The sequence below is a fragment of the Triturus cristatus genome, chromosome 3_2, assembly GCF_964204655.1.
Source record: "Triturus cristatus chromosome 3_2, aTriCri1.1, whole genome shotgun sequence".
In the NCBI taxonomy this organism is placed as follows: Eukaryota; Metazoa; Chordata; class Amphibia; order Caudata; family Salamandridae; genus Triturus; species Triturus cristatus.
The window spans coordinates 480,243,175-480,315,263 of NC_140584.1; positions in this window are offsets into that span (position 1 = coordinate 480,243,175).

Here is a 72,089-nt window from a genome sequence, read left to right on the forward strand (position 1 = left end):
CACCACTCTCAAAAGCCAGCAAGTATTTTTTTTTTATTTTCCACGGGGATAGAATCATTTCTAATAATCGTCTTTTTTGTTCTGTGAGAAATCGCACATGTTAGAGTCTTTTTTTAGGCATGATCTTGTAAGACTGGCGTTCCAGAGTGGGAGCTATCCATCCTTCTATGAAGAGACTCAGAAATGGGTTTCCAAAACAGTCCCCTTATTAAGATATCATGATATTTATCTGGATTTCAGGTTATCTTTTTCAGCCTTTTATCTCTTCCTTTCCTCTTTTAACTGGAAGAATCTCTCACAGTTCTTGGTTAACATCAGTACTCTTTCAAAATCTGTATTCTACTTACTTCTTGTCACTTAATTGTTTCTTGCATATATTTGATTGACACTCAAGTCCTTCTCATTTTAAATGGCAGAATGTTCTTGCCAGGAGAGTCTGTAAGCATATGGTAACGTATTTACGTATGTCCATCTGTTTGTTTCCAGTTGCCTAAAATGTAACTTATTGTGCTAAGTAATGGCATCACCCTTTATTCATTAGTCAGTTATACTATATGAGCAACAATGTTTCTGTAGGAGCAATTTCAAACATAATTATATTCCATGGTAGAGTCCATTAATGTGGCTCACATAAGAGTGTGGCCTGCCACTTCTTGACATCCTCATAGACTCTGAGGGCTATCTGCTCGGCCATCTTTGGGGCCTTCTTCAATGTATTAAGCACATTTCTTTGCAGAGACTCTGCAGCTCAGCTCCGGGGAGGGTGTCAATGTTGAGCAGATCCTTCTTGATAGTAAATAAAGGAGGTAGGATACTTACATTTCGAAAAAGGAAAAAATAGATAATGGAAAACTAAGAAGAATTTAAAAAGAGTTCAACTCTGCTGTCAAATTGTTTATATGGGATTTTTGCATTGCACAAATCACTGTATGGCACTGCACAAATCCAATGACTGGACTCCACCACTGATCATCAAAGTGAGAAATTGTTTAAGGGCCTGATTACGGGTTTGGTGGGGTGAGATCTGGCCACCATGCCACCGCTCCACTCCCACACTACCAAACCCGACAGCCACCCGCCAGAATATGAGTTAATACTTGATCTGGCGGTCTGGACTGAGCAGTCCATGAAGTGCAGGAACAGGGGCAAATGCACACAGGGGGGCACAACATGTGCCCTTCTGCATGCACCCCCATGCACAGAGGCAAGAGGGGGCCCTGTATGGCCCCCTTTGTCTCCTCACCACCAGCAGTTTCATGTAGAACTGGAGTTATGATTTTTTTACGTTTACAGTGAAATCTTGCCCCCAAAATATCAAAGCACCAACTGTGGACATCCAGTCACACCAGACCGGGTCAAATTTGAGAAATATGGCTGACGTGAGTCAGATATAAAGGGTGGATTGGGCTCTGTTAGCATTTACCTTTGAACTTTGTCTTTCACTATGAAGGAGCTGTGCATGTTTTGGCACTTCTCTCATTGCTTCTTCTTTATGTGGTTATGACACAGGCTAAATGCATAGTACATGACCAAAAACAATTTGGACATAGGCAATCACAGGTTACTTAGAGGTCTTCCTTTGCATTTCATATTCGTATGTTGTCTCATCTTGCTGTGTTTCACAGTCTTTGCATTTAAATTACAGGAGATTAATTTGTGATTCCAGGTACCCTGTAATACATGTTGTGGTTTTCGCAGACTCTCCCAGATAATGCAATTTATCTTTAAATTCTGGTTATCATTTTGTCGAAATATCTGAATTGCCTGGTGGATACTCATTTTGACTTTATCCAATTCCTTTTGAAGGTCTTCCTCCACTCTTTCAATAATTACTTTAAGCATTCCTTCAATAAGGATGAGTCCTCTTTACTGGATGCCATGGGTGCTTGATTGGCTTGAGCCTTTGACAGTAACTCTGTGTTTTCCAGGGGCTAAGTTACCAAGTAGTCCCAGAGGCTTTTGACACCCTTTGGCGTTTTAGTTCGGGGCATTGCCTCGGTTGACAGTGAGTGTTGTAGTAAGTTGAACGCAGATGTGTCCAAAATGATACCTTCATTTTACCCAGATGGTCATAGCCTTGAAATGTCTGCCTGGCACCCTTTCAGCTCTATGTAAGTCCGCTTGTATCTAACTTTCTCAGTTTGTTCGGTAGAAGGTAAAGGAACAATAGTGTTTTGTCCCCCAGCTAGGTAAACATTATCTGAGTAAGAAGTCACTCATATTTCACCACCTTGTGTTTTTTTTCATTTCTCATGTCTGTTAAAGCTGTGTAGGCCTTATAGATCTCCTCCTCCATGTTGCTGTGATATAATTCACTGAAGATCAGAGCCTTTTCCCATAGATCACTGAGGTCTGTTCTAAGCCGCTGTTTACAAGCACTATTTCTCCCAGGACTGTCCCTTTCGTCAATCTCCTCACATCAAAGCTTTTGGCCTCATTTGGCCGCCAGCTCTGACATGCATTATTAGGGGACTGAGACACACTCACCTGCTCTGCCGCTTACCGGTCATGTTTTCAGAGAGGATGACAGTTCCTACCGGGCACCAGGCCTTTGTTTTGATCCAAGAGGACAGCGGTGTCCACCCACTGCTGTATAGGCCTGCCATTCCCCCAGAGCTCACTCTGCATTGTCTTTGCATCCTGGAGTCACTCGCCACCTTATTTCCTGTGGCAGTCGGTTGTACTCATCACTCCGGCTCAGATTGTGGTTCAGCTGCTTTTCCACATTCCTGAAGCCTTTATGAATTCGAACTCAGAGTCGCGCATCTGCCATGGTGAAGCACTAAATCTGCTTCACGAATTACAATTTTTTTAACTGATTTTTTAAAATCGTTTTAATATCTATTATTTTTTAAAACATGTATTAGATGTTATTTTTATTTTAATATTGTTATTGTATACTTTTTTAAATATCTATTATTTGTAAGTATTATTAACTGTTGCAGGGATTCTGTGTTTGCACAGAACTATGCGCAGGAAACCAGGACCTCAGAGAATTGTGGTGTACCAGAAACTCCCCTCAGAACCAAGAACCCCATATCGGACTAGCTTAGTGTCCCATTCGTTAGCCTAGATCTAGCTAGGCGGTCCCAATGTATAGACAAACCAGAACATGCGACTTAGATATTTATCAGGAGTGGTGTGCATCCGAAATACCAGTTTGTTTCTTATTTATCAGGCCACAACAGAATAATACAGACATGGTAAAGTTTAAAGAGTTTATTTTATAAACCTCGCGTCCTAAGATGCAGTACTTTGGCTAACACTAGCAGACAAATGGTTAAGATCAAAACCATCAGCATTGTTACAATACCATACAGAATAAAAGGAGCAATCATAATAATAATGACAGTGGTATGCAGCCACACTCCTTTCTCTAGCAACTAATAAATTATTATTAGACTAATAGAAGGTCTCATAGGCTAACAAGGGGGACCCCATACCGTATAGATCAGCTTAGTAGAATCACATCAAAGGATCAGCTAGCTCTCTCATGCATCAGCTCTTCTGTTCAAATGAATTCTAAAACATTCTGTACTGTAATATTAAAGGCACTTGTCCTTCAGATATTGGCAGCTGCATGTATGATATGTCTAAAAAGTGGTACGATCAATCTGAACACAACACACTGCACCGTCTAGTGTCCTAGCCTTGTTCTTTACATGATGTACAGACGAAGGTCGCAGCACACTGTTAAGAATGTTAAACAATAAACTGTTATCCTGTAAGGCAAAGTAGAGTAAGCATTTCTAAAATGAATAACATATAACAACAGTGTCGCATGCAAAGCAGCAGAAACGGCAAGCTGGCTTTCCAACAGTTGACTCGGTTATGCTAACTTAGTGTTGTAAATAGGGAGTGGCTAACCCATATAACATAACCCCTTGCCTGCTCATGAGGGAACCACTCCGTCATAAGCCACGGGCGCCGTGTGCTCATGACGGAGTGGTTCCGTCATGCTGCGGCCGTTGCAGCCGCTCCGCTCACGCGTCGCTGATTCCCCGCCTGTGAGAGCGAACAATGCAAGTGGGCAGAGTCGTGACGGAACCACTCCGTCATGAGCACAGCGCGCCCGTGGCTCATGACGGAGTGGTTCCGTCACGAGCATGGCGGCGCCGCGCTCACCCCGAACCCCCCAGCACCGCGGCAAAATTTGTGTCGCGGCGAAAGGGTTAATCATTATAAATTTCTTTTTATTATTTATGTTTACATATTTTTTTTGCAACTGTCATGTTTATTATTTTTTGTGTATATAGTGATACAGCAGGGCCTGCAGCGAACCTGGGTCCCGGTAACATATTCACCTGATATGCCATTAAATGGGGTCAAAAAAATATTCTGTACTGTAATTTTAAAGGCACTTGTCCTTCAGATATTGGCAGCTGGATGTATGATATGTCTAAAAAGTGGTACGATCAATCTGAACACAACACACTGCACCGTCTAGTGTCCTAGCCTTGTTCTTTACATGATGTACAGACGAAGGTCGCAGCACACTGTTAAGAATGTTAAACAATAAACTGTTATCCTGTAAGGCAAATTCGAGTAAGCATTTCTAAAATGAATAACATATAACAACAGTGTCGCGTGCAAAGCAGCAGAAACGGCAAGCTGGCTTTCCAACAGTTGACTCGGTTATGCTAACTTAGTGTTGTAAATAGGGAGTGGCTAACCCATATAACACCCCCCCTTGATCGAATCACTAACCACTAGGGGCGAACTTAGCAAGAACGCAGAGTTCAAGTGATATAGAACAGAACCAAGAGCATGAACTATAAGTCCATATAAGGTAAGTGTAAAGTTCGAGAAAAAAAAGAAAAAATCGTGTTAAAAATATAAACGATGTACTATAGAAAAAACCATCAAAATTTTTTTTTTCGATAACAAAAAATTTGACATCTATGGATGAATCCTGTCGTGACTATGTGAAACAGTCAATCCATCAAGGTATATGCACCATAAGTTGCAACAGCTTCCAAGAGGAAATCATTGGAGCGTTCCGCAAAAGTATCTGCCATCCAATTTAGTAGTGGAAAAGAACACACGTGTTCCTCAATTATCGGAGCATCCAGCACCATAACAGGACAACTGTCAGCCTCCTCGAGAAAACTTCGTTCAAGGAATTCAATAGCAGCCTCTCCGATATCCCAGTTACCAAGGACTCCTTGTGTAGCACCCAAAGCCATGAACCCAATTCCAGAACAAGCAAACTCATGATCCAGTAACGGACACATCAGTTCATCAAAATCCGGGTCAGGTGACACCAAGTTTGACAGACACAAGTCCAGAGCTCATTGGAAGGGACAATCTAGGCAATGAAAGACAGGCTGCACACTGGTAAAATAAGCAAACCGGAATGACAATCCATACTTGACGCTTAAGGTTGCCAGCGGTAAAGTGCCATAGTAATCAAGCATCTGGCTACGAAGATGTAGCAGGCAGAGCATTCTGTCTTGTAACCCTAGGCGTGCAGCCATAACGAAAAGCGCAGATCAACAAGAGGATCCCGTCCCCAAGAGCCAGTAGCAAGGGAAACCCTCCGAAGATACTTGAAAAAATAGAATGTAACAACGCGGGGATCACACCAAAAATAGTTTGGAAAGATGTCACGAGGCCTGAGCCGACAATTTTAAAAAAATGAACAAGGCCAGTCGTAGACGAAGCATTAAAGATAGTCTGTATCAACGTTCCAAAATGTAGGGGGAGGTCAGTATTTAAAAGAGCTTGTACTTCAGTGCGTGTGTTTGCTATGTGAAGAACAAATGTTTCACGGGACGAAGTCAAAGAAACTTCTCTTTGAGACAAAAGAGCTCTTATTCTACTCATCCTGTTGAACTCTGCGTTCAAGGTTGGAATCGCCGGCCAGATGGATATATCGAGCCTGCCATGCGGGGGTGGGAAAAGGATGTTATTACAGCAAACCACCCTTTGTGAAACAGTGACTATGTACGGAATACCCACGAGCATCCCACAGCAAGCTTCACTATTTAAAAGCAAATAACTACCATTTGCAAGCAGCTTAAAAGAAGACGTTATAACTGGCACCGGAATGCCTTTTAGTACGCAAGCTAAATTAGGAGCGTATATATTGCAAGCGCCATGTAATTGTATATGTCTACAAACCACAGAATGATCAGGAGCTGAAGTACATTCTTCACCTTTCAAGTACACTTCCTTGCCATCTCTCACGCATCTATATGTGAAAGGAAGTGACCAAACTTCATGCAGGAAGGCATTACCAAGCTGTTCATATCTGCCAATGGCATAATGCTTCATGCACGAACTGAACTTAAACCTACTGAAAGTCAACGTGATCAATCCGTGTACAAGCTACACAGCCGAATTCAACTCAGCAACAGAAAAAGGTAATGGTTCTAGTTTTTCAATGTGCAACAATGCGTAAGTTGCGTCTTTCATGGACATAAACTGCTGTTTATCGGTCAAATTAAAAGGAAGGAATAACGATGACGTATTCATGTAATCCCAAGGGACTTTCCCTGCTTTTAACGTTTGCAAGGTCCATGCAAACTGCATAATTGAACGCAACTGATTTTGACCATGATATAACACAGATACTTCATCTTGCACAATGTTTACGACAGATGAAACAATATTATCTAATGTATAAATTCTAGAAGACAAGGTGTTAATACTATTATCTATAACAGCCAATACTTTCTCCAAATTGGCCTGGTCAATAGCACGTAACCTGGAAGCAGCTTCAATTTGCGACAACTTCCAAACTTCATTGTAAATAGCATAAACCCATCTCTTGGACCTGCCACTTTCAGGACCCTTAACAAAATCATTCAAATTTATTTTGTCATTTAATCGTGATAAATGAAGCTTAACTGAAGCTAATGTGGAATGTTGCAACCATGACTGGCATAACTTACCTACCGAGTAGGTAGTTACCGTGTGTGTTGATTGAAAACGAGGGTCTACTCTCAATTGTTTATACCCTGGTGTCAAATTCAGAAACCGACGTTGACAGGAATCTGAACCCGTCTGCCACTCCAACCATCCCGCAGGATCAATAGCTGAAATATTAAAGGTAGTGTTGGAGACAAGGGACTGCAACATAGTAAGGGACAGATCTGTGTGATTCGCCCAATTAGGATAAGCACCCAGATCTGGGATTGTGGGGGAATTCAATTTTTTAGATATAGCCAATCCAAAACAGGTGGTCTGAAAAATAGTTGAATTCAAAAATAATATATGATTTGGGATAAGACAGGCACGATGCAAAGCTTCAGTTCCCTGTACCTGCCACGGTTTAGTTCCCCAAACCGATTTAAGATCGATAGTAGCTTTCCAGAGGTCATAACCTCCAATAGCCAATTCATCCATAAAGGATTTGGAATACAATAATTTGGAGTGTGTCAGTCTAACCTTAGAAGCTGGTTATACCGCTACTTTGAAATAAAAATAATTAGGGTCAGACACACTAAAATCCGAAAAGTACGTGAATTTTTTCACTAAAGTGGCAGAACTGCCACTCAAAGTGACAGGACAATGTTCCCACTGAGTGAAATTAACAAAATTCCGAAAGGTATTTGCCCTGTGTAGGAAATGTGTGCCATAATGTTGATAGCAAAATTGTTCATCGTAATTTGCAGTATTTAAATACAAATCAAATGCAGCATAATATTTCAAATCAGAAAACAGTGTTTCTATCGCTTGCACATTCCAATCATCTGATCGGATGTTCTGTTTAACTACATCACCCATAAAAACACGAAAAACAGTTGGCACATTAATCACTTCGGTGGGACCATGAATTTGAAAGTTCACAGCATCCCAAGCAATTCCATCACGTACAGGCCAGGCGGTGATGTTCACAAAAGTCTGGTCCCTTTTCATGATGTGTGATGAGGAATGGGGGGCTAAAGTTCCATCAATTAAGCGAATTGTAGATCATTCATTCAGGTAGTGTCCATTTATCAATTTAAAAAACACTACCACAAAGCCAATGGACATGAACAAAAAAATACTTAATAGCACCAGCCAGATGTAAGTCCAAGGTGCAACCAAAAAATGTCTCTTGAACCAGGCAAAAAATTTAGAAATTTTGGAAGGGGCAGTGGAAGTCAATGATTCAGTTTCAAAGGAAGAATGTGACTGGGCAATTGTTGTTGAATGTAATAGAGGCAAAGGTACTTCTGTTGGATAAGCATACTCAGGATCATCAGGTAGACCACCAGCATTAGATGGCACAGAAGGACCAGTATCTGCAAGCTCAATGGAAACTTCAGGCAAGATGTTAGAGGGTGGCACCACAACAGAGTTTCTCAGCATTGAAGGGCAAGAAACTGAAGGTGTCATACAATGGAGAATCGGCCACCCGCTGTAGCTTGACATTGTCAATCGAGATGTACCTGTTTTCCTTGCGACCAGGAAGTGGAGGTAAAACAACTGTACGCGCACCCAGGACTCCAAGCACCGGGACCAGTGCACAATAAGAGGGGCCGAACTCCTTCTTGTTCTCCACCTTCTCACGGACTAGGTCACCAACTCGAGGTAGCCAGCCGACTACCGGAATCTGGAGCGCAGCTTCTGATGTAGAGGGTACGTGTCCTTTCGCTAGAGTGTCTCTGGCTTCTTGTAGATTCTGCAATACAGCACAGTGGTCATCTAGGTCAAAATGGGCGGCTGCTGCCGCCATGTCTAGACCATCAAGGTCCGGAACAAACATTCTTACTCCAAAGAGCATCATGTACGGGGTCCTCCCACCCAGAGACCTTCTAGGGAGATTATTAAGTGCACGTTGTACGTCATACAAGTGGGAGAGCCAGTTCCGGCCTGTACCTAATACCCTCGCTGTCAAAGATTGCTTTAGGTCAAGGTTCATCCGCTCCACAACACTGTTGCCCTCAGGCCGGTATGGAGATGAAAATTTGACTTGGACCCCCAAATCTCTCATGGCCTCCTTGTACGCCCTTGAGGCGAACGCAGGACCCTGATCAGAATGAAGGGTACCACATGCAAAACTCCCTACAAAGACACGCAAATCCTTGATGACAGTTCTGGCATCAGCACTCCTTTGTGGCCATACCCACAGGAAACGTGTGCACGAATCATGTGCAACCAAGATGTATTTGTACGCAGTATCAGAGGTAAAAGGACCACAGGGATCTAAATAAACGCACGCTAGTGGTTGATTAGATATATGCAACTGTGTTTGTGGTGGACGCGCTGCAGTGGAAGGTTTAATCTGCTGGCAAATTTCACAAGTAAGAACATATGCCCGCGCTTGTTTGTACAAACGGTACCACCAGTAACGTTGTTGCAACAGAGATACAGTAGCCGACACTCCAGCATGCCCAGACGCAACACCTTCGTGAGCTGCTGATATCAAAGACCATCTACGGTCCGCGTTGGGAATCACCCTGTCACCAACGTCGTTAATCCTCACTAACGGGACGTTATCAGGACTTAAGCGATAATGGTATCGAGAAGGGAAGCCTTTCGGAAAAGTCGTCCCTTTCTCGGAAGCAGCAATAGCTGCCAAGATGTCATCATCGATCTTACTTTTGGATCTTGTAACTGCTGCTACTAGATATGTTGCCACTGCTGTTTTTGCTGCCTCGTCAGCCAAACTGTTACCGACAGCATGGACACCAACTCGTTGGTGACCAAGAGTGTGAATTACATTCACGAGTGGTAGCAGTTCTTTAAGTGCTGCCACTCGAACCCAAAGCGTTTTATGCTTTATTGTGCTACCTTTGAAATCATGAAAATCATTCTGAATCCAAAAATGTAGATTGTCATTGTAAGATTGAACACAATAGAACGAATCACACACCACAAGAGTGGGGATTCGAAGATCAGCGTACTCCAGCGCAAGCACCAGAGCACGTACTTCAGCCAACTGCGCGGTACAATCACCCAATGTCTGTGTATGCACAGCTTCAGATTGGAACTCTCCATTCACAAAGGTACCCACAACAATTGCGCAGGCAGCTGAATAGGCGTGCTTTGATCCAGTAGCGGGTTGCGCAGACCCATCAGTGTAAATGACACAACGGTACTCCTCAAGTGGGCGCAATTTCGAAGGAGTCGGATGAACGAATTCATAATCCAAGAACTCCTGAGACTGCAACGCCGCGTCAAAGATATATGTGACATCGTGCGAAGCCAAGGAAGTTGCCCATTGTATCCACCTTGGATGCAAAGCCTTAGAATTTGATACACTAGCTTTAGTGACTGCCTCGAGGGCAGGGTACGGTGTTACCACCAGCATGTGCTTTCCCTGTGATAGCGCTCGTTCTTTCAAGATCGCCATCTGAACTGCTGTCAGTACTTTTTCGACAGCGGAAAAGCGCAGCTCAGCTGATGTGTACAGATGAGATTTGTAAGCAATGGGAACGGTGTCGCCCTCAATGAACGTTAAGTACGTGAAACCCACCGCGCCTGGTACAATTCTAATGACCAGGTTAGTGTGGTTATAACGAGTTTGTAAGTATTTAGAAGCAAGAAGATCAGACTGCAAAGTTTGTAATGCAGCTGTATGCTCTGGCAGCCAGCATGATTTGGTAAAAGTAGGTTGTACCAAGGCATAAAGCGTATTGATACGCTGGGCATAATCAGGAATGTAGGTACGACCGAAATTCAGAAAACCCAGCAATGATTGTAATTTTTTCAGCGTTGTAGGAGTACAAAGGCGTGCGCACTTCTCAAGGAAGTGCGGAGCCAAGCCGCGACCCTCACTGTTGAGTTCGTACCCCAAGAACAACACTGTGAGCTCTGCAATGTGGCACTTCGCAAAATTTAATTTGTATCCGAAGTCTGCAAACGCAGTAATTATGCCATCCACGCGAGCAAGGTGTGGGAGCAACTCGTCGTCTGTTAGATAGATGTCATCGACATACGAGTATGCATCCTTGTCTATATACTCTAGGAGCGAGACCACTCGAGCAGCAAAGACCCCAGGGCTGTTCTTATAGCCCATAGGTAGCCTTTTGAACTTTCTCTGTTTACCGCCCGAGGTAAAAGCCGTCCACTCACTACTCTGAGGGGACAGATTATGGCTGTAAAAGCCATTGGAAATGTCAAGTGTGGTTTTAAACCGTTTTCTCACAAGACTATCGACGAGAGCCGAACTGTGAGTATTCTGTACCGCGCACGTCCGGCAGTGAGAGTTTAAGTGCCGGTAATCCAAAACTAGGCGGTACGACCCGTCAGGCTTCGTCACAGTGAATAAAGGGTTATTCATAGGTGACACACAAGTTTCAATTACTCCCTGATATTCCAATTGTTCAAGGATAGTCGCGACGTGAGATCTAGCCTCGCGATGCATGGGATATTGGGGTTGAGGCTGGGGATCGGACCGCAACGGAATCGTATGGTCGGGAGAAATTTTATCCCAGCCCACTTGATTGCGATACAACGCAGGCGCTTGCACCTGCGCCCACACCCCGGCCAACCTGTTAGTGTGTTCCATAGGCACTGTGTGCCCAAAGGAGGGGAGGATCACCACCTCCCCTCTAGGAGCATCTAAAATGAAAGCCGGAGGCCAATCCTCTTCCGCTAACAGAATGTCATAAGTGGAGGACAAATTATCCCAAAAAACTACTCTAATTCTACGATGTATGTCACCCTCGATTTTAAGGATTATGTCAAACATCCTTTCAGGGGGTTTTTCGCGAGTATCACCAGTTTCAACACTCACATATGTATCAGTTGCTGTCACCTCCAGATACGGATGCAGTGCTTGCCGCACTACTGTAACTTCCGCCGCGCTGTCTAACACCGTTAGAGCCCATGTCCGGTTCTGAAGCAGTGTCCGTACCATCTGAGGCATATCTCGCAGTTAGAGCAGCAACCTTCTTTTTCTGAAATGGAGGTCGTTGACACGCAGCGTCGTCCTGCTTGCCTTTTACGTCAGTCTGACGGGGTTGCTCACGACCTTGAGCACCCCTTCCTCTTCCACGATCTCCGCCACCAGATTGTGAAGCCGATGTTTCCTGTGAAGAACAAGGAGAGCGTTCAGAAACCTGAAATCTGTCAGGTGACTTAATATTAGAACGATCGCGCAAATCATATTTGCGTTCAGTAGTCGACTGAACTGGCGAGGCAGAACGTGACCTACGCTTCTGTTGCTGCTTTCCCTGTTTTTTGTTACGCCAACTTTCCTTCGGAAACTTGGGCTTTTCGTCTTTTGTAGACGAACTCACCTTAGTCTGCTGTACTACATCAGGAATCTTAACGGTGGGTTTATCGCCTAAGGCGCTACGTCCCACCATTCTGTAGGCTTTTGCAATAATTTTTGCAAATTCCCTGGGCTTGTCGGCAGGAGCCACAAGTTCCAGCATATTGCCTACTTGGAACTGCAGAGCATCTCCTTTTAGGTTCCCCATCACCATGGAAGAAACCACATCGAAGCTGTCGACAAGCCTCATTCCCAATTCAATGGCCGCCTCTGCACCATGATTTTCCTGAACTTTCTTGATGACAGAGGGTAGTACTGACATAGACGAAGTGCCATAGCACTTCGAATAGGTCGCAGCAAAGACTGTGCCCCAATTGTTACAATCGACAATATCAGGTACCAGATCTTTCGGTAAAGTAATGGTGAGTATCCTGTGTTTATCCACAGGAGAAGTGTTTGGAAACACGGCTTCCAGTTGATCAAACTTTTCAGCAAGCCAGTAAGGAAATTCATCCTTATTCTGGGGGCGCTTGCCTACAACCGCATTAACCATCACGGGACTAATGCCACAGCTCGGTGGTCAGTCGTGTGACCCGCAACAGCAGGTGCCCCCACCTGTACGTTGCGAGACACGTACTGCACGAAAGCCCTATGGACCGTAATCAGGGCAGTGTGCAGTACTCGTAAGTCTGCCACCCCAACCGTCATGTAGTTTGGATGGGGTGAAAAACCGGCCAGCACCGGCCAATCAGCCCCTGCAATTGACAAAGGGCCAAGTCTTGGCGGTGCTACCGTATGGGGAAGGGCGCCATTAAACCAAATAGTATGCTGCCAGGCAGAAATAGGTATTTCTAGTGTCCTATACGGAGCATAAGCTGCTGGTACTTGTGTGGCAGTATAGTTGTGGAATGTATCATCTTCATCCACTTTTGGAAAAGTCACCCAAGAGTAAAACAACTCATAAGGGTGTGCTGTGTCAGCAGCCACCACAAAGACCACAGCCAGCCCGTCATCAGGCACCCCATACGTCCGCAAGTGCTGACGTAGAGGAACCCTACTATATTGACCGCCATTAGGACACACTCAAGAAGAACGGCAAGTCTCACAGTAGCACTTGGGTTCAATAAAAACTAATCTTTTTAATTGTCAAGCTTGAACGAACCTCTAGTCGGAACTCAGGTAGATTAAGCCGTCACTCCCGTTATCCGGAAACCAGAGTGAGGGCATTGTGGACTAATAAAAGTACTACTAAGGCGTATCAGAACTTAACCACGTTGGGCGCCATGTTGCAGAGATTCTGTGTTTGCACAGAACTATGCGCAGGAAACCAGGACCTCAGAGAATTGTGGTGTACCAGAAACTCCGCTCAGAACCAAGAACCCCATATCCGACTAGCTTAGTGTCCCATTCGTTAGCCTAGATCTAGCTAGGCGGTCCCAATGTATAGACAAACCAGAACATGCGACTTAGATATTTCTCAGGAGTGGTGTGCATCTGAAATACCAGTTTGAACTTATTTATCAGTCCACAACAGAATAATACAGACACGGTAAAGTTTAAAGAGTTTATTTTATAAACCTTGCGTCCTAAGATGCAGTACTTTGGCTAACACTAGCAGACAAATGGTTAAGATCAAAACCATCAAAACCATCAGCATTGTTACAATACCATACAGAATAAAAGGAGCAATCATAATAATAATGACAGTGGTATGCAGCCACACTCCTTTCTCTAGCAGCTAATAAATTATTATTAGACTAATAGAAGGTCTCATAGGCTAACAGGGGGGACCCCATACCGTATAGATCAGCTTAGTAGAATCACATCAAAGGATCAGCTAGCTCTCTCATGCATCAGCTCTTCTGTTCAAATGAATTCTAAAACATTCTGTACTGTAATATTAAAGGCACTTGTCCTTCAGATATTGGCAGCTGCATGTATGATATGTCTAAAAAGTGGTACGATCAATCTGAACACAACACACTGCACCGTCTAGTGTCCTAGCCTTGTTCTTTACATGATGTACAGTCGAAGGTCGCAGCACACTGTTAAGAATGTTAAACAATAAACTGTTATCCTGTAAGGCAAAGTAGAGTAAGCATTTCTAAAATGAATAACATATAACAACAGTGTCGCATGCAAAGCAGCAGAAACGGCAAGCTGGCTTTCCAACAGTTGACTCGGTTATGCTAACTTAGTGTTGTAAATAGGGAGTGGCTAACCCATATAACATAACCCCTTGCCTGCTCATGAGGGAACCACTCCGTCATGAGCCACGGGCGCCGTGTGCTCATGACGGAGTGGTTCCGTCATGCTGCGCCGTTGCAGCCGCTCTGCTCACGCGGCGCTGATTCCCCGCCTGTGCGAGCGAACAATGCAAGTGGGCGGAGTCGTGACGGAACCACTCCGTCATGAGCACAGCGCGCCCGTGGCTCATGACGGAGTGGTTCCGTCACGAGCATGGCGGCGCCGCGCTCACCCCGAACCCCCCCAGCACCGCGGCAAAATTCGTGTCGCGGCGAAAGGGTTAATCATTATAAATTTCTTTTTATTATTTATGTTTACATATTTTTTTTGCAACTGTCATGTTTATTATTTTTTGTGTATATAGTGATACAGCAGGGCCTGCAGCGAACCTGGGTCCCGGTAACATATTCACCTGATATGCCATTAAATGGGGTCAAAATATTGGCCCAGGTAAGAGCGTTAGCTGGGATTGAAAGGTGGACACCCTTTGGGTTTAACCGTGCTGGGCATTTATATCAGCATGGAGTATTGCTTAGGTTTGAAGACCTGACTGAAGAATTTGATATATGTAGAGGAGAAATTTTTATACACAGGGCATTGGTTGAAACACTAAGGAATCATTATGAAAATGGAGATGCTGAACCTTCCCACATTAGGTGTGTCAACAGCTCTGTACAACTAAGGGGGTGTAAGAGCGGTTATGTATATATTGTGTGATTCATGCAAATATTCTTTCTCATCTTGCCGAGTTGAAAATAAAATGGGAGAGAGACTTAGAGCTCCAAATTAATAATGTGGACAGGGATAGAAGTGTAGCACATATTCCAGCTGTCTCTAGAAATGCTAGGTTCAAATTAGTTAATTTTTATATCCTGCGTAAAGCTTATCTAACTCCTGACAAGAGTAATAGGTTCTATGTGGCTGATGCTGCAAAATGCCCTAGATGTGGGAAGTTGGGGAAGGAAATGTTCCACATGGTATGGTCCTGCCCTTCATTAGTGGGGTTCTGGAAGGAAGTAATAGAATATATTAATGGAATAACCGTATGGGATATCCCTAATTACACCATTGGTCTGCCTCCTAGGGGATACCCTCGCCCAAAATATAAGAAAACTATGACTAGAAGTACTGACTTAGGTTTGATTCTGCCAAAGCGAAAATTGATTATGTATTGGAAATCGGTGCATGGTCCTCAAATTACTAGATGGCATAGGGAAATTGGCAAGTTTGGAGAGTGCTGTGTTGTTTCTTGAGATAAAGAGAGGGAAAGGATATTACAAAGGGTTAAAGCATGGGAACACCTGGTGGATAGTTTTTGGGGCCTCGGAAGCAGATATAGGTTTGTTGAATAGCTCCCTGAGTCCTTGCGGGTGAAAGAAGGGAAATCTAGTTTAATTCAGATATATTGGGTGATAATGGGTACTACTGTGATATACTTGTTCATGTTGAATAATTTGACACTTTAATTATGACTGCTTTACATGATTAGGGGTAGCTGTGGTTGGTGGGATTGATGTTATAGTTTTATTTTAGTTGATTTAGTTCACCTAAGATATGTATGAAAGTTACCGTAGTTGAAATATGTCTGAATGATTGTGGATGCATGTCATATGAGGTATACAGATTATCACTTTCAATCTATTAATTATAGTTATCTGGGTATTTCTCCTTTTTAGTCTATCTTCTAATCTATTTTTTATAACTATCTGTGTACATCTCCTTAAAGCAAATTATTGTATATGTAGTGCACATGATTTGTAATCTGTATTATATGCCTGTCACTATTGCACTAAGGTCTATTTAATGAAACTAATAACAATTATTTAAAACTCTTATTTTTTGTGATTATTTTCGCATCTAAGTTTTTATTTTATGTATGTAAGAATCTTTTTACATATTTTATGATATAAGTATATTTTTAATGTAATATCATTTTAAAGTTAAACGTGTTTTAAAATTGATATTCTATGTATGATTTAATATTCAATATACTTACCTATTTTATGATGATATAAGCTTCATTTTCGACAGAAGTTTCATTAACGCTACGATTACAATAAAACACATTGCTGTTCATTAGAAACTAAAAAAATATAGCAGAGTACAAATTTACAGCATCGTTGGTTAGTATAGATGTTACTGCAACATAATGAACAATTAAACTTGTAGCACAATGATGCAAGTGTCATGTCCAATAAGTTAAAAAGATTAAAACTTTGAAACAGGAAAGCAATTAATATATACACAGTTTAGTTCAAGTTATTTTGTGGATATCGTCATTAAAAACTAAGATAAAATCATGTAATACTTCGTTTTTTTACAATGAATTATAAAAAGAATTCAGAAGACCATTCAGTTTTCCTTGGCTAACGGTGAAGGTTTTAGCGAGTAAAGTGCTTGTGCACAGTAGATCTAACGGCTTATATAATATGGCTTCAAGGTCCCCATTAATCTGCTCTCAATTAAGGCTATGTTTTTCTTGTGAGCACCTTACACCTTGTTAGCCATGCTTGTCCCAGAAATTTTGCTACACAGCATGCATAAAAGGCCTCGGATCGGACCTAAGTATGCGTAATGCTGTATAGTGGTCTTGTGTGCCCAGTTGACGACAAAGCGGTTTCAACCATTTTGCCCGTGATGATTTATACGCCGGGCATGCAAACATTAAATGGGCAATGCTTTCAGTCGGAGCCTTGCAACATGGGCAATTTTTCTCCTTGTTTGGGCCCCACTTTGTTGTCGCCTTACGGACTGGGAGAGTTCCGAGCCTAAAATGGCTATTGAGTGTTCTATCTCTTGGTACTTTAATTGTGTCGAGTAAGGGCTCAAAGTATCTGGTTTGCTTATGAGATAAGAATTCTAGTGTTAATTTGCCCACATTAGGGTTACGGTTCTCTCTTTGATTCACCCATTCCCAGTATAGGCGTTTGAGTTCTTCTCTCCTCGGGGGTTCCTGACTAGCCCAACAGCTCTGGAGACCCATAGCTGTCAGCATTCTTTTGATGTTAACAATCCAGCCTATTTTCCCGCCTGTATCTAGGCTAATGATCTCAGTCATGGCTTCTGCATAGGAAGAAAGCTCAGGGGTTTGCCTAATCCGAGCCCAGAAGAATACAGGATGCAACCTTGCTATGTCACCCAGTGACCGCCTACCCATATCTAACAATAGAGGGGCAAGGGGGACATATTTGGGTGCCATAACCAAGTCTCTAAGAAATTTATATTCTGACCTGCAGAGCTCATCGAGTTTGTCAAACCCCCAAACTTCTGCTCCGTAAAGGGCGAAACTGGCTGCTTTTAGGTCGTACATTTGGAGTGCTGGGGGCACAGGCCTAGCATGTGAAAGGCGATGTTCTTTCCCAATTACTCCAGTTGTTCTTTTATGTCCCAACAACATCTTTGCTATGTGTGGTCCCCAGGACATCTTGTCAGAAAATCTTATGCCCAAATAGTCAAAGGTGTCCACCTTTTCAAGGGGGACACTGCCTAGCAGGTGGCCACTTGTATCTGACCTATGGCAATTAAAGGCGATGAATTGGAGCTATTTATGACCAATCCCATGTTGTCGCAGAAAAGTTGAAATCTATTGATAAGACGCTATAACCCTGCTGGGGTCTTGGATATCAGCAGGGTGTCGTCTGCGAATAACAGGGTTGGTATCTTGTTACCTCCCAAAGTGGGCGAGTTGGCAGGCTCCTCTAGGAGGAAGTCGACTACCCTGTTCACATATAGGGAGAATAGGATTGGGGCCAGGACGCATCCCTGTCGAACCCCTCTATTAACAGGGATGCGCTCTGTTGTTAGTCCCTACTCCCCCCACCTAACCTCGGCGACATTCCCCTCATGGAGTCGGATCAGTAATTTTAGGATGAACGGGGGCATGCCCATCCCACCAAGCGTTGTCCACAGTTTAGATCTAGGGACTAAATCAAAGGCAGTCTTCAGATCGATGAATGTAAGATAAAGACTGCCCTTGCCTAGCACAACTATTTTCCAGTAAATGAGGAGAAGTCGAAATACTTGGTCCATTGTCCCGGTCTTTGATCTAAAACCATCCTGATACTGGGAAAGGATACTCTCATCCTCTGTCCATGATTGTATCCTGTGCAGAAGCATCAGGCCAAAGACCTTCTGCAAGGCATCTATCAGACTAATAGGTCTGTAGTTGACGGGGTCATCCTTTACACCCTTTTTAGGTCTCGCCTGAGCCAGCGTATGCGCTGCCCTGGCGAGACATTTAGAAGCGAGTTTTCAAAGTGCTGCCCACATGCTTTTTCCAGCCACCAGCTTGGTGTTACACGCACAAGCGTGCGCGATGTACACAGCTGCCATGTGGCTTTATCGTGTGAATCCGATCGCGATCACCTTTGCAGCGCGTCTGCGCACACACACAACTCCCGGGCATCTTTTCACGCACTTGAGATGCCCACTTCTTTTAAATCACTTTCATGTTTGCGGCTGCAGAGCGCGTCCCGCTCCTCTTCTTTAATTTGATCACTTTCATGTTTGCGGCCGCAGAGCGCGTCCTGCTCCTCCTGCTTTAATTAAATCACTTACATTTTTGTGGCTGCCCTGTCTTGGGCTCCAATACTACAGGTCCCAGTAGCACCCGTTCCCACTGCTGCGCAGCCCATGGCGCATCCAAGACCCAGGCCCCCTTGCCGATGCACGCGGCGCACTTGTTGTTTCAGTTTCGGGCCGTGCGGCCATGTCCCGTTCACGGCCGCGCGGCCATTGCTTGTTAAGCATTGCTTTCAGAACACATTGAGGAAGCTGGGTTTACATGGTGCATTTAAGCCTCCACTGCTGAATAAAGGCCTTTGAAGTGGTCATACCAAACATGGTTGGTGATCTAATTTGGGGGTGAACGGGCACCTATCTTGCTACCCCAGGTTACTAATTTCCAAAACAATTAATTGTCTTTAGTTAAGCAAGCATCTTTCAGTTGTGCCCAACGTGATTCATCCCAGCTTGCCTTTGCCTCGTGCTGGGCTACTTTTTAGGATTTTCTGCCAGATTTTGTAAGTAGCTGTTTTTTCTCTTTGATGGCTTTGGCCAGAACTAATCTTTTAGCCCTACAATCTTTGTTATACCAGGAATAAAGATCCTTGGTGGTGCTGCTCGATTTTTTGTTTGTGTCTGGTACCTGGAAATATGTGCTTATTTGCGCAACAGTGTGCACGTGGGCCCTTGAGGTGTCTATTAATCCTGTTGCACTGCTAGCTGCAGATCGGAGCTTGGCTATGCCTGAGGTAAGCTCGTATTTGATACCAGCAGTCTTAGCATTACTCAAAATGGCCTTCTTCCATTTCATACATTTTTGCAATTGGATGGGACTATGGGGCATATGTATGAAGCCCATTTCCCGTTTGCAAACGGGCCGATTCTCAGAATTGGCCCGTTTGCGAACAGGAAAAAGCCTTTTGGGATGTATCATCCCAAAAGGCCCTCGCAAAATAGGGAAACGCAAAATTTGCGATTCCTTAGTTTGCGATGTAAAAAGCACTCAAGTTGTGCGATTTCTCCTTAAGAAATCGCAAATTACCACCAACTTCAAGTTGGTGGTAATTTGTGATTTCTTTGAAAAATTCACTTTTTGCATTTTTCAAAGTGCCATGTGGCACACATCCATGCCGGCATGGATGTGTGCCACATGTGCACACATGCACATTTCAGGGGTGCAACAGGGTGTCCTTTTGACACCCTCGTACCCTTGAAATTGCATTCTCAATTTGCGATTCTCTAGTTCTGAATCGCAAATTGAGAATGTCTTCCCATTCATTCCTATGGGCCGCTAGGCCCACAGGAATGAATGGTGAGGTATTCCTTTATTGCGAATCGCAATTTGCGATTCGCAATTAAGAAATATGTAGGATTCGCAAAATTATTTGCAAATCCTACCTACATAGCGTTTTGCGATTCTCAAATAGCGATTCTCTAAAAATTGCTATTTGAGAATCGCAAATGTATCCTTTGATACATATGCCGCTATGTTTCTGGTAGTTGTCAGAGGTGTATTGTTCAACTGTTTATGGGTTTCCTCCCACAGGGTCTTCATGGTCAGACACAGGGGGTTGTGGTCACTCTCTATTGTCGAGCCCACTAGCATATTGACCAGATTCCCCCATAATTTAACATCTAGGATGTAGTCTATCCGGGATGGGCAGCTCACTCTGTTAAAGGTGTTTGCGCCTTGCTTGTCCGATGGAGACCTTCCATTAGTTGCCCTTTCTCCGTGCTCCATAGCAATAGCATTATGTTGGAGCATTTGTTGTGTCCATCTTTTTACTATGGGGAGGTCAAGTTGGGGTACTGCCCATTTGGTATCTTGATCTTCTGCTCCCGATAGATCCTCTATAGCCAGTGGTTCGTAGGTGCAGTTAAGATCTCCCGCAACTATTACTCGTGCTTGGGGAGATCAATTAGCTAGGCATTCGTCTAATGCTGAGATGGTTGCTGAAGGTCACCCTTTGTCCCTCTTGCATAAACATTAAAAAGATCTATTTGGAGACCACCCCTAGGTCCCCTAATACTTAGCCACAAAATATCAGGGCTTGCGCTGGTTTGTAGGGTAATTCGACAATCTAAAGCTATGCTTATCCAGACAATCAAGCGTCCAGATGGGCACCCTATCCCAGTGGAAATTGCAGGTATATGAAAGCAGGTGTAACCTGCCTTATATAGAAGAACCAAACTCCACATCTCCTGCAAGAGGCAGACGTCAAAGTCACCCACAAATTTGTTCCAATGGGGGAGCTGGATCTTGCTATTTAAGCCCGCCACATTCCATGACACGATCTTAAGAAGATACCTATTTTATGACAATACTGTGGTCCTCATTTTTTTGGCAATATTTTTGTTGTTACTATTTATGCCTGCGATATTTTGTCAAACAACCATGGTGATGTTGATGGAGCTTAGATTTCACCTATAAAATATATGCATTATTATATGACAAAAAGCTGCAGACATGAGTTCTAAAATGGCACGCAGATTGTGGCGCAAGCAAGATGAAAACATAGGCCTGATCAGAATGCTTCAGTTTGGAGGTGCTTTCATGTGAAAACATGCTTAATTAGTTGATCAGCCATGTTTATATGTGATTAATCCATATGTAATCTCACTATAGAATGCACATTAATTTAGAAAATGTATTTGTATTTTCAAAATGGCATCATGTATTTTTTTTGCAAGAGTAGAAATGTGCTGAATTGTGTTTCACAGTGTAGAAAACCACGTGATTTTAGTTTGCTTTAGTGGACTCAGCTTTCTGTAGTTTTTTGCCCTTGAACACTCAGAATGGAATGTACTCTTCTTCCCTACCAACTTTCAATGAAAGGGCTTTGTTAAAAAATACTGCCTCCGGTTTCCGATCGACCTTTACTATGTTGCATATTTTTGTAGCCTGTTTAAATGTGGAGAGAAGAGTACACTTTTTTTTCATAAATCACAAGACTGAAAATTGAACAAGAACACGCCTGATTAATGACGTATTCAGTCACCCCATGGGGAGATGATGTGTCTTGAAGTTCTGATTGGACCAGCTATGAGGACTGAGCACGTGAACTTTTGCTTGAAATATGGCTTACAAGTGGGAGGAGTGTCTTGCATTTTTTTTCCATTTTTTTCTGAGGGCCAGGCCCAGTTTCTGTGCTGGACACAGAGACGGGGAGGGGCTGCATTCTGTGGGGGCTATTGTGCAGCTTGAGACAGAGACGCAGACTAGCACAGCGAAGCAGAGGAAGAGAGAAAGAGCTGAAAGGATCAGAACAGATTTAGATTTTTGGTGCTAAACTGCATTTATTTCTCTTTATGGGATATTTTTGCCATTATTAATTATTGATTAACCTTGTAAGACATACTCTTTTTCTTAGAAACTCTTTAAGAGTGTGACTGACAATTTGCGCCACATTTCCTTTCCTATATGTGATGCTTATATGCAGACTGTAATATGTTCTGTATTAATGCTATTTTTCCTATTTTTCAATTCTGTAACCTGATTGACTAATGAATAAAGAGTCAGAGAACCTTAACTTTTGACTTAAAATAAAACCCTTTAAAATAACTCACCACTCTCATTATTTCCTCAAATATTGGTTGCATTTAATTTTCATATTTATGTAAAATCTCCTGTTTGGTGAAACACGGTCATCAAAAGGTCCATCATTTTCACCCTTTACAGTGGTAAACCATAGGTAATGAGGTTTTGAATAGGGAAATTACCAGGTAATTACCGCTGGATCAATGTCAGAAGATGTTTTGGCAGTAAATCGTCTGTGTTTTCTTGTTGGAGGCTAATGGTTGGTTGAAGGTTCTTCAACATCGTCCTGTGCAGGGTCACCTTCGAATGTATTATCAAAACAAAATTAGTTAATATGAATATATGGCCTCTCATTTCGTGACAACAGCAGTGTATTGATTTAGAAATGTGTATTATAAATACATATAAATACATTTTAGAAGCATATTTCTATAAGTTTTAAAAACACACACTTCCTAACATGTATTACATATTTTGAACTCACTTGCATTGTTTGCAGGTCTTTCTTCATTTCCACCCTACCCTGTGTGCTAATAATGGTGATTAATGTTTTATTTATTGCATAAAGATAGATTTATAGGATGAGTTGGTAAAATTGACATTTTGTATGGAGAAAGAAATGTGTTTCTTAATGTGTTCTAGCTATGCCACATTTTGATATACGTCAATTTAGACAAGATGGATACCATCACTGTCACTCACTCCTGTCCCCTGCCCCACTCACATATTCTCTCCACACGCTCCACAGAGCAGTCAAGCTGATGTGTAGTAGTTTATTTCTATTGTTATGATTACATTGCTTTCGATTAATGTTCCCATTTCTCTATGACTTGAAACATTTTTATCAAGGTCTCTTCCACTGCAGCCCATTGTGATCACAAGTCTAGGCATTCAATGAAAGTTAAAATGTTTAAATGTTTCATATGAGGTAGAACATCTCTGGCTGAAATTAGCAAAGAGGGTGTTGAATACATTTTCAGGAAAGAGATAATGATTATGGGTTGAGGAAATGACGTGTATGTTTTTTTGTTTTCTGATTTGTGAAGAAATTATACGTTTGCTCACACCACAACGATCTTGCAGTGTTTCTAATTTATTATGCACAAAATATGTATAAGAGCCCCTAGATTTTGGGGGTGAGCCAGAAGATTTTCATATGCACTAGACATGCTGCATGATTTCCTTTTGATTTTACTGCTAATTCGGGATTTGGGCTAATTTAAGATGTTTACACACTGTATAACTTTGCATCTGTGTGCTTTCAAGGCAATGACTCTGTTTCGATAATTTTGAAATGTAATAAAAACCCTTTATCTTTTATTGATTTCGAATATTATTATTGAGAGAGACTCATTATTTATTTGAACAATTTACTCTGCTAATTGATGCCAAGAGGGGTGCCCTGATGCACAATTACATTTTTATAACCAGATGATGTTACGTTTTTGGGGTGTTGAAACTTTTTGGGGTATGGTTTTGCTCCCACACATGCTACCAACAGGCTCAAGTTCTAACACAGAGGCTAGGCCATCATGAGTTTTTCAACATACACGATGGAGCTTTTCTATCAAGTATCTCAGAGGTCATTTAATCTTGGTATCCCTTTTTGAACTCTTCTGCACTGCATGCATGAATGGAGAATGCACTCACTTTATCAGTGATACTCTGCCAGTTTTGCCCTCTCACTATTGGCACTTATCTTATGTGCCTGATGTCCCAATATCCTGACTTCCTCCTGAGCTACCTCCTCTGCTAAACTCTGCAACTTTTTTTCACCAAACTTACCTTTTCTTATTTGCTTGGAGGCAAGGGCTTAGAAAGATGAAGATTTGTGTTGTAGATGGATTGCAAAGATTGCATGTACTAACTAATACAATACACTGTCAGTGTGCTGTCTCAAAGATATGACCTACTTCCTACTTAGTATGATGTAATTTCCTATATTTACAACATTGCGCATATATGCGGATCCATCATTCTTTATTACACGGTGAAGAAATTGTATACAGAAATACTGTATGGCAAATTTGACTTTGAAAGAAATGTATGTGTTATTGCACTGTAAATCTGATACCAAGAGACCTAGAAAAAACTTGTAATTGATGGTTCCACAGTCAGATTTACAGCGTTGTCAGGGTAACTTTGGTGGCGAATTTACTGCGACCTGAGATCGTTCAACTTGTAATCGAGGTCTTAAAGAGCTCCTGGAGGCCTTAAGAGCTCTCTTCCATGAATGCTGGTGTCCAGAGTTGTAAGTGGGCTGGGTCCCTCCAGGTCCTATACCCGATATTCATTAAAAATGGACATTGAAATGGGTTCCTATTAGGCCCCAAATTCATGTCCATATCTTTACTGGCAAAAACAGTGAATGTTTTCGGAGCAATTAATGTAAAAAATGTAAAGATAATCCGTGTCAGAGATTTACTTTCAGTTTGTATTTCAGATCTTTTTCTTAATCTTGCATTCCCTATGAATTTAAGCTATTTCCAGGATGTTGTGTTTCTGTTTTTTTCGTGTAGAATATTACTCTTGAATAGTGCATTCCTTGAGCAGAGTTGCATTTCTGTGTTTATAACGGGCCAGGATACAGAGCTCTGGAGTTGAGGCTGAAAGCAGTGCCAGATTCTCACAGTGCCTGTCAGTGGGTCAAAGAGGTGTTCAGAATTAATGGCCATCCATTCCTTGGCCTCTCTGCAGAGCTCATAGAGCAATGGTCCAGTATTCCTGTTGTAATTGTGACTCTGTTCAAATGTGTGTAAATGAAGTGCATATTTGTGAATATATTGACAATGCAAAAGTAAGAAAGTTCAGTGCTACGGGCGAGTAGGTGAGTTGTGTATTTGAGGTGCTATAGTGAAGGAGATGCGAACAAGTGCATTCAGGAGAGAGCTATTTTAAATTCGGCTTTTCCTCGCTCATACTCTCCTTTATTAGGACAAGGTGTCAGGCTCTGCACCTCAGCATAGTAACCATCGCTTTGGAAAGCAAAGCAAATGGAAATTTTAATTCATGTTTAAATTCAGTGTTACTTAGGGCGCGCTCAGAACATCGAACAATTACATTCTGCGGTCACTTATTGTTTCCGGATACCATATGATGGTGAAAAATAGAACTCTGCTCTCTCGGGCTACATTTGTACCTAGCAAGGGCAACTGGTGCAGATTTTAAATAATGAAACTATTTTGTAATAAAAGTACAACATTTACTTTAGGTCGAATTTGAAAGAAATTGCGTTATATTTTTTAGTGTACATTTGTTCGTCGCCCCCTTCTTCAGTCCTGTCTTCAAACCCCATCTGCCACCTCTCGGCTCCATCTGAGGGATCTCGAATCCCGTGGCTTGTTGTCATGTTCCCCCAAGCATCATTTGGCGAATGTGTTTTGTGTGACACAAGAGTAATCTGCTGCATTGATTTCATCCCTTTGATTTAGCAGGGAGCTGAACTTTGAACATTTCAATTAAAATGTGTGTCTCCGTGCTTTTGAAAGCCCTTTTTGATTGACTCTCTGGCGCTAGTGGCGCCTGCCCTTCCAACTGTAACATTGCAGAGCTGCAAAGTTGACACCTATCAACAGAGCCAGTGGGGAGGAGGTAGAAATAAGTGCAACAAATGATCGAAAATTCAGCACCAATTTCTTTCTTTTTTTTTTTTTTTTACAATATAAGCCTGAACCTTACCCTAAAGTCTTAACATACATAGAATGTGATGCGTGATTTCAAAAAAATCCAAGAAAATAGAAGTGGTTTTAGCAACATTGCAAATATTAAACAATCTATTCTACTTTAGACTTGGGGAAAGATACAAACAGTTCAGTTTATAGCCTTCTGTTGAATCAGGGTGTGGATGGACCGACTAAGAACAGTAGGCGCTAAACACGGAGCAGATTACAGATATAGGCCCCGCCTTCCCAGTACAAAAACGTCCCATGGTTCTTTTTTTACATCACATGACATTTTCCAGACATAGACATAGAAATAATGCTCGCAATAAACTTCATTTCACAAAACAGCACCCTCTGCTGCAGAAAGTAATGTGACACAATATCACACCTCCAAAATGTGTTCCATGGTTCTAAATAGCACCTTGTTGAAAACTAGCAGCTCAGGGGCAGTTTATGTAATCAGGTCCTTAGGGATGCATGAAAATCATTTATTTTCACACGTAGGCCGAGCTCAAGAGTGACACATTTACTGTATTATTCAAAAAGAAAAGGGGGGGCCAATCGGCCCCCACGCAGACATGGCGGGGCCCGGCCCCTCCCATATCCCGACCCCTTCGTGGTGGCTGGTCCCCCCCCCCCCTTGCCCCGGAAGTAGTTGTGTGCTTCCGGGCCGGGGGGGGGGCGGGGCCGTGATCACGAAGGGGTTAAGAGCCTGGGGGGCGCGGGAGGCGGCCTCTTTGTGCCCGCGCTCCCCAGGCTCGCTCCTCGCCCCACCGTGGGGCTCTTAATTTTCTCCTCTTCTTGTTGCAGGTGTGCCGCGTAGCAGGACTGCAGTGGATACCTCTATTCGACGCGTTACGGAGGTGGAGGACTGCGGTGATCTCGTGGGACGACGGAAGCGGAGTGTAAAAATTTTGTCGATCGTTTCGCGTCCAGGAAGTTTGTTGCGGGCTCGTCTGGAGGCCGCTTGGGCACTGTGGGGACGTCGGCGTCTTTCGGCATCAGGACACGAGGTATTTTGTGGGGCGGACGGGGGGGGGCCGCAGAGCGCCTTAGCAAAGGCACAGGGAAAGCCGGGTGGGAAAAGTGTACAGTTGCGTAGAAGCCTGTGTAACGAGCATTGCCAAGCAGAGCCCAGAAGTACTCGTGTGTTTCGTAAAACTTTAAGAATAAAGGCACCGATTGCGGGGTGGGAGCGGCTCGGGTATTCTCGTGCAGGTTAGGAAACACGCTCACAATAGTCATTGCATTGGTTTGTTAGGTTCCGCGCCCCTGAAGCACGGCCGCGTGTGTGCAAAAGTTCGAGATTGAGAAGCAACGCTTCATACCTGGCAGAACGAAGGCCAAGCTAAGCAGGGACAGCTAGGGCAGAGGGCGGATGGGTGACTAAGAGGGTTTTGTCATGATTGAACGTTTTTGTTGCATTAAGGAAGGGCTAGGGTGGTTTTGAAAACAATTTAAATACAAGTTACTGCTTTTACAATCTAGCAGGTTTATTGCCCGACGTGTATATTGTTTAAGAGTGGTGAATGATCTTCGTGTGGGAGGACTGGTGCTAGATAAGGGGCTCGCTTATAATTTCAAAAAAAAAAAAAAAAAACTGAAAGAGGTACATGATCTGAGGGGTGTGCATAACAAAGCGGGCAGTGTCAAGCCAACCAGGGCAATTTTTTCATTTTGCCCCTTTTCACATAAGGAAGTGACCCATTTACAATTCAATTGGGTATATATCGGTTGGTCTGTTTTACAGGGTTGTTTGTTCTGGCCTCAAGGCGCACGTGTACAATTTTAATTGGTCTACGGGAAGAAGTGCTCAACTTCCTTCAAGCTGCCACATTTGGAAATTAAACGTATTTTCTGTTACAGGTCAACAAGCTTAGGAGCTAGGTCTGTGTATTCCAGCTTGGGCGCCTTTCAACTGGGTCAGGTACGGAGCACGGTGTGCTCATAAGTATGTCTGCAAGAAGGGGGCACGCAAATGCTAGCATGGGGTGGATGCTTCAGAAAATGATGCGCAAAATGTCGGCAATGGAGAAACGACTGGGGAAAGTTGACAAACTGGGTAGGACGGTAGCGGAATTGGGAGCGAAGGTAGGAGCGCACGCCGGCCCATCGGGGAGACCTAAGCGAACTATAGTGCCGCCCAAACCAAGGGGCGAATTTGCGACACCGCCCAAGCGGGCGAGATCTAAGAAGGTGGGGGGTCGTCCACAGTATCCAACTCCCATGGTACCGCCGGCGCCACCTGTCCCTACACCTCAGGCACCTGTCCCGCAACCTCAGGCACCCTTGGACATCCCGGCACCGGTACCCCAGCTACCAGGGGCTTTGCCAGTAGCGCCGGCCATCCCGATGGCACCTTTAGCACCATTGGTGCCACCGCTCACCCCGGTTCCCGTGGGGGGCGCGGTACCGAGTGGGGTCCCTTCTCTCCTGCCCGCGTCTGGTCCAATGCCAGCAGATTTAGCAGCCCAGGTAGCAGTCGTTCTCCCCTGGTTAGGTAAGGGTGCGTTGCCGGACATCACGATCCTCACGGCGGAACAACGAATGTTAGTTGCGCAGATATTATTGGCTAGTGGTCAGGGCAGCACGCCACTCCCTCCAGTTTCTCCCCAAATAGGTCCAGCGAACACCGGGGGCCCAGCCAAGACCGTGGAGGTGGCGTCATCCAACGACAATGGTAAGGAGGTGGCCCTGCCGCTATTGGGCGAGGGCGCGATGCCTTCCAGGGGGGAGTGCCTGGCGCAACATGTGTCACAAAGTGTGAAAGAGTTGATTTGGGCTGATAAATATGTTAATATCTTTTCATTGTTGATAGACAGCAGGGAGTGGGAATATGCGAAATCACAGAAAGATATGATGTTGCCTAGTGAATGGAGATCAAAATTGTACAAATTTAGGGTTGAGGAAACCATCCTCAATTGGGTGAGGGCCTTTGCCGTGTACAGTGCAGTAATTGGGGAACGTTTTCCAGGGATGCAATCAGTCATGAGCTGCTACCAGAGTAGGATCACAATGTACCATGATAATCATGCGGGGGATGTCTGGAAAGAGTACGATATAGCCTTCAGAAAAGCTAGGGAGTTCAACAAATCTTTGGCATGGGACAAGGTAGATTCTATTTCTTGGCATTCTCAATTCGAGAAGGGGCAGGGGGCGTCCACTAGCTCTGCCTGGAACAAAAGTTACTCTCCCAGGCCACAACAGCAATTTCAGCAGCCCTTTCGGCCAGCACAGGGCGGGGAGACAAACCAAAAGGCTAGAAGCGGTGGAAGTGCAAAAGGGGTGTGTTGGGACTTCAACAAACGGGCATGCAACAGGGCACCGGGCACTTGTAAGTTCAGGCACGCGTGCAACATATGCGGCCATCCTTCCCACCCAGAAGCGACATGCAGGAACAAGGGCAGTGGGCCTGGGAATAGGGGAAGGAAGAAACCAGAGTAACAAGATCCACCCCATTATAGCACATTCGCCCATTCTTTTGTCGGCTATGATCCCTTGGCTTAACAGGTACCCCAATCACACTTCTGCGAGATTATTGCAAGAGGGGTTCACTCATGGTTTCCGAATTCCAGCTGGGGGTTATGTCGGGACACCGCAGTGCAGGAATCAGCTGTCAGTACTATCCAATCCCACGCTGGTGGCTAGCAAAATAGAAAAAGAGTTGCGCTTGGGTAGGGTAGCGGGTCCCTTTCATGTCATTCCTACTAAGAATTTTGTATGCTCCCCTTTGGGCATAGTTCCAAAAAAGGAGAAGGGCGAGTATAGGCTTATCCACAACTTATCTGCACCTAGGGGCCTATCCTTGAATGATGCTATTGATGAATCAATCTGCAGCGTTAAATATGCATCTTTTGATCAGGCGGCGGACATGCTGAGGGACTTAGGCGCGGGAGCACTTATGGCCAAATCAGATATTGAATCAGCCTTTAGACTACTCCCTGTTCACCCTGAGGATCAGCGCCTCTTAGGTTTCTCTTTTGAAGGGAAGTACTACATGGATAGGTGTATGCCCATGGGCTGTTCCATTTCATGTGCATATTTCGAACAGTTCAGCTCCTTCCTGGAATGGGCCCTAAGGCAATCTACAGGGCACTAGTGTGTCATGCATTATCTGGATGACTTTCTTTTCCTGGGTCCGGCGGGATCACGGGAGTGTGCGTCAGCATTGCAGGAATTTTGCGCGCTCATGCGCTCTTTCGGGGTACCCCTGGCGCGGGAGAAGACGGTCGGGCCAGTGACATGCTTGGAATTCCTAGGAATTGAACTGGATTCAGTGGAGGGTTGCTTTAGATTACCAATGGAGAAGATACAAAGATTCAAGAATACCCTAGGGTCATGCATACAGGCTAAGAAGGTTACTTTGCAAATGTTACAGCAGACAGTGGGTCAGTTAAACTTTGCATTGAGAGTAATACCCATGGCGCGCCCTTTTTCACGCTCTATTGCACAGGCCATGAAAGGTCTTCGGGAGAAACATCACCGGACACGGCTATCTGCAGAGGTTCACCAGGATATGCGGATATGGATTGCATTCCTGGAGGGTTTCAATGGCAGAGTGCTGTGGGGTGCACCCACGTTGTCCTCGGAGGACTTGGGTTTATGGACTGATGCTGCAGGAAGCGTAGGTTTTGGTGCAATCCTTGGTAGGAAATGGGTGGCACAGAAGTGGCCCGCCTGGTGGGAGGAGAGCGGGCTGACGATGAACATTGGTTTCCTCGAGCTCTTCCCAATCTGGGTGGCACTGAAAGTGTGGCCTCAGGATATGGCTAACCGATCAGTAATCTTCTGGTCAGACAATATGACAGTGGTGGAATGTATCAACCAGCAAGCTGCAAGGTGTCCATTCATATTGCGCCTGATGAAGGAGATAGTGCTGTGCTGCATGACATTAAACATACTTTTCAGGGCAAAACATGTCCCAGGGGTGTTGAACAATGCAGCTGATGCTCTTTCTCACTTTAAGATGCAGGTGTTCAGGGATCACCTGCCGGACGCAGAGACCACCCCGGCCTCTTTCCCGTCGACTCTCTGGCAGATTGGTGCCCCCAACTACATGACCTCGTGGCAGCCAGCCTAGCACCCAAGACAAGAAAAGCTTATGAAGGGGCGTTCAGGTCTTACTGTCACTTTCTGGGGCAGGGCTGGGAGAGCGGGTGGTTTGTGGAGGCTAACTTTAATAACTACATGAGCGCGTTACACAGGGAAGGGCGCACAGCAGCAGCAGCCGGCAGGCACAAGGCTGCAATCTCCTTTTTTGCACGCGCGAAAGGGGTGAAGGATCCCACGAACAGTTTCTTAGCGCAGAGGGCATTGAAGGGATGGCGGCGCATGCAGGCACCGGCCACAGATACTAGGAAACCAATAGGTTTCGAGCGCTTGTCAGCAGTGCTCCTCGCGCTGCCCGCAACATGTAGCTCCGCGGCCGAGGTATGTCTGTTTAAAGCGGCATTTTCCTTAGCCTTTTATGGGGCATTCAGGGTAAGCGAACTGGTGGCGGCCAACAAATGCGATAGGGTAGGCGGCCTTCAGCTACATGATGTCAGCATGAGGGGTGACACAATGTGGATTACCATCAGGAAATCAAAGACTGATCAAGAAGCTAGGGGCCAAACCTTGGCGTTACACCGGGCACGGAACAATCTCTGCTGCCCGGTGGCACTGGTGGAGGAGCTCTTGAGACAGCGGGCGCAGGAATGTAGGGGGCCACTGCTGCTGCATGGGGACGGAACACCTTTGACTAAGTTTCAGTTCCAGAGGGTGCTAGCCATGAGTATGGCCAGGGCGGGTTATAACCACAAAGAGTTTGGGACGCACTCCTTTCGGATAGGGGCAGCCACAGAAGCAACTGCCAGGGGGGTGAATTCAACCAGTGTACAAAGGATTGGGAGATGGTCCTCTAATTGGTACAAAGGTTACGTGCGGTTGCACATGTTATGAGAACTGTTGCCATTTTGAGTCTTAACACTTGTCCTTTTTCGTCTGGTTATTTACAGTTTCACGGGCCTGCCACGCAGGACGGAAACTTCCTATGGATCATCTCACTAACTCAGCAACATCAAGGAATTGCCCGGAGGACACAAAGAAGACAAGGGCGGTTTGGGTAGTAGGACATTCATTTGTGAAGCGCGCTAACACAATTTTTCTTGCAGGTTCGGGTAGACGGAGGGCGGAGAGTGGGCGGTGCACGGTCTCCTTCCACGGCAGGGGGGGGCTTCGCCTTAGTCAGTTCAGGGATTATATGTCGGATTTACTAAAACGACATACTGCACCTCCCTCGGCGGTGATCCTTCATCTAGGGGGGAATGATCTGGCAGGCCTGGGTAGGAGGGTCCTCCTGGAAGAGATTATAGCAGCAGCAGGGTGGCTGGCAAAGCGGTTACCGGGGTCGGTGATTGTATGGTCCCAATTGATACCAAGAATGCAATGGAGAGGCGGGGACTCTGTTAGCGCCCTGAATCACTCAGTAAAAAGGATTAACAACAAGCTGGACAGGTTATTTAGAACCCCGGTCTTACAGACCATACCTCATGGGTGCATCTGGGGGGAGCACTTCTACCTGCGGGACGGGGTCCATTTAAATAAGGCAGGGAATGCTCTTTTTATAAGGAATATCCTGGCGTGGGTTGAGGTCTTTGGAGGTGGGTTATGACCTTTCAATAGGTAGGGGTGCGGGGGGGGGCCAGATAGTCGGTCAACTATGCTGGCCTGTGGCGGTGAGGTCATAATCGGTGAGCAGCATTTTAAGGTCCTTAGGGGGGGGCGGGCCCATTCACGAAAGGGGCCGCCCATCGGGAGGGGCCATTGGTCTCTCCCAGAACTTCAGGGGCAGGATATGATATCCATTACTTAGAAGGGTGCGGGGGAGGGAGTCCACGCTTTCCTCAGGCTGGTAGCCACCCCTCACAGACGCTATGGCGTCATCAAGGTGCGCAAGTGTGGGCCCTCCTGTTATGGTTTAATGGAGTTCAGAGCGCACGGGGTGAAACGTACCCTGGGTTGCGCATGCGCATCTCGAACGTGAGAGCGTAGCTGTAAGGGATCTGACACCGGTTAGCGACCTTGCCGTCCGACTTAATTATTAGAATGCTTAATTTTCAGGATGTTTAGATTCGGTTAGGAAACACGCTGTACTAGATATTTGTTAAGGTTAGCCCATCTTACAATGTAAATAATGGATGTAATCTAATGTTCTGAAATGTGCATTCTATAATTGTCAAAAAATTGTTTATTTCATAAAATTTTTTCATTTTATTTCATATTTTAATAAATACGGCCGGGGGTCCCTTGACCCCTGCCTTCCAAAGACCCATGTGTTGACCTGCTGAATTAAGTAAATGCAATTTGTGTAGTAAGGGGGGGGGGGTGGCCGGTAGTCCCAGACCATGAGAAAAGGGGGGGCCAATCGGCCCCCACGCAGACATGGCGGGGCCCGGCCCCTCCCATATCCCGACCCCTTCGTGGTGGCTGGTCCCCCCCCCCCCTTGCCCCGGAAGTAGTTGTGTGCTTCCGGGCCGGGGGGGGGGCGGGGCCGCGATCACGAAGGGGTTAAGAGCCTGGGGGGCACGGGAGGCGGCCTCTTTGTGCCCGCGCTCCCCAGGCTCGCTCCTCGCCCCACCGTGGGGCTCTTAATTTTCCCCACCCTCCATCCCCTTGGTTAGCGAATTGGGTGATGACTATGGTAGGTATATTGTTTACTGTTGTCGCTTGATCATAAGAATGGCATGATTGCTGCCCCGGGCGTTCCCCTGCTCGCAGGTGGGATATGCAGGTATATATGCTTGCGGTTTCTCTGGCGTGTTAACTTATTTCTCTCCTTAGGCCTTGTTTCCCGTCTATAGGAGAATGTGCAAATGTAAATGTGGTGTGCTTTGCTGTGATTTTTAACTAATTCTCTCCTTAGGCCCTTTTTTCCCGTTTTACAGGAAATGTACAAATGTTGAGGTTGTTTTATGTTGCTGTGGTTTGTATTAACTTTTCCTTAGCGCTCCTTTTTTCCCTTTTAGAATAGCAATGTCGTATTTATTATGTGGGTCTGGCGGTAAGGTCATAATCGGTGAGCAGCATTTTAAGGTCCTTAGGGGGGGGGCGGGCCCATTCACGAAAGGGGCCGCCCATCGGGAGGGGCCATTGGTCTCTCCCAGAACTTCAGGGGCAGGATATGATATCCATTACTTAGAAGGGTGCGGGGGAGGGAGTCCACGCTTTCCTCAGGCTGGTAGCCACCCCTCACAGACACTATGACGTCATCAAGGTGCGCAAGTGTGGGCCCTCCTGTTATGGTTTAATGGAGTTCAGAGCGCACGGGGTGAAACGTACCCTGGGTTGCGCATGCGCATCTCGAACGTGAGAGCGTAGCTGTAAGGGATCTGACACCGGTTAGCGACCTTGCCGTCCGACTTAATTATTAGAATGCTTAATTTTCAGGATGTTTAGATTCGGTTAGGAAACACGCTGTACTAGATATTTGTTAAGGTTAGCCCATCTTACAATGTAAATAATGGATGTAATCTAATGTTCTGAAATGTGCATTCTATAATTGTCAAAAAATTGTTTATTTCATAAAAAAATTTCATTTTATTTCATATTTTAATAAATACGGCCGGGGGTCCCTTGACCCCTGCCTTCCAAAGACCCATGTGTTGACCTGCTGAATTAAGTAAATGCAATTTGTGTAGTAAGGGGGGGGGTGGCCGGTAGTCCCAGACCATGTGAAATGGTGCAACTACTGTGTACAGTTTCAAAACAAATATTGGAAAAGCCAATATGTTTCGCCTTTTGGCTTTGTCAATAACGAAAAAAAAGGTTATTGACGACATTGAACAGCATGGAGAAAAAAACAGCGGTAAGCGTCATCACACAATAAATCACATGCATTCTGATTTTACAGCAGCAATAACAGAAGAAATATATGCATGGATGTGTCACCACGCATGCAGCATACATCATTGCACAGCTTCCATTATGACGTTTTTAAATATACCCTTCCAAGATAGAGCACGCCCATTTTGCAACAGTAAATAAAAAAACAAATTATAATCACATGTGCCCAAAAGCGCATGTAAAGAAAGGTCCTGTCCAGTAGGAAGTAGAAGCTGCCAGGTCTTTATAAAAACATTTTTTTTTTTAAATTAAAAAATGAGATGGTTGGTGAGGAGGCGGTGGGAGAAAGAACAAAGGAACTGAGTGGGGAGAAACGACAAGGAAGCGCTGGGACTGCAGGGGTGTGAAGCGAGAAGCAGCAATAGAACGGGGTTGTTTAGGTGAAATTGTTATTTGTTGTACAGGATATACATTGTGAGATGTGTACAAAAACACATTACTATTATACATTTTACATTTGCTTCAAAGAGCAGATCAAACCTTCATGAGTTAATATTACAGCGTTATACAGTCTCTCCATATACAGCACAGCAATTTTCAGGCCATGAAGATGTCACAAGTATCACATTTTGCAAAGCAGAATGGCCTTTCAGATTCCCTAGATGTGGTCTGTGATGTGGTGTGGACGGTCAAACGATATTGCACGTGGATGGCTAGGTGAAAATGGATTTATTAAATCCGTGTTGTAAGTGATGGATGTGATTAAGTGGTTAGAACACATGGTTTTCAGAGTTGTTGTTCATAAGTGCTGGGAGTGAGTAATAACTGGTGTCAAGAAGTTGAGCAGCACTGGAAGTAGCTTTGAATATATTGTGTCAGAAGGTGTAGCACAGTGCCGGGACAAGTGACAATAGGTAACAATGATTACTGACATCTGATCATAACACTTCACAATGAGTGCATCTCTTTTTAAAAGGCCTGTGCAAGGTGAAATCCAAACAGGATGTGTATGGTGCTGCAGTACAATTAAATGAAGGGACAATAGGCTCACTACATGCAGTACTGTGTGAATGAGCACCATTGTTTGATGTGTGAGTGCACTTGACCAGCTGCACACACCTGATTTCATTTGATGCATTGACTCACAAGCCTCTAATCCTTATGGATTAGCTGGGAGCAGCCTGGGAGAGGGTGGGTTGAGGAGAACTCGTAACCACGAGTAGTGACCGGTGAAACAAAAGGAGTATTTCATATTTCATGTGAGTCCAGATGTGTGCTACAGCATCTGGCAGAAACGGTGGAGCAGTCAAGCCACATAGCATAGTCCTTGTACCCAAGTAGGCGAGCGTGCAAACTCGAGTTGACAGAGCACCAAGATTTGTGGGAGGGAGTGTCCAGCAAACACACGGGGGAACTAGGGTTGCAAACATGTTTTGCTCCATCTTCTCCTAAAAGTGTTCTCCCTCTTTGTCTGACAGACATCTGCCTTGTTCACCTGGTTTCTCCTAGTCATGCAACAAATAGGAGTTTTGAGTATTACTCTTAAACTGTTATTGCGATTACACAGTAAGTTGTGGGTCTCCTGATACAATATTGCTGAATTATGCAACACACAGGACGGAATCCTGGCCCAGGCAACTCAGCCTTTCTTTCTTCATAGCTCAATAAATTGAGGATCAAGAACGTGGGATAGAAAAACAGCTGTTCTTCATGTGTCCGGAGTAAATTTTGTTTCCTGATATAGTTTTTCAGGAGAAAATGGTCTGTTCACAGAGGATACATTGATTCTATCTTGGAGGTATAACATCATCGAACTGAGAGGGAGTTGTTTCTCAAGTGCCACTCCTAAATGTTTGGAGCATTTCTTTGGGGCAGTAGAGAAGAGGTGAAATTATGCTCGAGGAACGAGATAGGGAAGTGGTCAACTAGTCTATCTTTGTAGTGATGAAGCAACTGATCTGTGTGGTGGTTGCCGCAAAGAGATCCAAGATACTTCCTTTCATATATGTAGGGGGGACATACTGCTGTCAAGCAACGAAGGTGCAAAGTTTGCTACTCGCCCTTTTGAAGTCTTGCTTCAGTCAGACACATTCAGCTTCTGTCACGGACGCCATTGTATCTAAAACCGCATAAAGTGGGCTCTGGGTCATCTGCTTGCTCAAGGTTGGATATTTTTTCATCTATTTTAGTATACTGATTTTTCACTGAGTTGCTTTTCTCCCTATTATTGTTTTTGTAGCGTCTCTGAAGCCTTTCTTTTTTACCATTACTTTTGATTGGATGAGTTTTGATGTCTGAGAACTATTTTTGTGGCATTTTTAGTATAACGTTTGACTGAGGAACAAGGGGTGACGTGATGTTTGCACTAAGGGGCATATGTACAAGGAGATAATGCAGCGTTAGCGGCACTTTTCCACTGAAAAATCGGCGATATTTTTATCGCCGTATTAACAAGCTGTCACTAACACCCGTTAACGGCAGATTTCAGGCGAAAACGACAGTTTTCCACATCGCTCATTATGTTAGCGATAACTGTCGCTAATAATATGCAATATAGGCATTCCCGTGCAAAAAACGGCCGCTAACCCCACATTGCGATATTGACAAGGGAATTCTGGAAGTTTGCAGGACCAAAAAAACTGCATCTAACTGCAGTTAGAGGCAGTTTTTTGAGACAAGAAAATAGCTGGTCTTAACAATGGAGATAACCCTTGGGGCCTCATTTCAGCAGGTTTTGGTGCAGGACAGCGCTGCAAGCAATGCTGCCCTGCGACAAAACTATAGGGCAGGACTGCGCACCATCAATAAGATAGTGCGCATTCCTCGGCCTCACTCATGAAAAGTGTTGCAGCGCTGCAAAAAGACAGCATTGCAACACTTTTAACTACCACCTTCTTGCGACACCACGGATGCGCTGTATTCACTGGACAGCACTCCATGATGCAAATAATGACAGATAGATCTGGAATCCTGACGTATCTGTCTGCACTAAAGTGACGCATTGCTGCAGACGGGTCACAACCATGACGCAACTCCAGCAACGAATGGGGCCAGCCTATCCCTGTGGCACTGCGTCACCCTGGTTGGTCTAGGAGAGTCCAGTGGTGCGGCAGGACTTGAAGATCCCATTGGTGGAGGAGACGTGCTCCACAGTGTATTCTGCCACGTGGCTTGCTGCGGTGACTAGCTGCTTGAGTCTGATGTTGGGGAGCTTCCCCAGGAGGGTGTGGTGTTCTGGTCACTGGGGTTGTCCAGGTGGAACTTGAGTTTGCCGAGAAGGATGTCGTCGGTGGATGGGAGAGCCTGGTGTGCAATAAGGTCTACAATGGTATCGGAGAATGGGGGTCCATGGCCTGGGGTGCCTGCAGATGAGGGTGCAGCAGAGGATGGGGTTGGGGTTGGCCCAGATCTGGAAGTTGAGGTGTTCCATGGTCACCGTTCAGTCATTAGAGTGCGTGGTCAGTCGAAGTGTGCTTCTGTAGGTGATGGCAATGCCTCGTCCAAGACGGTCGGGGTGGTCCTTGCCGGTGATTTAGTAGCCGTCAGGGGTGGCGATGGCAATGTCCCGTCCGGAACAGAGGTTGGTCCTGGCTGGTGATGTGGCGTCCAGGATTGATGGCGAGGGGAGTGCTGGCGTCGTAGTGGTGGAGTGTCCGAGAGGAAGGGTGCTTGGTGCTGAGCGCATTCCAGGGGCAGACGGACGCAGACGGGCTCGCATTTGGCATGGGAGACATCCATCACAACGCAGGCATTACATCGTAATGCCTTTACAACACAACACCAACAACACAGGTGCCTTTACATAGCATTCCATTACAAAGCATTGTGAGGTGAGTAATGGGATATTTTCAAGTTTTAGGGTGGGTATGGGATTTGGGTATCGGAGATTAATTTTGTGTTGTATTATGGGTTAATCATTTGAAATTTTGGGTGTATTATGTGGTACAATTTTTAATTTGGGGTGTATTTTGGGGTCAAGTAGGAAAATTGGGGTGTGCATTTGGGTCAAATTTGATTTTAGGGTGTGTTTTTGTGGCCCAAAGATGAATTTTAGGGTTCAGGGTTTGCTTTGAGGTAAAAGGGTTAGTTTTAGGGTTGCACTCACTGAAGTGGGAATAGTAATATGTACATCTCCGCTACCCAACACCTTCCCTACTGTTGCAATCTGCCTAGTATTAGAATGCATTGTAATGGAATGCGATCTAATGATATGCATTGTAACTTCATATATACCTTTGGCACACCAGGGGCATGCCCGCTGCGCATGGCCACACAGCGGCCGCCGTTGAGAAGTGTTACGGGGGGACTGGACAGCTGGAAGTTGGGAAACGCCAGAAAGGATGTTGGATGGGGCGTGGACACGGGTGTGTGTATGTGAGTGGATGTTATCAATATTTAAATGAGAGAAATCTTACCTCAAGGCCAGGTCCTGTGTCTTCCTTGCTACTGCTCTCCTGAGTCTACTTCCAGGTACATGAAGTAGGCAGCCAGGCTCCCTCCCCTAAGCCAATCACAAAGCAGCAATGCGATGTTGGGATTGGTCATTGGCGCCGGGACAGGGCATTCAGCCAGGTGCTGGAGGGGTGGGCATGTTCTCCATGCAGGCTGTAATGTTGCCCGCATTGCGAACAGGACAGTGCGCATGACTGCTTTGGCTGGACTGAGAGGGCCGACCAAACAGTCATTGTGCACTTGAGTGGGCATACCCCTCCACCCCTGCCCTGCTCCGTGAGTGGAGCAGCCCTACCCACCCTCCTGTCCGCAAAGGAAACATAGCACGATTACATCAGGAAGTTATCATCATGTGATGATTTTTCCTCTTCCTGCACTGCTTAAAAGCTGTGGGGCTACGCTCTTCTGCGGGGATGCTTCATCTACAGGTGCTAGGACTGGGCAACTCAACCCCCTTGCCTTCTCCACTACGCGTCCCACCTTCTCCTTACCTGGACATTGACATCGTGGTGCAATCCGCAGCACTCTCTCCAAATTTGTGACTCAGCCAGCAGGAGCCTCAGCCAGATGGGATTTCACAAGCCTGGGTACAGCAGTCACCAACAAGTCCGCTGTTGAACCTCCAGATGCAGTTGATGCAGCAGGGCACCCTTAGACGTGAAGTTGCTACGCTCCCGCCACACAAGTTTGGCGCAGCTCAGGGGCCTCACCATCCACAGCTTCTGGCCAGCACATCATCATCTTACCTGTGATGCAGAGAGGCGCCGCCCACCATAGGTAATCCCCTCCGTGCACCCCGGTGTAGTGGTGGATCATAGTATGCAATGCAGACCTCCCTACGTTGGTACACAAGAGCACCTATACCATTCACAGTTCCAAGGGGCTCAAGCCGGTCTTCTCACACAGGTCAGCAACGTGTCTCCATGCGACATGCCAGACTTTGAAAGTTATTAATATACATTTATTTGTCATTATTTTTTACAGATACAGAACAGGAGTGTTTCTCATCTCATCTCATCTCATCTGTTTGCACTCTTCTCGTGCAAGATTGTTTGGATAAAGGGTCCTTAGGTGTTTCATCATACCTGCTGTGCCGCACGAGTATTTTTTGTTAGGATCTCCTCGTAACAGAACTCTTTGGCAAATCTTGCGAGTGACGAAGGTGGCATTGGTCTTTGTTTGCTCCTTGGAAAAAGTAAAACATTTCCTCACCACTGAAGATTTTAAAACAGTTATCTGTCATCAAATACACTATGTTACCAAATGCTTCTCTCACAATCCTTACCCAAATGTACACAGACTCACAGTGTGATTTTAGACAAGCAACACTATCCCTAGCAGTTTACCAAAACTCATTCACTAGTCTAGAAGATGTAATGGTACTGCACACAATCTACATATTTAAGTACAGCACATTAGTGTCAAAGCATGACTCATTTAAACAACGCATAAGCAAAGACTGGCTTCTAATGCTACTAAAACTTGACAACATGACAGGTTTTAAAAGAGTTATCTGCTAAAAAATACACGATGTTACCAAATGCTTCTCTCACAGTTGTTCCCAAATGCACACAGACTCACAGTGTGATTCTAGACAACAGCCACTATACCTAGCAGTTTACCAAAAATCATTCACTACTGTGGAACTGATAAGGGAACTGCACACAATCTACATATTTCAGGACTGCACTTTTCTGTCAAAGCCTGACTCATTTAATAAAAGCATAATCAAAAACTGGCTTCTAATTCTACTAAAACTTGACAACATGACAGGTTTAAAAAAAGTTATCTGTCAGAAAATACACGATGTTACCAAATGCTTCTCTCACAGTGGTTCCCAAATATACACTAACTCACAGTGTGATTCTAGACAAGCACCACTATCCCTAGGAGTTTACCAAAACTCATTCACTACAGTGCAAGTGGTAAGGGAACTGCACACAATCTACATATTTCAGGACGGCACTTTTGTGTCAAAGCCTGACTCATTTAATCAAAGCATAAGCAAAAAGTACCTTCTAATGCTATTAAAACTTGACAACAAGACAGGTTTTAAATTAGTTATCTGTCAGCAAATACACGATATTACCACATACTTCTCTCACAGTGGTTCCCAAATGCACACAGACTCACAGTGTGATTCTAGACAAGCAACACTATCCCTAGCAGCTTACCAAAACTCATTCACTACTGTGCAAGGGGTAAGGAGACTACACACAATCTACATATTAAAGTACAGCACATTAGTCTCAAAGCATGACTTATTTTATCAATGCATAAGAAAACACTGGCTTCTAATGCTACTAAAACTTGACAACATTACAGGTTTTAAAACAGTTATCTGTCAGCAAATACACGATGTTACCATATGCTTCTCTCACAGTGGTTCCCAAATGCACACATACTCACTGGGTGATTCTAGACAAACAACACTATCCCTTGCACTATACCAAAACACATTTCTTCATCTAGAAGTACTACATTTTAGTATGGAAACATAACATAACTCATTTCACAAATTAATAAACAATGACTGGTTTCTAATTCTACCAAAATATCAAAACAGCATAGTTATCTGTCTGCAAACACATGAAAAACACAAATGATGATCACAGAATGGTTTCTACATGCACACACACTGTCAATAAGATTGTAGAGAAAAAAAGTACTCCCTACACTTTAGCAGGAGAAATACATTAGTCTGATTAAAATCAAAATAGTCTACATACATCCCCTCACAATTAAATAACTCACCTTTCAAGTTGTTTTGTAGATTAAGAAGTATATCAGTCACTCACCATATTTTCTTTTACAGAATCTCTGCACTGTGCACCTCTCAGCAAAAACAAAGAATGGAAAAGTTTCCCTTTCATTTTCCACACATATACATGTAAACATAAAATCACAATCCTTCACACATAAACTCAAAAGCAAACACACATTTCTATTGGTTAAACATTTCAACCCTTTCCAACTGAAATACATTTTAACCCGTCCCCCAATCTGCCTTCTACCTGTTACCATAGAAACAGCTCATGGAACACTGCACTGAGCACACAGGTCACAAGTTCAGCCCACAATGTTGCTAAACAAGACATGAAGTGTGCTTGACTTTTCAACATCTCAGCTTATCATATATAATGTTCCTTACAATCTGTTTTTGTCAACCAAAAAGAATCATACCTTTAAAAAACAGAAATATACACCCTACCCTTCAGTGTAGAAAGTAGTCATACAACCAATGATTTCTTTTCTTTTTTCAAAAAAAAATTCCGTTATCCGCGCACCCAACGTGAGAGAATCCGTGCACCCAACGCTATAGGATGCGCGCACCGTGCACGCATTCTGCCATTTTTTTTTTTTAAAAAGGGGACCCCAGGGGGTCCTTCTAGGACCCCATAAGCACCTCTAGAGGGTCAGAGTATTTCCACTCTGCCCCCTTTATATGTTTTACACAATTATTCCCCTTGCTTCTTCAGCCTCTCTTCTACCGAGGCAGAAAATGGCTGCCAACAGTTCCTGGTTTCAAATGTAGACAGACACTCGACAGCCAATTAGCATTCAGTGCGCGATCGGGAGGGTGCGCGCTTGGTTCGGGGAGGGTGCACTTACGGTGCGGGTAGGGTCTGCGGATCCTCCCCGGCCATAGATATTTATGTACATTTAACTCTAATTTTCTCAGGAACTGCTAAACGGATTCACACCATTTATGCAAAAGGCACAAGCCTGAACTGAGGACTACCTCTTTGCCAAATTTGGTGTCATTCCGTTCAGCGGTTCGGGCTGTAGCTGCGACAACAGATCCTATGGGAAATTGCATGGGGAAAACGCGTTTTGGGACCCCCCTTTTTTCTTGGCCCCTGCTTGACGAATCACCACGAAACTTTCAGGGTAGCAGCGGAGTGGAGCTGGCCAAAAGTTTGGAAAATTTCGCGAGGATTCGTCAACCAGCGCCAGACTTATTGGGAATAGAATATTGCGGATTTCCTATGGAAAATAGGTCCTAACTAACGACTGCCAGTAGGTAATATATATATATACATATATATATATATAGTTAGGACCTATTTTCCATAGGAAATCCGCAATATTCAACTATTACTGCTCCACCATTTGAGGGCCTCACACGACGTTTCAAATAATCCGTTTATTGTTGGAAGACATCAAAGGTTAGCTTACAGAATCTCTTAAAACAAAATTTCAGTATTGCCTCTGATTTCAAATCCAAACATGTTTCGGGCCACAATGCCCTTGATCACTGGCGTAGGCAACAGGGAAGGCAGTCACAGAATAGGCACACCTGCGCGATCTTAAATCACCGCCCCACTGGGCGGGAACTCGAGATGCTTCCTGGTAGATAGAGTTCTACCGCAAAATACATCCATAGTGGGTGCCGCCAAACCCCTCACACTAGTAATATTTTCCTCAGTGGGTTGTTTTAATTTCAACTCTGCCGCCAACTTTCATTTTCAATGTCCTCCAACCAGTTCCGTCGTTCCCAGCGCCTCTTGTCTTTTGCGCTGTGGACCTGCTGATATGCAGCGGGGCGCCTCGCGATCTTGAGCTGACCGCTTAAAAATCAACCATTACTGCTCCACCATTGAAGGGCCTCACATGACGTTTCAAATAATCCGTTTATTGTTGGAAGACATCAAAGGTTAGCTTACAGAGTCTCTTAAAACAAAATTTCAGTATTGCCTCTGATTTCAAATCCAAACATGTTTCGGGCCACAATGCCCTTGATCACTGGCATAGGCAACAGGGAAGGCAGTCACAGAATAGGCGCACCTGCGCGATCTTAAATCACCACCCCACTGGGCGGGAACTCCAGATGCTTCCTGGTAGATAGAGTTCTACCGCAAAATACATCCATAGTGGGTGCCACCTAACTTCTCACACTAGTAATATTTTCTCAGTGGGTTATTTTAATTTCAACTCTGCCGCCAACTTTCATTTTCAGTGTCCTCCAACCGGTTCCGTCGTTCCCAGCGCCTCTTGTCTTTTGCGCTGTGGACCTGCTGATATGCAGCGGGGAACCTTGCGATCTTGAGCTGACCGCTTAAAAATCAACCATTACTGCTCCACCATTTGAGGGCCTCACACGACGTTTCAAATAATCCGTTTATTGTTGGAAGACATCAAAGGTTAGTTACAGAGTCTCTTAAAACAAAATTTCAGTATTGCCTCTGATTTCAAATCCAAACATGTTTCGGGCCACAATGCCCTTAATCACTGGCGTAGGCAACAGGGAAGGCAGTCACAGAATAGGCGCACCTGCGCGATCTTAAATCACCGCCCCACTGGGCGGGTACTCCAGATGCTTCCTGGTAGATAGAGTTCTATCGTAAAATACATCCATAGTGGGTGCCGCCAAACCCCTCACACTAGCATTAGAGTCTCTTAAAACAAAATTTCAGTATTGCCTCTGATTTCAAATACCATGTTTATGGGTCGGTTACTGTTTTGAGATTTATTCTGTGAATGTAGAAATACATGTTAAATAGGATTTATTTATGATATGTTGATGTTAGCACTGGAATCTTGGTTAGTGTGCAGAAGCAGGACTTTACACAAGTGGGCTAGTAGCACAACACCCCACCCTCTCCACTCCAGTGACCAGATAATAAGGTCTGGTCACCACTATGAATTCAAAAAACATGGTAAGCTGCCACTGCCACTCTATTTACTTAACCCAGGGCTGGGACAGTATTCCACTGCCTGTATAATGGCAGCACACTTGGTGCACCCCTCCACTCACAGGACAGGTACAGGACCTCACTCATGACAAGGGACAGGCATAGGCCTCTGCACACACACTACATTAGTGTGAGGCTAGAGTAAAAATCCAAAACGAGATTACCATACATATGCAATCTAGCCTCAGGGCAGAGGACATTCCCATCCCAACATATACTCCTCTCATTTTTATTCTTTGAGGAAAAAAGTATTGATTTTCCATGTGTATCTCTGCAAAGAACCACAAAATCAGGCCTCCAATGTCATTACATAATATTAATGTATACTCATTTACATTTCTCATACTTTGTTCGATTAGTCAATATTTATCATCATCTATGTTTTTATATATTCACATCATTTTGTTAAGTCCACAAGACCCCAAATTTGAGTCACCCTATACCATATCTTTTGGTGCTTCTGAGGGCATTCCTTGCTTTGCATATTTCCCACGTTGCCATGCTTATGACTGACGGATTCTGCCAGTTCTGAGCATTTTATGTCACTTAGCCACAACTAGACCAAAAGCCAGGAAAGTGTTTGGTATCTTGTTAGATCTGTATAATTTAGAATGTTCAATAAAGCAATTTGTGGGGTGAGAAAAATATGTGTACCTATGATCTCTATGCATGTGTTTCCAGTGCTCTCCAGAACCCTTGTAGGACACTACTGCCTCACACGGTGGGCAACATATCACCAGCCTCCACCTTATATCTGAGACAGATAGGTGATGAGTCACCTTTTAGCTTCCCTAGCTTTGCCCTTTGTTAGACCTGGGGGTCGCTAGTTGGCTGAGGTAGGTACCTTAGGCCAAATTGGGACACTTGCTTCCACGTCAGGGAAAGGAAGGACACCTTCTCAGATAGCCCCCGCTCACCCCCTCAGTAGCTTGGCACAAGCAGCCAGGCTTATCTTCAAGGCAAGTGTGTAAAGCAGTTGCAACCACGCTCTCAGTAACCCAATGATGACACCACAAATGGACTCCACACGAGTTTCATAAAAATTAGTATGAAATTATATAAAAAGATATACGATGAGACCACGCGATATAAATCCAACATATTCGTATTTGTAATATTCCTCCTGGCAGGTTGTTAGGCCAGCCAGCCCTTGTAAGTTCGGGCGATATTAATGAGCAATTCTAAATGATCCACTGCAGTCCTAATGCAAAGCTATGCAGTTCGTAATGCTAGAATCAGGCACTTTGCAATGTAAAAATAATGCAGTTCATAATGCTAGAATTAAGCACTTTGCAATGTAAAAATGATTCAGTTCGTTATGCAACAATCAAGCAGTTCGTAATGCCAAAATAATGCAATGCGTAACGCAACAATCAGGTAGTTCGTTATGCAACCTAACGCAATGCGTAATGCAACAATTAGGTAGTTCGTTAGGCAAAAATAGTGCAATGCGTAATGCAACAATCAGGCAGTTCGTAATGCAGAAATAATGCAATGCGTAATGCAGCAATCAGGTAGTTCGTAATGCAGAAATAATGCAATGCGTGATACACTAATCAGGTAGTTCGTAATGCAGAAATAATGCAATGCGTTATACAACAATCAGGTAGTTCGTAATGCAGAAATAATGCAATGCGTAATACACTCCAGCACCGATCACGGTGCCTTAGGCGGTCTCTCTGCCACTCGTACTGACTCGCGGTCAGCTTCTGTCAACAGATGCCCCCACACAGGTATGATGTAAACCAAAGTGCAGCTCCGCACTCCGGCCCCGGTATTGCCACTCCTTGGCAAGTACGGGCCGCGATATGAGCCGAAGCAGAGGCTCGCGCTGCAGGAATGGGAGAGGCCAAGAGTGTCTCTCTCCGAGCCCGCACCCTGCCCCAGGCGGCAACACACATTACCTGGGGGGTGCGAGCTCGCTCTCCTCTCCTCTTCCCACGTCTTGGGCCTCCAATGCATCTTTGTGGATTCAGGGCAGTGGAACTCGGGCCCTCCCCCGACGGGGTAAGTTCAAGGTCCCACTCTGGCAACGGTAGGCTCGGCCAGCGGCTCAGCTCCTATGGGGCTGCCGGTCCGGGCCGCTGGTGCTACGAAGATCTCAGGCTGCAACAGGGCACATGCACACAGCGTCGCTGAGACTCTCTTGAGCTTTGGGTCTGCACGATAACAGGGCAATCCTCACGAAGGTCTCAGGCTGCACAAAGCACACGCACACAGCATCGCCGAGACTCACTTGGACTCCGGGTGTGCACGATAACAGGGCAATCCTCAAGAAGGTCTCAGGCTGCACAAAGCACACGTACACAGTGCCGCTGAAACTCATTTTGACTCCAAGTGTGCACGATAACAGGGCAATCCTCACGAAGGTCTCAGGCTGCACAAAGCACATGCACACAGCGTCGCTGAGACTCACTTGGACTACGGGTGTGCACGATAACAGGGCAATCCTCAAGAAGGTCTCAGGCTGCAAAAAGCACACGCACACAGCGTCGCTGAGACTCACTTGGAATCTGGGTGTGCACAATAATGGGGCAATCCTCACAAAGGTCTCAGGCTGCACAAAGCACATGCACACAGAGCCGCTGAGATTCACTTGGACTCCGGTGCACACGATCACAGGACAATCCTCACGAATGGCCCAGGCTGCAATAAGCACACGCACACAGTGTCGCTAAGACTCGCTTGGACTCCAGGAGCCCACGGTTACAGGGCAATTCTGACGAGGGTCTCAGGCTGCAAAAAGCAAATGCACACAGAGGTTCCTCTTGACCATGAAGTAGGTTCAATCCTTTTCAGTCTTGATCAATCCATTTCTCCCAAGTTCAGGGGCTTCAGCTCTCATAGTTTTACCCCTAAATGTCTTTGAAGTCTTTACGTTCAGGGAGGCACTGACCCCTGTTCAAACCAGTTCTGGGTGCCTCCCTGCCAGTGACACCTTCTTTGTTTGATTAGTGGGGATCTGCATTCTCAATCACTCAGCAGGAGATGGGACCATTGTTTTATGGCAGCAACCCAGGCCTCTTCACCTCTAGGGGCTACTTCTCCCCCCTACACTCCAGATGCAGGTCAGCCTGTTGCTGTCTCACCTCCTCCCCTGGGTCCAGACTTTCCCAGATCCTATCACTTTCAAATCCAGACAGTCAATCCACAACCAGGCAGAGACACACAGAAATGTTAGAGCACAAAAACCCAGCCACTTCTAAAAGAGTGGTTTCTAAACACACAATGCAAAAACCACCCTCATAAAAAGATGTGTGTTAGACCTGGCACATTGGCGTGAGTCTCCCTTCCATTTTTCGCTGTTGCCTCATACGTGTTTGCTGGTGTTAGTTGCTCAGGGCACTGTGCCACTGCTGTCCAGTGCCACAGTGCAAGTGCTCCCTATTATAAATTAATGTATGGTTTGTGATTCCATGAATAGTTGGTTTGGTTTACCTCTCAGACCCTTGTACAGTGCACCAGGAGTGCCCAGGGCTTGTAATCCAAATACTGCTGGTGGGCTTGCAGCACTGGTTGTGCCACCCACAGAAGCAGCCTGTAAACATGTGTCTAAGGTCTGCCATTGCAGAGCCTGCGTGCAGTCTGGTACTGTCATGCTGACTGGGCAAGGGTACCCACTTGCCAGTCCCTAAACCTTCCCTGTTCTTCATATCAGACACCCTTATGGTAGGCCCAAGTGCAGGGTGCATTGTAAGGATAAGGTAGGACATGCCCTGGTGTGTGTGGCATGTCCTGATAGTGAATTACAGCCATTTTTGTTTTTCACTATTGCAAGGCTACCTGTTCTCCATAGGCCAGAATGGGCAGTTTGGTTATTACATCTTATAATCCTAACTGACTCAGAGAACATGGTAGAAATTCGAATTTAGTATGCCTGAACTTAGGGTGATAAAATACATCTTTTAGTGAAGTAGGTTTTAACATTCTGTGTTTGAAAATGCCACTATTAGAAAGTAGGCATTTTCTTGTCTAACCATTCAAACATGCCTCTGCAAGGCTATGTGTATTCCTTTGTCTGGAGTTTGAGTGACAGGGCTGGGGAATTCCAGGAGACAGGGTGAGGTGTCCCAGTGGTGAATAGAGAGATCTGCATCCAGATGGGTGGGAGGAGTTGCACCTGGGACCTGAATAGGGTTGTGCCTGCCTTCCACAATGCCGGCTCCACCTCCTGGGGAGCGGCTGATGTCTCTGCCCTGCACAGTGAATGAAGAGAAGGAATCCTGTCAACAGAGTGCTCCAGAGCTGTTCTTGCCTTCCACAATGCTGGCTCCACCTCCTGTGGGGCGTCTAATGTTTCTGCCCTGCACTGTGAAAGGAAAGGAGAAGTCTGGTAAACAGAGTGCTCAGGAAATGGTTTGGACTGGGCAAAGGCCCCTCTGCCTTCAGAGGACAAAGGATTTCTGGGTATAAATATTGGGACCCTGATCCCCAAGAACTTAGATCACTTTGGGAAAACAAGAAGAACCTCTGCTGAGGGAGGAACCAGAAGAAGCTGAGGAGGAAACTATCCCTGAATCTGGGGGATTGGCCTGCAGTGGTTGCCTTACTGCCAAAGGGAGGAGGTGTGTACTTTTGCTCAACTTGTGAAGGATCTCCAAGGGCTTGGAAAAGAGCTTGCCTTCTGCTGAAGTCTCAGGAACAACAAACTTCACCCCCCAGCTCCCCAGAGTTCTTTGGAAGTACCTGCTGCTGTTGTTGGGCCTTCTGAGGGACTGCGTGTCGCAAGGAGCTGGAAGCGCGACTCAAGAAGGAGAAGCGTGCCGCCGTCGGAGCTGTTGTCGTCGCATCTCGTAAAGTGTGTCGCCACTGCAGCATCGCATCGAGCGGAAGCGTCTCGCATCATCCAGGAAGTGTCTTGCAACGCCGAAGCAGCGTGTCGCCATCGCAGCCATCGTAGCTGACGCATTGCACCGCATCAAGAGAAGAGTCTCGCATCGAGGAAGAAGCGTGTCGCCATCGCAGCCATCGTAGTTGTCGCATTGCACCGCATCAAGAAAAGCGCCTCGCATCCACGGAGAAGCGTGCCGCCGTCGGAGCTGTTGTCATCGCATCGCGTGAAGAGGTGTTGCCGCTGCAGCATCGCATCGAGCGGAAGCGTCTCGCAACGTCGGAGAAGAGTGCCACTGCCAAAGCCGCTGTCGTCGCATCGCGTAAAGGGTGTCGCCGCTGCAGCTGACGCATCAAGTCGAGTCTTCTCGCAACATCGGAGAAGCGTGCCGCATCTGGAAGATCTTCGCGTCTTTATTTCTTTGCACCAAAAACTTCATCGCATCAACATCGTTGCAACACTTTCGTTGCCCTGCGGGTCGCATCTAAGCCCAAGGTAAATTATGCAAAAGTTGGTCGCACACTGCTCGTCACACCAGCAAGTTGCCCCAAAGGACTGTGGTAAATGTAGTGGCGACGGCGGGTACGCCTATGCCACGATGTGTAAAAAGAACAGTATGTGTTGCGTTAGCCATCCCTGGACACGTGTTTCGAGGTAGTTGCCTCTCGTCAGCAGGGAGCAGGTCAGTGTAAAGGGGTGCCGTGTGGACTGCCAAAATGTAATTAAAACAGGTCAAGTACCTCTCATGGCGCGCAGGTGCAGAGCCAAGGCTCGTCAGCCCGTTGGCTCAAGGGAGCCGTAATAAATTATGCAAAAGTTGGTCGCACACTGCTCGTCACACCAGCAAGTTGCCCCAAAGGACTGTGGTAAATGTAGTGGCGACGGCGGGTACGCCTATGCCACGATGTGTAAAAAGAACAGTATGTGTTGCGTTAGCCATCCCTGGACACGTGTTTCGAGGTAGTTGCCTCTCGTCAGCAGGGAGCAGGTCAGTGTAAAGGGGTGCCGTGTGGACTGCCAAAATGTAATTAAAACAGGTCAAGTACCTCTCATGGCGCGCAGGTGCAGATCCAAGGCTCGTCAGCCCGTTGGCTCAAGGGAGCCGTAATAAATTATGCAAAAGTTGGTCGCACACTGCTCGTCACACCAGCAAGTTGCCCCAAAGGACTGTGGTAAATGTAGTGGCGACGGCGGGTACGCCTATGCCACGATGTGTAAAAAGAACAGTATGTGTTGCGTTAGCCATCCCTGGACACGTGTTTCGAGGTAGTTGCCTCTCGTCAGCAGGGAGCAGGTCAGTGTAAAGGGGTGCCGTGTGGACTGCCAAAATGTAATTAAAACAGGTCAAGTACCTCTCATGGCGCGCAGGTGCAGATCCAAGGCTCGTCAGCCCGTTGGCTCAAGGGAGCCGTAATAAATTATGCAAAAGTTGGTCGCACACTGCTCGTCACACCAGCAAGTTGCCCCAAAGGACTGTGGTAAATGTAGTGGCGACGGCGGGTACGCCTATGCCACGATGTGTAAAAAGAACAGTATGTGTTGCGTTAGCCATCCCTGGACAGTCCCAGTGGGCATGCTCTTGGCAACAGGTGCTGGGATGGAAGAGGAGACCGAGCCTCTTCCTGACCTCCTGTTAGCCAGAGAGCAAGATGGGTCAGTGGATGGTGTCAACCTCTCTTCTACCTTGACCCCTGAGCAACAGAATGACTGCCACCAGTTGTTGGGACAGTTTTCTGATCTGTTCTCCCTGGTTCCTGGTGTCACTGATTGGTGCGTCCATGAGGTGGACACTAGGGACAGTACACCTGTGAGGCACAAGGCCTACAGAGTGACTGACAGGGTAAGGGCTTGCATCAAAGAGGAGGTGTCAAAGATGCTTGCGCTAGGGGTAATTGAGTCCTCTAGCAGTCCTTGGGCCAGCCCAGTGGTTTTAGTCCCAAAGGCTGCCGCGCCGGGTGCCACACCCGAACTCCGGTTCTGTGTGGACTACAGAGGGCTCAATGCAGTCACCAGGACTGATGCACATCCCATCCCCAGAGCTGATGAGCTCATAGATCGGCTAGGGGCTGCACGGTACCTCAGCACGATTGACTTAACGTCTGGGTACTGGCAGATCGCCTTGACCGATGGGGCATAAGGAGAGGTCAGCATTCTCCACACCAGATGGGCACTACCAGTTCCAGGTTATGCCCTTTGGGATGAAAAATGCCCCTGCCACCTTTCAGAGGTTGATCAACCAGGTTTTGGCTGGACTGGACTCGTTCAGTGCCGCCTACCTGGATGACATCGCAGTGTTCAGCGCCAGTTGGAAAGAACACCTGCGCCACTTCTGGGAAGTGTTGATGGCGCTGCGGAGGGCAGGCCTCATGATCAAGGCAAGTAAGTGCCAGATCGGGCAGGGTTCCATGGTGTACTTGGGACACCAGGTAGGGAGCTGCCAGGTGGCGCCCCTACAGCCCAAGATTGAAACCATCCTGGCTTGGGAGCTGCCCAAAACCCAGACAGAGGTGAGAGCCTTCTTAGGACTCACGGGTTACTACAGGAGGTTTGTCAAGGGGTATGGCAACATTGTTGCACCCTTGACAGCGCTGACTTCCAGGAAGCAGCCAAAGAAAGTGATTTGGACTGACACCTGTCAGGAAGCTTTTGAGGCCTTAAAAACTGCTATGTGCACAGCGCCCGTGCTCTTGGCACCCAACTTCTCCAAGGAGTTCATAGTGCAAACAGACGCTTCAGAGCATGGTGTGGGGGCTGTTCTATCACAGATGAATGAGGAGGGCCTAGATCAACCTGTAGCCTTCATCAGTAGGAGATTACTTCCACGGGAACAGAGGTGGAGTGCTATTGAGCGTGAGGCTTTTGCTGTGGTCTGGGCACTGAAGAAGCTGAGACCCTACCTGTTTGGGAATCACTTCCGGGTTCAGACAGACCACAGGCCCCTCAGATGGTTTATGCAGATGAGGGGTGAGAATCCAAAGCTGTTAAGATGGTCCATTTCCCTACAGGGGATGGATTTCACGGTGGAACATCGTGCCGGTACAGAACATGCCAATGCTGATGGTCTGTCCAGATTTTTCTGCCTTAGTGATGAGAACTCCCAGGAGGTAGGGTAGTTCTCCCCACATTTCAGCTGGAGGGGACACGTGTTAGACCTGGCACATTGGCGTGAGTCTCCCTTTCATTTTTTGCTGTTGCCTCATACGTTTTTGCTGGTGTTAGTTGCTCAGGGCACTGTGCCACTGCTGTCCAGTGCCACAGTGCAAGTGCTCTCTATTATAAATTAATGTAAGATTTGTGATTCCATGATTGGTTGGTTTGGTTTACCTGTCAGACCCTAGTACAGTGCACCAGGAGTGCCCAGGGCTTGTAATCCAAATACTGCTGGTGGGCTTGCAGCACTGGTTGTGCCACCCACAGAAGCAGCCTGTAAACATGTGTCTAAGGTCTGCCATTGCAGAGCCTGCGTGCAGTCTGGTACTGTCATGCTGACTGGGCAAGTACACCCACTTGCCAGTCCCTAAACCTTCCCTTTTCTTCATATCAGACACCCCTATGGTAGGCCCAAGGGCAGGGTGCATTGTAAGGATAAGGTAGGACATGCCATGGAGTGTGCGGCATGTCCTGATAGTGAATTACAGCCATTTTCGTTTTTCACTATTGCAAGGCTACCTGTTCTCCTTAGGCCAGAATGGGCAGTTTGGTTATTACATCTTATAATCCTAACTGACTCAGAGAACATGGTAGAAATTCGAACTTAGTATGCCTGAACTCAGGATGATAAAATACATCCTTTAGTGAAGTTGGTTTTAACATTCTGTGTTTGAAAATGCCACTTTTAGAAAGTACGAGTTTAAGAAACAAGGAGACCCTAGTAATCAGAAGGGACCGAGGGTAGGTACATTATTATAAAGAACAGTGGTCCCATTCAAACAAAATAATGTAAAATGCCACAATTAGTAGAATGAAAAATTGGGTTTTATGTGTAAGGACAATGCAAAATTACTAATAAATACAATTGATAAGTAAGCGAGAAAATAAACGGTGAGTGAGATTTAGTGGCAGGGTAAAAGGGAAATCAGCCGATTTCCGGAACCCAGGCAAGTGATTAAAAATGGACTTTTTAGTGCATGAAAGTAAGCATTAACAAAAAGTCAGTAAAGCATTTCATACTCCAACATTTGAAATAAAGATACAATGGAGTTTAGAAATGGTTGTCGACGACGTTTCGATCCCTGTCTGAATAATGGGATCTCTTCAGGACAGGAGGATGACGGGATTACCTGGGAAGAAGCGATGTCAAGGGTCAATTTAAGGCAGGGAAAAACATCAATAACCTCACAATGTGGGGAAGGTCTGAGGTGCAATAGCGTCCGGCGAGAAGGCAGAGACGGGGTCGGTACCTCGTATGAAGAATAGGAGTCCCAATTGTAGCGGGAAGATATCACAAAGGATCAGATAGCTCGCAATAAAGATATCGAAACGTAGGGAGTCATAGAGGGTGTTAATGAGCTCGTCAGATACGAGCAAGTCGGAGGACTCAAGCCATGGAGGTCGTTGCGAGAAGGATAGGAAGTCCCGAGCAAGCCAGGAGTTCACGGGGGGAGGCGTGTCAAGAACGCCGATTTCCTAGTGACGGAGCGGGGACCCAGAGTAAGAGTTCCTTCAGAGCCGTTGATAATCCGGGATGTAAAAGCTCGTAGAGTAATAACTTTTAGAAAGTAGGCATTTTCTTGTCTAACCATTCAAACCTGCCTCTGCTAGGCTGTGTGTATTCCTTTGTCTGGAGTTTGAGTGACAGGCCTGGGGAATTCCAGGAGACAGGGTGAGGTGTCCCAGTGGTGAATAGAGAGATCTGCATCCAGATGGGTGGGAGGAGTGGCACCTGGGATCTGAATAGGGCTGTGCCTGCCTTCCACAATGCCGGCTCCACCTCCTGGGGAGCAGCTGATGTCTCTGCCCTGCACAGTGAATGAAGAGAAGGAATCCTGTCATCAGAGTGCTCCAGAGCTGTACTTGCCTTCCACAATGCTGGCTCCACCTCCTGTGGGGCGTCTAATGTTTCTGCCCTGCACTGTGAAAGGAAAGGAGAAGTCTGGTAAACAGAGTGCTCAGGAAATGGTTTGGACTGGGCAAAGGCCCCTCTGCCTTCAGAGGACAAAGGATTTCTGGGTATAAATATTGGGACCCTGATCCCAAGAACTTAGATCACTTTGGGAAAACAAGAAGAACCTCTGCTGAGGGAGGAACCAGAAGAAGCTGAGGAGGAAACTATCCCTGAACCTGGGGGATTGGCCTGCAGTGGTTGCCTTACTGCCAAAGAGAGGAGAAAGGAACCTTGTGTGTACTTTTGCTCAACTTGTGAAGGATCTCCAAGGGCTTGGAAAAGAGCTTGCCTCCTGCTGAAGTCTCAGGAACAACATACTTCATCCCCCAGCTCCCCAGAGTTCTTTGGAAGTGCCTGCTGCTGTTGTTGGGCCTTCTGAGGGACTGCGTGTCGCAAGGAGCTGGAAGCGCGACTCAAGAAGGAGAAGCGTGCCGCCGTCGGAGCTGTTGTCGTCGCATCTCATAAAGTGTGTCGCCGCTTCAGCATCGCATCGAGCGGAAGCATCTCGCATCATCCAGGAAGTGTCTCGCAACGCCGAAGAAGCGTGTCGCCATCGCAGCCATCGTAACTGACGCATTGCACCGCATCAAGAGAAGAGTCTCGCATCGAGAAAGAAGCGTGTCACCATCGCAGCCATCGTAGTTGTCGCATTGCACCGCATCAAGAAAAGCACCTCGCATCCACGGAGAAGCATGCCGCCGTTGGAGCTGTTGTCGTCGCATCGCGTAAAGAGGTGTCGCCGCTGCAGCATCGCATCGAGTGGAAGCGTCTCGCAACGTCAGAGAAGACTGCCGCTGCCAAAGCTGCTGGTGTCGCATCGCGTAAAGGTTGTCGCCGCTGCAGCTGACGCATCGAGTCGAGTCTTCTCGCAACATCGGAGAAGCGTGCCGCATCTGGTAGATCTTCACGTCTTTATTTCTTTGCACCAAAAACTTCATTGCATCAACATTGTTGCAACACTTTCGTTGCCCTGCGTGTCGCATCTAAAAGGTACATTGACTTAAAGTGTTGCATTTAAGAACTTAAGAGAACTAAGCAACATTCTACCATCTAAAGTAACAGTATTGTGTATTTTTGTCATTTAATGGTCTTGTGGTACATCTATATAAAGAATACTTATTTTTGATATAAAACCTGTGTGGTGTCCATTTGTAGTGTTGTCACTTGGTTACTGTATGTGTTCACAAATGCTTTACACACTGCCTCTGAGATAAGTCTGTCTGCTCGTGCCAAGCTACCAAGGGGGTGAGCAGGGGTTATTTTAGGAGTGTACCCCCCTTATCCTGACTAGAGGAAAGGGTCCCTATTTGTCACAAGTGCATACCTGTGCCAACTAGAGACCCCCAAATCTAACAATGTGTTATTACATTGTGAGTTCAGGCACACTAAAATTCACCTCTCCATCTTAAGCCTTTGGGAAGATAGGCTGGAAAACATATTACACAGCCTCCCCATTCTATCCTATGGGCACCATGGCCTTTTAACAGTGAAAAATGAAATGGAGAGTATTTCACTGTCAGTACATGGTACACACCTTAGTACATGTCCTACCTTTCACATACACTGCACCCTGGCCTAGGGGGTCCCTTGGACCTACCATAGGGGTTGTCTGATGTGCATAGAAAGGGAAGGGTAAGGCCTGGCAAGTGGGTGCACTCGTCAGGACAACATGGCAGTTTATCAAACTGTGTGCAGGAACTGCAGTGGCAGGCCTGAGTTCTTTCTTTATGTCTACTTTTGTGGGTGGCACAATTAGTGCTGCAGGCCCACTTGTAGCATGTGCATTACCAGCCATGGCACACATAGTGCACTTTACTATGGACTTTACTAGTAAGGCAAACATACAGTCATGGACAACCAATTACCATTATACTTTATTCAAGGAGCACTTGCACTTTGACACTGCTCAGCAGTGGCAAAGCGCCCAAAGTATCTAATTTGGCAACACTGTGTCAGCAAAAAGGTCTAGGGGGAAAGCAAAAGGTTTTGGGAACTTTAGCCAAAAAAGGGCCAAGTCCAACACCCTTGAATAGTACATCCGGTGTAGATATATACATTTTGTATATTTGGATGATATTTTGCTGCTACTGCAATGTCTGTAGGTGATTCTAGCTAGCTTCTTGTCATTCTGTATTCCAACCATACCATCTCTTTTTCTCATGCTACTCTGAGGCTATGCAATGTATCAAATGATTTTATTACCAGCAATATGTATATCTCACAGACCTTTTTCTTTTTCCCCTACCTTCCATGTTCGAAGTCTAGTATTATGTCTAGTTGATTTTTTTATTACCATTTTCTATTTCATCTTTAATGCAAATCAATGGTGTCTCTATGCTTAATAATAGGGTTATAGCATGTCTAATTTGCAGAACCGTGTTTTTACCAGAAAAAAGTCTTCTCGGAACTCGGTGAAGTATTTAAGTGTATCTTGTGTGATTACTGTTTTCAGTGTAGGTAGGCCTAGCCTGTCCCATCCTTCAAACTCTTTCACGCTGCAGTTACTTGGGGAAAGCAGTGTGCCAACCCAGAGTAGGGTCTTTAAGTGAGCTTCTACTGCCATCAAACCTGTTATAAAGCATCTTTCCATATTTAGAAGACCGTTTTAGTTGCTGTGGGGATATCACGGGGGAGAGTTATGATTGGATGCTCCTGTATCAAAAAACAGCGGAGAAGTGTCTTAAAATGCTCTCAACTCTATTGTAGAAGCTGGGTCTCCACCTGGCCAGTAAATCTATGTGTTTATCACAAGTAAGTGTGCTGCTCTTTAATGGAAGAAGAAGTCTGTAGCAAATGTTGTTTTTCAGCATTTACCCTCTGACGCATGGGGAGTTTTATTTTGCCTGAGAAGAGCTCACAGTGGATGTAAGCATTTTAAAGAATCAGATTGGAAAGGCAGTGGCGTAATTTTGCAGAATATATACAATTTGGGAAAGCAAAACCATTTTGATTAGTGCAAATCTGCCCAATAGAGAAAGGGGAAGTGGGTTCCAGTAATCATGGTCTCTTTTTACACTGTCTATCATTTGGGTTATGTTCCTGAGCCGCACCAATGATGCCTTTGGAAATAAATATATGCATGCCTAGGTACTTAAATGAGCGACATGCTATAATAATTTTGGAATCTTGAGACATCTCACTGTGTCCTCTGGTATGTGTTAAGAGTGCACTTAATATGTCTCAGTTAATCATGTCCCAAACTCATTAAGGACCTGCTCCACCTAAGGGCTTATAGTACTCAGGTTTGACAGAAATATTATTATGTCTTTGGCATAAAATAATACCTTGTCCTCTGGCCCTGGTGTCCCTTCTAAAGCCCTTAATGTCATTATTTCTTTGGAACCTGTTGGAAATGGCCCTTTTTGCAGGGTTATCACCGAACCTTTTTTTGCTTCTTCCTCTTGTGTTTTCCTGACCTGTGGTTGTTGGCTTTGGGACTCTGGGCACTTTACCACTGCTGATCACTGCTAAAGTGCTCTCTAAATTGATATTGTGATTGGTTCTCCCTGATTGGCATATTTGTTTTAACAGTAGGTCCCTAGTAAAGTGCACAGAGTGTGCCAGGGCTGGTAACTCAAATGCTACTAGTGGGCTTGCAGCACTGATTGTGCCACCCACATGAGTAGCCCTGAAAAGAGGTCTCAGGCATGCCACCGCAGTGCCTGTGCGCAGTTTGTTAACTGCCATGTTGACCTGGCAAGTGCACCCACTTGCCAGGCCCTACCCTTTCCTTTCCTTTCCTTGCACATAGGACACCCCTATGGTAGGCCCAAGTTACCCCCCTGGGCAGGGTGCAGTGTATGTGAAAGGTAGGACATGTACTAGTGTGTGTAACATGTCCTGATAGTTAAATACTGCCAATTTCGTTGCCATAGGGCAGAACAGGGAATGCTTTGTAACATTTTACAAGCATATCTTCCCATAGTGATAAGATAGAAAATTGGAGTCTGGTATCCGGGAACTCAGGATTTAATAGCACATCTTTTAGTAATAATGGTTTTTAGGTCTCGCCTACGCAGTGAGCATGCTCTGCATAGGAAAAAGACCTTTAGCAATCGATTTACTTTTGCAGGCAAAAACGTGCACGCGCTGCATTGCTATTGCTTTCGATGGCAATGCGTGCTCGTTTGGCGATTCCCTTGCGGGAGCGAGCTTTAAAACCATCTGGTTTTAATTAACATATGGTTCCTGCTCGCTCTCTCAAGGAAAACAGGCGCAGGCCCCCTCCTCTCTCCCCTTCCCTTGCTGCCAGCGCGAGGCGCGCACACTTGTTCTGAATTTCACCAACCTCGGGATCCTCGGAGGTGTGCTGAAAAGGTACCATACTGCTCATAACGGCAGTTCCCAGAACTGACATAAAGGCAGATTTGTGATCCGACACTCTGGTCTTCTGCCAAACAACAGCCTGCAATGAGATGGCAGAGAGTCAACCTCTTAACATTAAAATAGACTTGATGAGCGACAGTCATCTGTAAAATTGCGTGCTTCTAAACATATATGAAACCACAAGTACATTCTTTTGAAGAACCTCCATCTGACCTCTTGGCTTTCATGACCACCAGCAAATAACCTTAGAACTCGGTTAGCAAATGTTTGTTTTATATTACGTTCTCCTTTTACTTTCGCGGAGGACGTGAGCACACGGCTGTGTTTCTTTTTCGGATTCTTACAGGCCTGGTCGGAAATGCAAGTTTGTCAATGCCAGCATCGCCTTGCGCTTGATAGCCCTGGTGCCAGAATATCTTGGGCATGCTTATTTACCCACTTAACACAAATAGAAGAAGCCCTCACCTTCCGTGCACAATTGTAAATGTGTGGATGTGTAAAATGCTGAACCGGTGCCGTACCACCATTACCCGGACCCTTTCTATTGAATACCAAATTTTGCAGAACCGTGCATCACGGGCACTCATTCCTGTAGAATCTTGCCTAGAACACCTCAAATGGCAGCAAACTTCTGTCAGCAGACAGGGACTGCTAACATGGGCAGCTGGACAAGCTGAGTAACAAAACATGCAGAAATTGTTGCGGTTGTAAATTGGATTATTTGTAGGACCAACCTCCCAATAACCCTGAAATCCAATCTGGAGCATGCCTGTGACATGATGCTGCTCCAAGATATTTTCTGCACGTTTCTCTGGGTTTGTTTAGCTGGCTACCCCAGTCCATCTCAATGCACATTGTTTAAGGTAATATTAATGACTTTTAACTGCAGTTCTGGTGGATGTACAAGCAAAGAGGCATTGTGCAGATTGACATCATGAACGTGTCTCCAAAAGTTAATCAGTTCATAGCATCAACTGCACAGGAATATTGGCATCAAAGATTCCATTTTATGATGCGTTATCAGTGGCACTGTACACTTCGGCATCGGAAAAGCTTGCGCTCATACGACCAGCCGAAATGTGTGCTCTATAAGCTAACAGTCAGCCTATTTTTCATAAATAAAAATAAGCATTGGCAAAACTATGAGTTCTAGACTGATATAGGAGTGCAGACCTAATGGCTTTCCCAATGCATTTTCCCTGAGATGGAGGTTGTGCATGCACATGTACGGTGGCCATCTTGGAATTGGTTTTCATAAAATGTAAGAACAAGCATTGGCATAGTCAATAGGTCTCGCGTTTGGGACCTTATAAGTATTTAGTTATCCAGCACAATATCCTTGGTGCAACAACATCAACTGTTGCATGGCTAAATACTTATAAGGTCCCAAAGGTGAGACCTATTGGCTATGACAATGCTTGTTAAATTATGTGTTTGTAAATAGCACCTTTAGAAAGTGGCTATTTTCTTGCTCAACCTTTCTGTGTGCCTCTGCCTGTTTGTAGATTGACTGTCTGGTTTCAGTGTGACAGAGACAGAGGATGTGCATTCCCTGTAGACAGCCTCTGGGGCAGGGGGGTTGAGGTGTGCCTGCCCTTCCTCAATGACACAACCCTGAGATGAATAGGCCTGATCTGCATTTGGAGTGGTTGGAGGAGTAACACCTGTACCTGAATAGGGCTTTGCCTGCCTTCCACAATGCTGGCTCTGCCCCCCTGTGATGTGTCTAGAGCCAAGGGTCACACTGAGAAAGAATGTTGTTGTGCACTTACAGAGTGCCCCCAGAACTGGTTTGCACAGGGCTCAGAGCCCCTTCCACAAAGGGATCAAAGACATTTTGGGGTATAAGTATCAGACCTAAAACCCCATAACTTTAGACTACTTCTGGAATGAAGAGGAACCTTTGCTGTGGAAAAGAGCTGAAGAAACTGCGGGCAAGTACTGCCCTTGCTTTGTGTCTGGGGTTGGCCTGCAGTTGCTGTTTCTGCCAAAAACAGAAGAAGGACTTTTGCTGTGTACTGTGATCCCTGCTTGAGGAACGTCTCCAAGGGCTTGAAGAAGAGCTTGTCTCAGGGACAAAAAGACTTTCCCCCCAGCACCCCTGAACTTCCTTGCTGGGAGTTCTGACCTGCCAGGAGGTGCCTGTAACTGTGTTGGGCCTCTCGAGGTTGTGTCTGCTGTTGTGAGCTGGAAGAAACCCAAGAGAAGCAAGAAACCCTGTTTCCTACACCGTCGAGGCTGCCGCTGTGATGCCCCGATATGCACCGGGGGCCCGGGGAGTCGCTCGTGAAGTGAACGACGCATCGCCTGGCCTGCTCCGCATCTACGACGCCCTACAATGCCCGACACCAGCGCTTGCATCGACTTCGTCCTCGCCAGCACCTGCATCTTGTTATCGCTGCGCCGATAACTGCCAAGGGTGACTCGAGAAACTTGCCGACATCGCATCATCACCAGAGCCTACATCAGCCATCTTCGACGCCGTGCATCGTCAGCGACATCACTTTCAAGGTACTGTTGTTTGACGGTATGTGTGACTCCGCGCCCCACGCGGGATCCTCACGGGTGGTGCCGTACTTTGGGTTTTGTGCTGTCCTGATGTCGCAATAGCCACAGTTGGTGCTATTTGATTTCTACAAGGTTATTTTTGCAATATCCTTTTTAAAGACATTTTTCTGAGTATCTGTATGGTGGATTTTTGTTGTTTTGGTCTTGTTTAGTTTAGATAAAGATACTTTATTTCTCTAAACTGGTGTGGTGTCCATTTGTGGTGTTTTCACTGTATTACTGTGAGTGTTGGTACAAATACTTTACACATTGCCTTTGGGATCAGCCAGTCTGCTCATGCCAAGCTACCAAGGGGGTGAGCAGGGGTTATCTAAAGTGTGTATCCCCCTTACCCTGACTAAAAGTAAGGTTCCCTATTTGGACAAAGGTACCTACCTCTGCCAACTAGAGACCCCCATTTCTAACAGAACCATTCTGCCAGGGGTTCGAGTACCCAGGTGATAATGAACATCCGATCAATTGTCACTTATTATCGAGAAGGGAGTGGACAATATGTCATTAACTACTCTCCTAAGATTATGCCTGGTGGAACTATGGGGCATACAATCACTTTGATCTCAGCTGATTAAGTTGTGGATTACTTTCATCAGGTGATTTGCAAGCATTTTGGCTAAACGTTTGGCCTAAAAGTGAGATGGGCCTATATGGCAAAGATTTAATATAGGAAGGGTTAGGCTTCATAAGTAGTTATAGTTGCATCACATTTTCTTTTGGGCGTGAGCCCTTCTTTTGTGTGACGATAAAACGTTCATGCATTGGTTACACTAGAAGTGATGAATAGGCTTTAAAAATTCTCCTGAATAGTCATTCGGAGAGGTGGTTTTCTAAGATTGAAGCAGAATTATTGCCTCAGCCACTTCTTCAACTGTAATTGCCTCGTCCAGGGCCATACGGTTCTCACCTGTCAAATGTGCCATTGGAGGAGCATTCAGGAATGACTCAAATGCTACAGATGGTGGTAGAGCAAGTGAGCCGTATAGCTATTGGAAGAATTGAACTATTTTTTGTGGTACTCCTTTGTGGGGTTTATATGAGTCTGCCTGTCATTTTCAATCTTTCCTATTTGTCTGAAACTTTTGTCTCTACAGCTGAGTCACGGCAACAGCTCCCCAGTTTTGTTGCTTTTGACAGCTTTGTGAAGCTACCATGCTGTTTCTGCTTCGCTAATATGTGATTTTTCATATTGAGTTTTTGGATGTTTAAATTTATGAAGGGCATGTTTTGATTCTTCTTTCAAAGCTTGTCTTTCAAGTTCAAGTATTGCTTTGCTGAGTCTCCCTATCTTTTCAGTTTTTGGGTGCCTAAGGTGTGAGATGAGTCAGAAAGCCTTACCCTGAGCTACTGATTCAAGGTTCTCCCATGATATCATGGGAGAGTCAACTGACCTGTATTGCTGGCAAAGTATTGGATTATTGACTCCCTGACTGGGGCTCTAACCTATTAATTGGTAAACCCCCAAGTGTTAGTCTAGCCACAAATTTGGTGCTTAGGTTTTGCTATGCTTACTGTGAGTTCTTTGGGGCCATGATATCGAAGGATGCATGTGTGTATGTGGCAATCACAAAACTTCTGATCTTAATGGCGGGAACAAAAAATAAATCTATGCAGGAGAAGGATGTGTGTGCTACTGAGAAGAAAGTGTATTGTCTTTGAGTAGAATGGAGGTGGTGCCCTGTATCACAGAGGGCACAGGAGGATGAAAAGGGAGTTAAGGGTCTCTTGTTGACCCTGTCTATCTAATGATTTATCCATCAACCCATTGAAGTCTCCTCCTATCACGATAAGACCCCCAGCAAGACTAACCCAAGCAGACATAGAAATGTTGATATTGTGAAGGGTGAGACATAGACTTTAAGGAACATCACTCTATATTTTAATATTATACCTGATATCATCATATATTAGCCTTGGCAGACCAGTCATGTGTGCATGAGACCTGCAGAGGAAACTGTTGCTTCTGCAGTATGGCTACCCCCATTGAGCCTAGAGTGAAAGCTGAGTAGCAAACAGTTTGATATTCACCCTTAGAAAATAAATTAAATGTATTTTCCATCAGATGTGTGCCTTGAAGTGTTTGTCATTTTTATTGACACTCTGTTTAATTTTGTCCAGGCGGCCATTAACATTCTATTAGAGACAGCGACAATACGTAAGGTCATGTGCCTGCAATGCTTTGATCATAGTGTTTGAATGCTTCTCTCATTTTTTGCCTATCTCTGAAACAAATCCAACCCACATCTCCACATGGCGCTCCCCATTCTCAGATTATTTTAAGGGGCTTACTCTCCTGATCCCGGATCTGGTACATTGGGGGTTTTAGAGGACTTGAAAGGTCAATATGTCTCACCAGAACAGATCCCTGAAGAGAGTGCGTCAGGTCCACAACTCCTGGAAGGGAGCTCAGTCAATCACTTGCAGTGTTGCAAGTCGATGATGTCATGAATTATACTGTTTCTAGAAATGAAATATTGTGTCAGCGGGTGCCTTTTTTCAGTCACTTGACTCTGTCAGTCTTTGATAAGGCTAGGAGAGTCAAAAGGGAACAATCATCTGGGCATGAGTTACAAGAAACAGTATGAAGACTGGGAAAAAAGCTGAATAAATGTACCATAGTATGGTAGAAATTGTGCAAATGACTCATTCAGCATAGCTAGCACATTACACGTTACCGCAAAGTTGCCTACATGCTATTAAACTGATCCAGGAATTGGGGCCTTCGTCAAGTGGTGAAGAGGACTCTTTGGTAGGCTGTGTATACTTGTAGCCACTCCTAATCTATCAATAACTGTTTCATTATTGCATTTCCCTATAGAGTGCCTCACCCACAACTGATTTTTATATCGCTGTCCCGTGATCTGTATAGCTTTTACCTATTACAGATTGTGTGCTGAGTGGCATTTCCTCAGTTTTGTGTCTATGGGTATATTCCTGATCACCTAGCCACATTGCCAGATTGATAAGTGCCACTGAGTTGCCCTTTCTCCTCCCTCTGGTACACTCCATGCTCATATGCTTAGCCAGCTACAAGGCTCTCGATCTCTGTGCAGATTTTGTGCAGCTACCAACAAACACTGATTTAACGCTGCCATGAAAGCTTTATCAATTCATGTCCCTAGTTCTTCATTATTTCTGTAAAACACTACAAGCTGCATCAAACTATGTTTCTCCTGGTAAACTTCCTTCTACAAAACCCCACAGTTTGCATATTCATCTCATCCACTTCTGACACATTCACAGCAAGCCAGCTGATGAGAGCCCGTGAAAGCATCCTAACTCAATGAGCACTTGTAATCAGGGATGGCTCCTCCGTAATGGTGGAGGAGGAATGTATGTCATTACATCGCATATTAATACCACGCATGCCATTACAACGCGGGTATTACTACGCGATGTCAATGACATCGCATGCCATTACATCGCAAACTATTACCACGAATATGCCTTTACCACGCAGGCCATTACACCGCAAAGGCATGCGTGGTAAAGCTAAATTCGTGGTTAGTTTGCAAGGTAAGTGACTACCCTACCCCTACACAACCCTTCCCCGCCCCAGTCCTCTCCCTACAATTACATTTCACTACATGACCCCCCAACACTACACAAACACTACCCAAAACCATAAGACACTACACAAACACTACTACTCTATCCTAAAAAAGTACACTATCCTTTACCCTTAAAATACTACACAAACACTACTACACTACCCTAAACCCTAAAACACTACACTACCCTAAACCTTACAACACCACACTACACAAACACTACACTACCCTAAACCCTAAAACACTACACTACGCAAACACTACTACTCTACCCTAAACCCAAAAAAACACTACACTACACAAACACTACTACACTACCCTAAACCCAAAAACACTAAATCACTACACTACACAAACTCTACAACACTACCCTAAATCACTACAACACTACCCTAAACCCTAATACACTACATTACACTACAAAAACACACAAAAACGTTAAAAAAACACACAGAACACTACTTTTACACTACCCTAAACCCAAACAATTAACTCCCACCCCAAGCGCAAACCCCCTTACCTCTCTCCTCTTCAGCGTCGCCATGGGATCCTGCTTCCTCCTTCCTGCTTGCTTCACGTCATTGTGAGGAAACAGCCTGAGTTTCCTCACAACGACTTGGATAGCCGCCACATTACATCGCATGCGTTGTAAAAGCGCATGCGATGTAATGGTATGCGTGGTTTTACCACGCGTTGTAACATCGCATGCGTTGAAACGCATGCGATGTAATAGCAACGCGTGGTAAAACCCGCGTTGTAATGGCTGTTCCCCGTGGAGGAGCATTGCCCCACTGCCCAGTCGTGGCTCACATGACTCACGGGTGGAGGGTCACGCAGAGGGATTTAAAAATAAATGTCAAAAAAATTAACTTACTGGGTCCTGCCGCGCCACTGCTCCTGGCCAGCTCCCGCTCCCGCTGCAGTGCTGGAACAGGAAGAAGGCAGCCTCCCTCCCCTCCCCTAAACCAATCACAATGCTGCAATGGCAGCGTTGCGAATGGTTCGGACAGCGCCCAGCCGGGCGCCTAAGGGGAGGCCATTTTCTATATGTAGGCTGCATGCAGCCTATATAGAGTAAATCCAGGGTGCCCATGACTGGTTTGGTCAGCCCCAGAGGGCCGACCAAACAGTCAGGGCACTCAAAGTGGCCAAGCCACTCCTCCCTGACCCGCCCGCCCCCAACCAGGCATACTTTCCCACCCGCCCCCAACCAGGCATATCCTCCCGTCTACTTTCTCGCAGCGCGAGAAGCATAAACATAAAATCGTATTTAAAATACCATTTTATGTTTCTGCTTCTTGCACTGCGAGAAAGCAGGGGGGCGATGCTCCTCCCCCCTGATGGAGGAGCCGCCCCTGCCACTGCCCAGACGCAGCAGATGATCAATAGAATGATATTAACACAATGTTATTATCAGTCTATTTTTCCCTGTTTAAGCCGCAATGGAGTCCAAGCAATGAGTATAGGGAGGGGCGGGACTGGGCATGGCAGGGAGGAGGAGTAGTGAGCACTTATAAGTCTCAGACTAGCCAAACAGACATGCATACTAATGTTTCTCCAACCCAGCTTTGTTGCACTGCCTGGTTGGAGAAGAGCCACTGGCTCCCAGGCACTGTCTGAGTGGCAAACGAGGCTGCTCAGACTAATACTTGCACAGCTCTATGCTAGCTATAGCATGAGAGCAGTGTCTGGACTGGGTGGGGAGCATGCGCTTTTCAGACAATCTAATTACAGGCCGGACGAGAGGAGCAACAAGGTGTCTGGCAGCGGGAGCCGCAGGTAAGTCTTTCATTTTTATGTTATTCCCCAACCCCCTCACACCCATGGCCGCTCTACCTCTTTAGATAGGCGGCAGCCGCCACTAATTTTAATATGCACGTATTTCCAGTTGTCAATTGTTTCCTCGGACATATTATTCTTAATGGACTGATGCATAGGTTTTTTTTAACACTGTATGTGGTCAAATGTAACTCTCTTTAGATAGTGAATGTGCCATGTTCACAATTTCACTTTAAGGCTAGTTCTTCCTCCAGACCAGCAGAATATATTACTCCAATAGGAAACTTTAGTAGCGTATCTAAGCTTACTTCAAACAGTTAGAACGTTATATCCGAAATAAACTGGATATTGGTCTACATCCTTATTTTTTCAACATTTTGGGCCTCATGTAGGTAGCTAAATACCGGTCGGTAACGGCCGAAATTCGGTAAATATCCCGTTACCGACCGGTATTTAGGCACTTGAGATGTAGTTGGCTGATTTCTGGATTCGGTATTTGCCGAATCGGAATTTTAAGAAATCGGTAAAATACCGATTCGGTAAATACCAAATCCAGAAATGCAATGTAGGGGGCACTCAAGTGAGTGCATTATTGGTGTCTGGATTCGTTATTTACCACCAACTATAAGTTGATGGTAAATGACGAATACCTTACAAAAAGCATATTTGTGCTATTTGTAAAGTGCCATGTGGCAGGCTGTGCGCCACATGTGCACACATGCACGAATCAGGGGTGCAACAGGGTGTCAATGTGACACCCTGCCACCCATGATAATGCCTCCCCTATTACTGATTCGGTATTTACCGAATCGGTAATAGTAACTGGCTTCCCATTCATTCCTATGGGCCTCCAGGCCCATAGGAATGAATGGGAAGGGATGCATTATTACCGATTCGGTAAATACCGATTCATAAATACCGATATTTACCGAATCGGTAATATTTACCGATTATTTACCTACATACTATTTACCGATTCATAAATTCCGAATCGGTAAAATTCGGTATTTATGAATCGGTAAATAGTATGTTACCTACATGAGGCCCTTTATGTTTTAACTATTAAACTACTTCATAAATTAATTGTTCGTCCCATCCTTTCTGTGTTATTGAGAAATCCACTCTAAGGTAATTTTCTCTACAAGAGTTGTACCAATTTACCCTTAATACACAGAATCATTGTATACAAACAGTGCTTCATGTTTACTTCTAACAAGTGGATGCATCGGCAATGGTGAGTCAGGAGGCGGTGATAATGGTCAGACAGGACCTGGGCGACTTGCTGAAAAGGATGGCACAGCATGGTGATCCCTCTAGGGGCCTGTGCTAATCACCCATAGTGGCTTTAAAAGAGTGAGGAACGGATCGAGTAAATTCCGTGGTCCAACTGAAGTGAGAGAAGTCCATATCTGGCATGTGGTTTTGGTTAATGGAGAACGGTGGAATTTTAGAAGGGTTCTGAAGTATGTGTTGTTGCGTGGTTGTGGGGATTGAAGTGATATTAGAGATGAAGGGTGCAGTGGGTTTAGGCTGATGAAAGATGAGGAAGCAGTAAGTGGTTTGAGAACAGATACTAGTTTCAGTGTGTCTCACTTAAGAAGTGCTGGATTAGGTGAAGGCAATTTAAGGGTGGATGGCAACACAGTGGCATGTGAAAGTAGTATTACAGGGTTGGAAATAGTTCAGAGAGTGAGGAGAACTCTCAGAATTCCTTAGATGAAGAAACAGCCCTGGCTGCCGTTCTGGTATAGACGAATAAGTGTATAATAACTTGCTTTTGTTCTAGGTTATCTAATGATTGCAAAATATTCTTTCTCTTTTTCTAGCCGTTAGCAAGTTTTGAATTTAGTTATATGTGTTTTGCCGTTTACCTGCTTAGTGTTTGGTTGTATGTTTTAAGTATTTTAATTTTTCTTTCTTACAGCTTGTTTTGTTAAGGGAAGGAGAGATGTTCTGGTCATCTTTTACTTCAAATGGAATGTTCTTCTGTAAAAGTTCCAATGAGTTTGTAATTGTGTGTGGGAATTCTATCTGGCGGCAGTTACTCGCTGATTGGTCGAGGGAAGGTCACGCTCGTGTTTATGTTCCTAAATAAACACAAGGTGAACCCGCAAATCTTCAAGGATCCCTTATTTACAGCAAATACCGCGGCCTTATTGTTCAAATCAAATCCAATTAAGCACACAGGTCAAATTGACCTGTATTCGCTTTGTGTTACGTTGACCTCCCCGCTCCGCAGCTGCCTTCGGAAATAAAGTCTATATATTTATGAAGAAACCTCAGGTGCAGCCCTTTCTAGTTATAAGAGTCGGACCTGTGATCATGTTTCACCAAAACTTCATTTTTGTAGTGATTTCTGCAGCAATAAAACGCATTTGTCACTTTTATTCTCCAATTTGATGTGTTCAAGTACATAGTAAAAATAAATGAGACACTCGCCAGAACTGAAGTCTTCGGATATGAATATGACTCCTCAGACAAATTTACTTCTAATTGTTTCATGCGATATTCCGGAGATTTATTCGAGATTTCGCCGAGGTCTTTAAAACGTGTGTATAGCGGCAAAACCATCCTGAACATTTAACGCGCATGGCTCGCTTTTCTCTAAGACTGCAGCCCACTTACCGAACTCAAATGGGAGTTAGTGGACTTCCTATTCACATAAAGGCATATTAAGGCGACGGAGCGAAAAATAATGTCTGCAATGTAAGTGTAGACTATTTAGTGAATAACAGAATACTCTAAAAAGGAGCGGTACAAAAGGGGGTGGTGATCGACGGAGCATCAGAACCAATCAAACACTCACACCCAGTCAACAGATCTGGGTTTAATCCATCACCGTTCTTTAGCCCACTCTGCCACCCCAGTTCAGACATGGCCATATGCAAATCAGTCTGACCCTGTGCCTCATGGGAACAGTCCAGCTGATTTGCATATGGCCATGTGTGAACTGGGGTGGCAGAGTGGGCTAAAGAACGGTGATAGATCAAACCCAGATCTGTTGACTGGGTGTGAGTGTTTGATTGGTTCTGATGCTCCGTCGATCACCACCCCCTTTTGTACCACTTTGTTCGCCACAAGTTGGCAGGGTATGCTCAGACGTGAGTCCCTTGCTCACTTTGCCACTGGATTCAAGCAAGCCTGGCTGAAGACGGCTGAAATGCCAGAAACCGGTCCTATTAAGCTTGTTTCCGGTCCAGGGAAGGCATGGCTTGGCAGTTCGGGCTGGACTGTTCCCATGAGGCACAGGGTCAGACTGATTTGCATATGGCCATGTCTGAACTGGGGTGGCAGAGTGGGCTAAAGAACGGTGATGGATCAAACCCAGATCTGTTGACTGGGTGTGAGTGTTTGATTGGTTCTGATGCTCCGTCCATCAACATCCCCTTTTGTACCTACTCTAAAAGGAGGCTGAGGTTAAGCACTAGGAGAAAATGAAATATAAAAAAAATATGAAAACATTAACTTTATTAGTTAGGTAGCCTTAGCTTTTTCCTATACACTGCTGCAAATGAAGGCCGAATTTTGAACCAACTAGAGGTACCTATTTTATTAACCACTTAATGATGAAATGCTCAATTGACCTGGCATAGATTTGAACCTGCACCAGCCTCGCCATTAATCATCTTCATTTAGAACCAGAAGGCGTCAGGATTAGTCCCTCTGCCGAGTAAGAATAGAAGTGTTTTTCGTGCTTTTCCAACAGGGACCAAATTGATGTAGAGTCAGAGACCACAGTCCCTCTCGAGATCTTCTCACCTTCCTCTTTCTTTTTGGAACTTCACTTGTTTGTAAATACATTTTTCTGGGCCTGTGGCTGCTTGTCTAATTTGCATTACTCTTACAATTTCAATTTACGCAAATTATGAGTCAAACGTTATGCATGGGTGAAATTTTGCACAAGGACTGATGCAAGCAGAAATTTTTTGTTTGAGACCAAGAAGCTACTTTGGCCTCCAGTGCTTTTTTGTTGTGATTTCCAGTTCTCTAATCTTTCCTGCTTTAAAAAAAATATACATATTATAAAGTACAGCTTTGGTTAGACTTGATTTTTACTGTGTGTGAATAATATACCTATTGTGTCTGAAATTCAGACCATACTACCACCTTCCTGAGTAAACCTTACCTGCTCATCCAACCTAGTGTTCTAGGAGGACAACTATAAAAGATGAACTTGCTACATTAAATTGCAGTACCAAAGTACTTTCCACGGGTATTGCTCAGGAATCTCTTGTTGCCTCAGAACCTGGAGGTGGAGGAGATGCCTCGCACCACCATTCAGAGTTTGATGTTAAATTGACATTTTACATTTATGTACAACATATTTAAATAAAAGACACCAAAATAGCACTTAATAGATTGTAGCTATAGAAATTATTTGTATTATCAGAAATAGTAATTTAAAATTTTTCTTGGAACATATTAATCAGCTGTTTCAGACAGAAGGGGCAGACCTACCAAGCACAAACTACATGCCCAGCTGCTCTTTTAAAATACCAGTTGTTCTAACAGCTTTGGCTAAGCTAAGCTATATCCTTCTACCAACTGAGGTTTCTTTGCCTCTTATAACTGACTAATAGCTGAAGCTTTTTATTATTGATCTGGCTTTGAAAAAATCTTTGTTAGTAATTGCTAGACCTGGCTTGTCCAGCGGGTTTATCCAAATACTTTTTGCTTTTGGGCCTCCTGTTTTTGACCCTGCGTTTGTTTTTTTAAGACTCTGGGCACTTTACCACTGCTGATCAGTGCTAAAGTGCATTTGCTCTCTGGGTAAATTGTAATTGTGGATTGGCGTGTCCCTGATTGGCTTATTTGACTTACTACTAAGTCCCTCGTACAGTGCAATGTGTGTGCCCAGGGCCTT